This window comes from Zea mays, chromosome 2 (genome assembly GCF_902167145.1).
Source record: "Zea mays cultivar B73 chromosome 2, Zm-B73-REFERENCE-NAM-5.0, whole genome shotgun sequence".
Lineage (NCBI taxonomy): Eukaryota > Viridiplantae > Streptophyta > Magnoliopsida > Poales > Poaceae > Zea > Zea mays.
The window spans coordinates 177,288,050-177,359,404 of NC_050097.1; the positions used below are offsets into that span (position 1 = coordinate 177,288,050).

General features: G+C 49.7%; 1 protein-coding gene, 1 long non-coding RNA gene and 1 pseudogene across 6 annotated transcripts; 2 read left to right on the forward strand and 1 right to left on the reverse strand.

Moving 5' to 3' along the window:
* The first annotated feature begins 1,468 nt into the window (after positions 1-1,468).
* LOC109939162 (peptidyl-prolyl cis-trans isomerase FKBP53-like) lies at positions 1,469-39,026 on the forward strand (annotated as a pseudogene).
* A 198-nt stretch (positions 39,027-39,224) lies between these two features.
* On the reverse strand, positions 39,225-59,498 carry LOC542708 (aspartate kinase homoserine dehydrogenase 2). Of its 4 annotated transcripts, none has more exons than XM_008670428.4 (19): positions 59,180-59,498; positions 57,996-58,061; positions 57,770-57,834; positions 57,240-57,617; positions 56,496-56,584; positions 55,724-56,027; positions 54,976-55,028; positions 54,592-54,797; positions 50,756-50,843; positions 50,565-50,678; positions 49,586-49,684; positions 49,312-49,506; positions 43,835-43,917; positions 43,330-43,555; positions 42,876-43,021; positions 40,665-40,800; positions 40,076-40,159; positions 39,898-39,993; positions 39,225-39,779 (listed from the first exon to the last, which is right to left on the reverse strand). In XM_008670428.4, the coding sequence occupies exons 1-19, from the start codon at positions 59,260-59,262 to the stop codon at positions 39,534-39,536; spliced, it is 2,757 nt and encodes a 918-aa protein (XP_008668650.1). In that variant the 5' UTR covers positions 59,263-59,498; the 3' UTR covers positions 39,225-39,533. The 4 variants fall into 4 exon arrangements, with proteins under 4 accessions (XP_008668650.1, XP_008668653.1, NP_001354090.1 ...); XM_008670431.4 differs by having other exon boundaries at positions 39,898-39,990; positions 57,240-57,614; positions 59,180-59,495; NM_001367161.2 differs by having other exon boundaries at positions 39,226-39,779; positions 39,898-39,990; positions 59,180-59,304.
* On the forward strand, positions 44,946-48,529 carry LOC109944043 (uncharacterized). 2 transcript variants are annotated; one of them, XR_002267302.3, is made up of 6 exons: positions 44,946-45,779; positions 45,969-46,861; positions 47,334-47,733; positions 47,837-47,915; positions 48,032-48,102; positions 48,197-48,529. It is a non-coding gene; the product is annotated as an uncharacterized lncRNA (long non-coding RNA). The 2 variants fall into 2 exon arrangements; XR_004856379.1 differs by having other exon boundaries at positions 45,969-47,733.
* Positions 59,499-71,355: the final 11,857 nt, after the last annotated feature.

Sequence of the window (71,355 nt, forward strand, 5' to 3'; positions counted from 1 at the left end):
TCTCCACACTTGCTAAACAATGACCGTATGTGAGATCACTCTTACTATAATAACACTAGTTTAAGAACAGGTACCGTCGGAGGAAGTTGCCATGAAGATGAGTTTGAAGAGGTCTAGATCGTCGTCTCCCAGTCAACTATGATTGTGGAGGATTATTGTCGTCGTATGGTATATTTTTATTTAGTTATTTTATATAGAAATTGTATTAAGTAATAAAGATGTGATATTGTTTTCTATACACCGAGTCGCCATATGTGTGAAACTTGATCCTGACATACATGTGAGATGCATCTGGATTTGTCTTTAAACCTGGTGTGACACAAACTTATACTCATGAAGGTATAAAAAAACATACGACAAGTTTACATGATAGCTTACATACAATTTTTAAAAGTAAAAACTATATAGGTATAAGGATTTATAGATACATCACACATCACATATAAATAATTAAATAACAATTTAATTACACCACACATTTAGTTTACATAATCAAAGAGTCAAATTTCAGAATCGATAAAATTTGGTATTCGAATTTTTCGGTTTCGATATACAGTAAAAACCGATTACGATATCAAACAGTGAACTTTTTAGATGCAAAAAATCGAAACCAAACTAAACTATAAAAACCTGAAATTTAAATTCGGTACGATATGTATGGTAAAAAATGTGCACCCTTTAGTGAACCTCAAAATGACTATTGCCCTCGAAAACCCAAGAAACAAAAAGCCCCTTGGAGTTGAGAGTTATTTACCCACAGATGTCATCATCAATAAACCCCTCTTCTCCCCTCATTTCCACGTCCCGCCGAACCCTCCTCCTCTCGTCACCTCCCCTGCTGCCCGCGGCCCCGCGTCGAAGCAGGTGGTGGCGGCGCTGTGACTCATCCGGGCTACGACCCATGTCAAGGTATCTATTCTCGCCGGCCTCCATCGCCTACCCAACCCTAGTCCGTCGCCGCCGACTCCCAAAGCTCGAACTCACCCTGTGCGCCGTCTCCCGGATGTTTGCGCTTGATACGATTGTCCTTATCCAGCCTCACATATCCTTTCCGTGGATTGGCTGCAGGTGTTGCGAGTTGCATCCGTGTCAGCATACCATCGGCTTCAGTACACTTTGAACACCAATCGGCAAGCGCAGGAACGAATGAAGCTGTTGTTGGAAGGATGGGCCGCCGCGTGCGCAGGCCTAATACGCGGGTGACGGGAGCCGAATGGATGACTTGACTAATGGGCCGTGGGTCGTGTCAAATATATTGTTGTACAAATACTCGATGGGATGCTGCTAATAGAGTTGTCGAATAACAGAACAATATTCGTCCATTTCTTTCGTTCTTCTTCCTCGGACTTCTCCTGCTCTCTTCCTCATATCCGGTGACATTCACGACGAAGGTGCGTGACAAGTGGTATCAGAGGTCAGTTCAGTTCCTGATCTGGCGGCGCTGTGCTACTACACTCGACGAGCGAAGATGGCGGGTGCGTCGGATCCAAGCATCACTGCCGCGCTGGAGGCGCAGTCCAAGTCCATCAAGGTGTAGTCACGGACGCTCACGGCTCAGTCCAAGCTTCTTCAACAGCTATGCGACCATCTCGAGTCGCAAGACCACAAATGGACCCATCTGGAGAGGACAGTGGCAACGAATGAAGATAACATCGCCAAGTTACAAGAGAAGCTAGGCGATGGTGAGATTGAAGTCTTCCGACAGGAGCTCACACACTCCGTGGGAGCGCTGGTCGACGCACATGCTGCAGAATTCAAGAAGACGACATTGGACCGAGTGGACGATATGGTTGCGGAGACAACTGCATGGGTCGTCGTGTTGGAGAGCGTTACTTCAGACCTCGAGTCTTGGAGGCCACGTATCGAACACTCGGTGGGCGAAGTCACAGTCTCCATCGACACGCTGCGTTCAGAACTCGCTCGATTGACGCATCTTCTGGAGCGCACTGGAGGCGAAGAGCAAAAGGGCCAGGAGAGCGTTTTGGGTCCTCCTCCTGCCATGAACTACGGGCACAACACTGCTCCACAACCACGGGAGTATGGATTTGGGTATCATCCAGTCCCAAACCATCTCCCGGCCAATGATATACATCCCCCTCGCCCACCTCATACTCACTCTAGATTCCACTATCCTGGTTGCTGGAATCATTTTGGCCATACATCTGATTTGTTTGGGGGTGAGGGACCGAGATATAACAGCCTGGGAAATTTGCCTAAGCTTAATTTTCCGTCATTTGACAGGTAGAATCCTAAGCTGTGGCAAAAGAGGTACGGAGACTATTTCCATATGTATGTTGTTGATCCTAGTGTTTGGATACGTGTGGCTACAATGCAATTTACCGGACCAGCTGCTCGTTGGTGGCAATCAGTAGAGTATAGAGCACCTACCATGTCGTGGGGAGAGTTTGGGTCTATGATTCTTGAGAGGTTTGGCAAGGATCAGCATCAATGGCTGCTTAGACAACTCTTCCACATTAGACAAACGAGTTCAGTGACTGCCTATGTCGATGAGTTTTTTCAGTTAGTTGATAAACTGAATGCCTACCAAGTTCAGTCTGATCCTTTGTATTATAGAATGAAATTTTTGGATGGACTTAGAGATGATATTAAAGCAGTGGTTATGTTTCAACGTCCCCATGATCTCGATACTGCTACGGTTCTTGCTCAATTGCAGGAGGAAGCTGGCACTCTAATGAGGAAAGGAGGCTCCAAATGGCCTGATTCTAACGTGGCCTTCAAATCACACCAGGCGTTTGGTCCAGCACACACTTCTCGAGAGCTTAAGTCACCCATTGTTGTGAAGCCTGATGAAAAGCATGCTAGGGTTCCTTCTGCTTCTTCTATAGATGATCGGATTGCCTCTCTGTATGCATATCGCAAAGCTAAAGGACTTTGTTATAAATGTGGGCAGCAATATAAATGAGGTCATCGCTGTTCTGAAACTGTTCAGCTACATGTAGTGGAAGAATTGTGGCAGATGATCCAATGCTCAGATTCTGAAGAATGTCAAGTGGAGTCTGGGGAGGAGGAACCTGAAATCAATGCCCTCCATTTGTCTCAGGCAGCTGTGGATGGTACTGATGCTCCTCGTACCATTAAGTTTGTGGGTCATATTGCTGGTGTTGACATTCTCGCATTGCTAGATTCTGGGAGCACCCATTCATTTCTTAGTGCTGCAGTGGCTTCATCTATTCCTACAGTAACTTCTATGTGTCAACCGTTGCAAGTTCAAGTAGCTAATGGTACATATATGACTTGTGCTCATCAGATTGTCGATGCAACTTGGGCTATTGGTGGAGTCTCATTTTCTTCTACGCTCAGGATATTACCACTGACCACTTATGACCTCATTATTGGCATGGATTGGCTAGAACGTCATAGTCCTATGCTGCTCCATTGGTCCCAGAAGTGGCCCAGCCTTCCAGTCAAGGGTACATTCGTTACGCTACAAGGAGTTAAATCTTCAGTCATGCAGTCAGCAATGATCCAAGTATGCAGTCTACAAGAGTTGACTGACAAGGAACAGTCTGCTGTCGCTAATCTACCTGATATTTAGCAGCTTATTTCTCAGTTCTCTTCAGTCTTCGAAGTACCCAAAGCGATGCCTCCGATCAGAGATTGTGACCATAAAATTCCTTTGATCCAGGGCGCAAGACCAGTACAAATGAGACCATATCGATACGCTCCTGCATTGAAAACGAGATAGAGCACCAAGTAGAGGATATGCTGCAAACTGGCATTATCCAACCCAGCCATAGTGACTTTGCTTCTTTAGTCATACTGGTGAAAAAGAAGGATAACACATACCATTTTTGTGTTGATTACAGACATTTGAATGCGCTAACAATTAAGACCAAGTATCCAGTTCCTGTGATAGATGAATTTTTGGATGAATTACATGGAGCTGCTTGGTTCTCTACCCTTGATTTGTGTGCTGGATTTCATCAGATTCATATGAGTCCTAAAGATCAACACAAGACGGCATTCCAAACTCATCACGGCCATTTCGAGTTCAGAGTTATGCCTTTTGGGCTTTCGGGTGCACCAGCAACATTCCAAAGTGCTATGAACACTACACTTGCTCCTTTACTAAGGAAATGTGTACTTGTGTTTTTTGATGATATTTTGATCTATAGCAAAACATGGCCAGATCATATACATCACCTTCAACAAGTACTTTCTATTCTTCATGAAGATCAGTGGTACATCAAACTTTCTAAGTGTGCTTTTGGACAACAACACATCTCTTATCTGGGACATGTTATTAGCCAACAAGGGGTGGCTACTGACCCAACTAAAGTGGAAGCGGTATCTTCTTGGCCCACCTCGACTAATTGCAAAGACCTTCGAGGATTTCTGGGTCTTGCAGGGTATTATAGAAAGTTTGTCAGGAATTTTGGCGTCATTGCCCGACCCCTTAATGATTTGCTGAAAAAAGGAGCGTTGTTTGTGTGGACGCAAGTACAAGAAGAAGCCTTTCAGGTTCTCAAACAGTCCCTCGTTTCTGCTCCAGTATTGGTACTACCAGATTTTTCCAAAACCTTTACGATTGAAACTGATGCTTCTGGTAAAGGTATAGGTGCAGTTTTATTGCAGGGTAGTCATCCACTAGCATTTGTTAGTAAGGCCTTGGGTGTTAAAAATCAGGGACTGTCCACATATGAAAAAGAGTATCTCGCAATATTGTTGGCAGTAGACAAATGGCGTCAGTATCTCCAACACTCTGAGTTTGTGATCTATTCTGACCATAGAAGCCTTTCTCATCTGACTGAGCAAAAATTGACTACACCGTGGCAGCAACGAGTATTTTCTAAACTTTTGGGGCTCCAATATCGTATTGTCTATAAGAAAGGAGCTGACAATGGAGCAGTTGATGCCCTTTCTCGACGTCCACATCCTCAACCAACATGCTTCAGCATTACTTCAGTGGTACCTCAGTGGATGCATCAGGTCATTGACAGTTATGTTGATGATGCCTATTCACAAAAACTTCTTGCTGCCTTGACTGTGGATGTTTCGGGTTCAGCCCCTTTTACCTTACATTCAGGCATTATCAAATACAAAGGCAGGGGGTGGATTGGAGCTACTGGGAATCTTCAACTTCAAATAGTTACTGCTTTACATGACAGCCCCATTGGAGGTCATTCAGGGTTTCCTGTGACTTATAGAAGAATTAAACAATTGTTTGCATGGAAGGGTATGAAATCCCACATAAAAGAGTTTGTGGCTGCTTGCTCGGTATGCCAGCAGTCTAAACCTGATAGAAGCAAATATCCAGGATTGCTTCAACCATTACCTGTTCCTGAAACTGCATGGCAGATAATCAGTTTGGACTTCATCGAGGGTCTTCCCAAATCCATCAATGCTGATACTATTTTGGTGGTAGTCGACATGTTCTCTAAATATGCTCATTTTGTGCCACTTCTTCATCCATTTTCAGCATTGAAAGTAGCTCAATTATTTTTGGATTCAGTTTACAAGTTGCATGGTTTGCCGCAATCCATTGTCTCAGATCGTGATAAGATTTTTACAAGTCGGCTGTGGCAGGAACTCTTCAGATTATCAGGCACCACATTGAAGTTGAGTTCTTCCTATCATCCTCAAACGGACGGGCAGACCGAGCGTGTTAATCAGTGTTTGGAAACTATTCTTCGCAGCTTTGCACACGCTTGTCCAAAGAAGTGGGTTCATTGGCTATCTTTGGCCGAGTACTGGTATAATACTAATTTTCATTCTTCACTGGGCAGGTCTCCCTTTGAGGTACTATATGGCAGGTCTCCACGACACTTTGGGCTCTCTACGGCTGATACGACGACACAGCTCGATCTGCAGACTTGGTTAGATCAGCGTGAGCTTATGGTGAAGTTGGTACGACAACACCTTCACAGAGCCCAAAAAAGGATGAAGTTTCAAGCTGATAAGAATCGGACTGAACAGGAGTTCAAAGTAGGCGATATGGTGTATCTCAAGCTCCAGCCTTATGTGCAAACATCGGTGGCCACTCAAGCAAACCATAAACTCAGTTTTAAATACTTCGATCCGTATCCCATTATCCAACGCATTGGAGCTGTTGCTTACAAACTTCAACTGCCCCCTTCAGCTACCATTCATCCGGTGGTCCATGTGTCTCAGCTCAAGCGTTCGGTGGGTCCTCAGGCAGTGAGTGCAACCCTTCCCGATGCTACCACTCATCTTCAGGTTCCTCTGCACATTTTCGACCGTAGGGTGGTGCTTCGCGGAGGCAAATCTGTTCGGCAGGTGCTGATTGGGTGGTCAGACTCCGATGCAACACTTCCGACTTGGGAAGATGAGGAGGCTTTACGTATCCAATTTCCATCAGCGCCAGCTTGGGGTCAAGCGGCTTCTTAAGGGGAGGAGAATGTCAGCATATCATTGGCTTCAGTACACTTTGAACACCAATCGGCAAGCGCAGGAACGAATGAAGCTGCTGTTGGAAGGATGGGCCGCCGCGTGCGCAGGCCTAATATGCAGGTGACGGGAGCCGAATGGATGACTTGACTAATGAGTCGTGGGCCGTGTCAAATATATTGTTGTACAAATACTCGATGGGATGCTGCTAATAGAGTTGTCGAATAATAGAACAATATTCGTCCATTTCTTCCGTTCTTCTTCCTTGGACCTCTCCTGCTCTCTTCCTCATATCCGGTGACATTCACGACGAAGGTGCGTGACAATCCGTTGGCGTTGTGGCTCCCGTCGAATTCAAAGATCCATCCCCACTATGGCGTTCTGAGGTGAGTGTGCTGCCTTGTTTGTCATGTTTACTTTGTTTCATCTGTTATCTGCTTGGCACATGATGAATTGTCCGATTGATGGATGCAGGGGTGGAAGTGAAGCCCAGGAAGCCCTACACCCACACCCACCAGGCTGACCATGGCCGCCTCCGCATTTGCCAGGTTGGGTTTTATTTTTCTGTTAGGCCCCCAGCTCACCATCTAACTCCCTGAATCACTCGCGATGCGAACCCGGCCCGTGCCGTGGCTCACAAACTCACGCACGCCGTCGACGAGAAGAAGATGAACAGTGCGTGTAGTGATGAACGCCACGGTTAGCTACCTCGCCTGTATCTTGGCACTCTTTATTAACTAGAACACCTTTCAGAGTGAGTGGTGCTCTCCTTGCACCTCCCGGCCTTCTCGCCGTGTCCATGCCTGCGCGTTGCGTTGTGCCCGAGCGACGCGCTCGCTCGCACAACCCGCATGCACCCAACGACCGGCGATTTTCCCGCCATCACTCCAACTTAACTCCAAACGCACCCCCTTTTCACGTGCAGCTCATCCTATCGTGTCACCCAAACCGATCCGAGCTGGCTTTGGTCCGCCCCGAGCTCACCGGCACGACATGCCACACCCATGGCGTGCACTGAGCATGCACAGGCACACACAACTCACACAAGCACGCACTAACCTGCGCTATGTCAAGCTTAGCTCTAACAATGGTTAGGATTTATGGGCTAGGCCCAAATTGAGAAAATCAAATAAATCCCAGGAAAATCTCAAAAGCCCATATAAGTGTATGGCTAAGGAATAGGTGGAACCAATAGCACCATATTTATAGTTCTAGTGGAGTAGAGCTAGCTTAAATATGGAAGCCACACTCACTCACCAAGTCATAGATGAGAGGAGAGAGTGTGGAGAGCCACACGCGCGCGCTCACTCGCCTGGCCGGGGCGAAGGGCGCGGGCGCACGACATGCGTGTGAATGGTCCGCCGAAATCCGGCCTCTTGCCTTGCAGGGGCGCAGCTTCCTTTTGCCGTTTGAATTTTTTGGTTACTTGGCTGTTAAGTTTAGAATCCTAACCGATCGCTATAAAATCTAAACTAAACGCGAGATTTTCGCGGGCGGATAAGATCAAAGGTAGCTATCTGGTCGCGGACTCGGCCCTATAAAAGGCGCCTGGCAGCCAGCATCCAACTCATCCCAGTTTTGCTTTTCGCCTCTCTTCATAGCTGAGTTGCCTTCCAGTTCCCTTCATCCCGACCACAGACGTGCATCTGCGATCAGGAGAGCAGGTCTCCGGAACCCTTCGTCTTCTAGATCCTGCATCGGGAGAGGGCGAATAAGTTTTTTGGAAAGCGTCTTCACGCGACTGCTCGTGATCTTCTGACCTCGTCGACCCTACTGATTTTGCTGGTTCGACGTCGTCAACCCTGCTAATTCCGGCGCGCGCCATCTATCAGTATGTCTAATCAGTACGCATCATCTGATTTGACTTTTTACTTCAGTTCTTCTGATTTGGTCATGATTTATATTCGGAATTTAATCTGGAATTTGTCTAATTATTCAACAATCCAAAAACCTTATTGTAGACAATTTCCTAGTTTTTCTATGGCTGCTTTTGCCGACGCGCTGAAGGCAGAAAAGTTCAATGGTATGCACTTTAAGAGTTGCAAGTCAAGGCCACACTCTGGCTTACTGCTATGAATGTCTTCCATGCTAGTAAAGGCAAACCTGAGGGTCCACTGACAGGAGAAAGAGTACGACCATGCCAATACTATCTTTACGGGAGCCGTTCTTAGCGCCCTTGTTGACCGTCTGATTGATGCGAATATTCAGCACACAGACGGAAAAGTGTTGTGGGATGCACTTACTACTAAGTATGGTGCATCAGATGCTGGCAGTGACCTGTATATCATGGAGAGCTTTCATGATTATAAGATGGCTGATAATCGCTCTATTGTAGAGCAAGCTCATGAAATACAGTGTATAGCCAAGGAGCTCGACCACCTTAAGATAGTCCTTCCTGACCGATTTGTGGTTGGATGCATTATTGCAAAGTTGCCTTCTACATGGAGGAACTTCGCCACATCTCTGAAACATAAGAGACAGGAGATATCAGTTGAAAATCGGATAGCGTCTCTAGATGTTGAGGAGAAAGCTCGGGCTAAGGACACGAGATCTAAAGGAGGCGAGGGCCACTCTAGTGCCAACATGGTTCAAAGGAACCACAACAAGGGCAAAGGAAAGCCAAAATCTAACAAGCCCAACAAAACTACCAACTTCAAGAAGAAGAAGAACAAGGCTGAATTGACATGTTTCGCATGTGGCGAGGCGGGTCATTTTGCCAAGGATTGTCCTGATCGAGCGGATCGCCGTGGCAAAAAGGGCAATGTCAACACAGTGGTCTCTAGCAATGAGGAAGACAAAGTGATAGTCGCCTAGAGGGGGGTGAATAGGGCGAAACTGAAATTTACAAATATAAACACAACTACAAGCCGGGTTAGCGTTAGAAATAAAGAAACGAGTCCGTGAGAGAGGGTGCAAAACAAATCGCAAGCAAATGAAGAGTGTGACACGCGGATTTGTTTTACCGAGGTTCGGTTTTCGCAAACCTACTCCCCGTTGAGGAGGCCACAAAGGCCGGGTCTCTTTCAACCCTTCCCTCTCTCAAACGGTCTCTCGGACCGAGTGAGCTTCTCTTCTCAAATCACTTGGGAATCAAACTTCCCGCAAGGACCACCACACAATTGGTGTCTCTTGCCTCAATTACAAGTGAGTGTTTGATCACAAGAAAGAATGCGAAAGAAAAGAAGCGATCCAAGCGCAAGAGCTCAAATGAACACTACAAATCACTCTCTCTAGTCACTAAGTCTTTGTATGGAGTTGGGAGAGGATTTGATCTCTTTTGGTGTGCTTTGCAATGAATGCTAGCTCTTGTATAGTGGTTGGAAGCTGGAAAACTTGGATGCAATGAATGGTGGGGTGGTTGGGGTATTTATAGCCCCAACCACCAAACATGACCGTTGCTGGAGGCTTTCTGTCATATGGTGCACCGGACAGTCCGGTGCACACCGGACATGTCCGGTGCGCCAGCCACGTCACCAATGCCGTTGGATTCTGACCGTTGGAGCTTCTGTCTTCTAGGCCCGCCTGGATGTCCGGTGCACACCGGACATGTACTGTTCAATGTCCGGTGCGCCAGAATGGGCGTGCCTGGCTTCTGCGCGCTTCTGGCGCGCATTGAATGCGCCTGCAGGTGACCGTTGGTGCGAAGTAGTCGTTGCTCTGCTGGTTCACCGGACAGTCCGGTGAATTATAGCGGAGCAGCTGCTGCGTTTTCCCGAGGCTGGCAAGTTCTGGAGGCCGCTCTTCCTTGGAGCACCGGACACTGTCCGGTGTACACCGGACAGTCCGGTGAATTATAGCGGAGTGCCTCTGGAAATTCCCGAAGGTGGCAAGTTTGAGTTGGAGTCCTCTGGTGCACCGGACACTGTCCGGTGGTGCATCGAACACTGTCCGGTGTACACCGGACAGTCCGGTGCCCCCAGACCAGAGGTGCCTTCGGTTGCCCCTTTGCTCCTTTGTTGAATCCAATACTTGATCTTTTTATTGGCTAAGTGTGAACCTTTTACACCTGTATAATCTTATACACTAGGGCAAACTAGTTAGTCCAATTATTTGTGTTGGGCAATTCAACCACCAAAATCAATTAGGAAACTAGGTGTAAGCCTAATTCCCTTTCAATCTCCCCCTTTTTGGTGATTGATGCCAACACAAACCAAAGCAAATATAGAAGTGCATAATTGAACTAGTTTGCATAATGTAAGTGCAAAGGTTGCTTGGAATTGAGCCAATATAAATACTTACAAGATATGCATGGATCGTTCTTTTTTTTAACATTTTGGACCACGCTTGCACCACATGTTTTGTTTTTGCAAATTCTTTTGTAAATCCTTTTCAAAGTTCTTTTGCAAATAGTCAAAGGTAAATGAATAAGATTTTGCAAAGCATTTTCAAGGTTTGAAATTTTCTCCCCCTGTTTCAAAATGCTTTTCCTTTGACTGAACAAAACTCCCCCTAAATGAGATTCTCCTCTTAGTGTTCAAGAGGGTTTTGATATATCATTTTTGAAATACTATTTTCTCCCCCTTTTGAACACAATAGGATACCAATTGAAAATAATACTCTTTGAAAGACTAAGTTTTTGAAATTGGTGGTGGTGCGGTCCTTTTGCTTTGGGCTCATACTCTCTCCCCCTTTGGCATGAATCGCCAAAAACGGAATCATTAGAGCCCTCAAAGGAACTTTCTTCCCCTTTGGACATACATAAAGAAATGAAGATTATACCAAAGGTGGAGTCCTTTTGCTTGGTGCTGATGGTTTCTCCCCCAAAAATGGAGAGTTGCTTGAAGTGATGGCGAAGAGTGAGTTACGGAGTGGAAGCCTTTGTCTTCGCCGAAGACTCCAATTCCCTTTCAATACACCTATGACTTGGTTTGAAATAGACTTGGAAACATATTAGTCATAGCATATGAAAGAGATATGATCAAAGGTATATAAATGAGCTATGTGTGCAATTTAGCAAAAGAAATTCCGCGAATCAAGAATATTGAGCTCATGCCTAAGTTTGTTAAAAGTTTGTTCATCAAGTGGCTTGGTAAAGATATCGGCTAATTGATCTTTAGTATTAATGTAAGAAATCTCGATATCTCCCTTTTGTTGGTGATCCCTTAAAAAGTGATACTGAATGGCTATGTGTTTAGTGCGGCTATGCTTGACGGGATTATCCGCCATCTTGATTGCACTCTCATTATCACATAGCAAAGGGACTTTGGTTAATTTGTAACCGTAGTCCCGCAGGGTTTGCCTCATCCAAAGCAATTGCGCGCAACAATGGCCTGCGGCAATGTACTCGGCTTCGGCGGTGGAAAGAGCGACCGAATTTTGCTTCTTTGAAGCCCAAGACACCAAGGATCTTCCCAAGAACTGGCAAGTCCCTGATGTGCTCTTCCTATTGATTTTACACCCCGCCCAATCGGCATCCGAATAACCAATCAAATCAAATGTGGATCCCCTAGGATACCAAAGCCCAAACTTAGGAGTATAAGCCAAATATCTCAAGATTCGTTTTACGGCCGTAAGGTGAGCTTCCTTAGGGTCGGCTTGGAATCTTGCACACATGCATACGGAAAGCATAATATCCGGTCAAGATGCACATAAATATAGCAAAGAACCTATCATCGACCGATATACCTTTTGATCCACGGACTTACCTCCCGTGTCGAGGTCGAGATGCCCATTAGTTCCCATGGGTGTCTTAATGGGCTTGGCATCCTTCATCCCAAACTTGTTTAGAATGTCTTGAGTATACTTCGTTTGGCTAATGAAGGTGCCCTCTTGGAGTTGCTTCACTTGAAATCCCAAGAAGTACTTCAACTCCCCCATCATAGACATCTCGAACTTTTGTGTCATGATCCTACTAAATTCTTCACACGTAGACTTGTTAGTAGACCCAAATATAATATCATCAACATAAATTTGGCATACAAACAAGTCATTATCAAGAGTTTTAGTGAATAGAGTAGGATCGGCCTTTCCGACTTTGAATTCATTAGTGATGAGAAAATCCCTAAGGCATTCATACCATGCTCTTGGGGCTTGCTTGAGCCCATAAAGCGCCTTAGAGAGTTTGTAGACATGGTTAGGGTACTCACTATCTTCAAAGCCGGGAGGTTGCTCAACATAGACCTCTTCCTTGATTGGTCCATTGAGGAAGGCACTTTTCACGTCCATTTGATAGAGCTTAAAGCCATGGTAAGTAGCATAGGCTAATAGTATACGAATTGACTCAAGCCTAGCTACTGGTGCATAGGTTTCACCGAAATCCAAACCTTCGACTTGGGAGTATCCCTTGGCCACAAGTCGAGCTTTGTTCCTTGTCACCACACCATGCTCATCTTGCTTGTTGCGGAAGACCCATTTGGTTCCTACAACATTTTGGTTAGGACGTGGAACTAAATGCCATACCTCATTCCTAGTGAAGTTGTTGAGCTCCTCTTGCATAGCTACCACCCAATCCGAATCTTGTAGTGCTTCCTCTACCCTGTGTGGCTTAATAGAGGAAACAAAAGAGTAATGCTCACAAAAATGTGCAACTCGAGATCTAGTGGTTACCCCCTTATGAATGTCGCCGAGGATGGTGTCGACGGGGTGATCTCGTTGGATTGCTTGGTGGACTCTTGGGTGTGGCGGCCTTGGTTCGTCATCCTCTTTGTCTTGATCATTTGCATCTCCCCCTTGATCATTGTCGTCATCTTGAGGAGGCTCATTTGCTTGATCTTCTATTTCATCAACTTGAGCTTCATCCTCATTTTGAGTCGGTGGAGATGCTTGCGAGGAGGAGGACGGTTGATCTTGTGCATTTGTAGGCTCTTTTGATTCCTTAGGACACACATCCCCAATGGACATGTTCCTTAGCGCGATGCACGGAGCCTCTTCATTACCTATCTCATCAAGATCAACTTGCTCTACTTGAGAGCCGTTAGTCTCATCAAACACAACGTCACAAGAAACTTCAACTTGTCCAGTGGACTTGTTAAAGACTCTATATGCCCTTGTGTTTGAATCATATCCTAGTAAAAAGCCTTCTACAGTCTTAGGAGCAAATTTAGATTTTCTACCTCTTTTAACAAGAATAAAACATTTGCTACCAAAGACTCTAAAATATGAAATGTTGGGCTTTTTACCGGTTAGGAGTTCATAGGATGTCTTCTTAAGGATTCGGTGTAGATACACCCGGTTGATGGCGTAGCAAGCGGTGTTGACCGCCTCCGCCCAAAACCGATCCGAAGTCTTGTATTCATCAAGCATGGTTCTAGCCATGTCCAATAGAGTTCGATTCTTTCTCTCCACTACACCATTTTGTTGAGGGGTGTAGGGAGAAGAGAACTCATGCTTGATGCCCTCCTCCTCAAGGAAGCCTTCAATTTGAGAGTTCTTGAACTCCGTTCCGTTGTCGCTTCTAATTTTCTTGATCCTTAAGTCGAACTCATTTTGAGCCCGTCTCAAGAATCCCTTTAAGGTCTCTTGGGTTTGAGATTTCTCCTGCAAAGAGAATACCCAAGTGAAGCGAGAATAATCATCCACTATTACAAGACAATACTTACTCCCGACGATGCTTATGTAAGCAATCGGGTCGAATAGATCCATGTGGAGTAGCTCAAGCGGCCTGTCGGTCGTCATGATGTTCTTGTGTGGATGATGGGCACCAACTTGCTTTCCTGCTTGGCATGCACTACAAACCCTGTCTTTCTCAAAATGAACATTTGTTAGTCCTAAAATGTGTTCTCCCTTTAGAAGCTTGTGAAGATTCTTCATCCCAACATGTGCTAGTCGGCGATGCCAGAGCCAGCCCATGTTAGTCTTAGCAATTAAGCAAGTGTCGAGTTCAACTCTATCAAAATCTACCAAGTATAGCTGACCCTCTAACACTCCCTTAAATGCTATTGAATCATCACTTCTTCTAAAGACAGTGACACCTACATCAGTAAATAGACAGTTGTAGCCCATTTGACATAATTGCGAAACGGAAAGCAAATTGTAATCTAGAGAATCTACAAGAAAAACATTGGAAATGGAATGGTCAGAGGATATAGCAATTTTACCCAAACCTTTGACCAAACCTTGATTTCCATCCCCGAATGTGATTGCTCGTTGGGGATCTTGGTTTTTCTCGTAGGAGGAGAACATCCTTTTCTCCCCTGTCATATGGTTTGTGCACCCGCTGTCGAGTATCCAACTTGAGCCCCCGGATGCATAAACCTACAAAACAATTTTAGTTCTTGACTTTAGGTACCCAAACGGTTTTGGGTCCTTTGGCATTAGAAACAAGAACTTTGGGTACCCAAACACAAGTCTTGGAGCCCTTGTGTTTGCCCCCAACAAACTTGGCAACTACTTTGCCGGATTTGTTAGTCAAAACATAAGATGCATCAAACGTTTTAAATGAAATGTCATGATCATTTGATGCATTAGGAGTTCTTTTCTTAGGCAACTTAGCACGGGTTGGTTGCCTAGAACTAGATGTCTCACTCTTATACATAAAAGCATGGTTAGAACCAGAGTGAGACTTCCTAGAATGAATTCTCCTAATTTTGTTCTCAGGATAACCGGCAGGGTATAAAATGTAACCCTCGTTATCCTGAGGCATGGGAGCCTTGCCCTTTACAAAATTAGACAATCTTTTAGGAGGGGCATTAAGTTTGACATTGTCTCCCCTTTGGAAGCCAATGCCATCCTTTATGTCAGGGCGTCTCCCACTATAGAGCATACTTCTAGCAAATTTAAATTTTTCATTCTCTAAGTTATGCTCGGCAATTTTAGCATCTAATTTAGCTATATGATCATTTTGTTGTTTAATTAAAGCCATGTGATCATGTATAGCATCAATGTTAACATCTCTACATCTAGTACAAATAGATACATGCTCAACAATAGATGTAGAGGGTTTGCAAGATTTTAATTCTATAACCTTAGCATGTAACATATCATTCTTAGTTCAAAGGTCGGAAATGGTAGTGTTGCAAACATCAAAATCTCTAGCCTTAGCAATTAATTTTTCATTTTCATTCTTAAGGCTAACAAGAGATAAGTTCAATTCTTCAATCTTAGCAAGTAAATCATCATTATCATTTCTAAGATTGGGAATTGAAACATTACAAGCAATAGAATCAACCTTAGCTAATAAATTAGAATTCTCATTTTTAAGGTTGTCTATAGTCTCATGGCAAGTGCTTAGCTCACTAGACAATTTTTCACATTTTTCTACTTCTAAAGCATAAGCATTTTTAACCTTAACATGCTTCTTATTTTCTTTAATAAGGAAGTCCTCTTGAGAATCCAAAAGGTCATCCTTTTCATGAATAGCACTAATCAATTCATTTAATTTTTCTTTTTGTTCCATGTTAAGGTTGGCAAAAAGGGTACGCAAATTATCTTCCTCATCACTAGCATTATCATCACTAGAGGATTCATATCTAGTGGAGGATTTAGATTTAACCTTCTTTTTGTCGTCCTTTGCCATGAGGCACTTGTGGCCGACGTTGGGGAAGAGAAGTCCTTTGGTGATGGCGATGTTGGCGGCGTCCTCGTCGTCGGAGGATCGCTAGAGCTTTCGTCGGAGTCCCACTCCCGACAAACATGGGCATCGCCGCCCTTCTTCTTGTAGTACCTCTTCTTCTCCTTTCTTCTCCCCTTCTTGTCGTCGCCCCTGTCACTATCACTTGATAATGGACATTTAGCTATAAAGTGACCGGGCTTACCACACTTGTAGCAAACCTTCTTGGAGCGGGACTTGTAGTCTTTCCCCCTCCTTTGCTTGAGGTTTTGGCGGAAGCTCTTGATGACGAGTGCCATTTCCTCATTGTCGAGCTTGGAGGCGTCGATCGGTTGTCTACTTGGTGTAGACTCCTCCTTCTTTTCCTCTGTCGCCTTGAATGCGACGGGTTGAGCTTCGGATGTGGAGGGATCATCAAGCTCGTTGATCTTCCTTGAGCCTTCGATCATGCACTCAAAACTTACAAAATTCCCGATTACTTCCTTGGGGGTCATTAGTGTATATCTTGGGTTGCCATGGATTAGTTGAACTTGAGTAGGGTTAAGGAAAATAAGATATCTTAAAATAACCTTAACCATTTCGTGGTCATCCCATTTCTTGCTCCCGAGGTTGCGCACTTGATTTACCAAGGTCTTGAGCCGGTTGTACATATTTTGTGGCTCCTCCCCTTTGCGAAGCCGGAACCGACCGAGCTCCCCCTCGATCGTCTCCCGCTTGGTGATCTTTGTAAGCTCATCTCCTTCGTGTGCGGTTTTGAGCACATCCCAAACCTCCTTGGTGCTTTTCAACCCTTGTACTTTGTTATACTCCTCTCTACTTAGAGAAGCGAGGAGTATTGTTGTTGCTTGAGAGTTGAAGTGCTCGATTTGGGCAACCTCATCCTCATCATAGTCTTCATCCCCTACGGATGGTACCTGTGCACCAAACTCAACAACATCCCATATACTTTTGTGGAGTGAGGTTAGATGAAATCGCATTAAATCACTCCACCTAGCATAATCTTCACCATAAAAAGTTGGTGGTTTGCCTAATGGGACGGAAAGTAAAGGTGTATGTTTAGAAATGCAAGGGTAGCGTAGGGGAATCTTACTATACTTCTTACGCTCTTGGCGTTTAGAAGTGACGGACGCCATGTCGGAGCCGGAGGTGGATGTCGATGAAGAATCGGTCTCGTAGTAGACCACTTTCCTCATCCTCTTTTTCTTGTCCCCACTCCGTTGCGGCTTGTGGGAGGAAGACTTCTCCTTCTTTTCTTTGTGTGAAGAAGATTTCTTCTCCTTCCCCTTGGAGGAGTCCTTCTTCTTCTCCTTCCCTTTGGAGGAGTCTTTCTTCTCCTTCCTCTTGGTGCGGGACTCTTCCGATGAAGTGCTCCCGTGGCTTGTAGTGGGCTTTTCGCCGGTCTCCATCTCCTTCTTGGCGTGATCTCCCGACATCACTTCGAGCGGTTAGGCTCTAATGAAGCAACCTCCTCTGATACCAATTGATAGTCGCCTAGAGGGGGGGTGAATAGGGCAAAACTGAAATTTACAAATATAAACACAACTACAAGCCAGGTTAGCGTTAGAAATAAAGAAACGAGTCCGTGAGAGAGGGTGCAAAACAAATCGCAAGCAAATGAAGAGTGTGACACGCGGATTTGTTTTACCGAGGTTCGGTTTTCGCAAACCTACTCCCCGTTGAGGAGGCCACAAAGGCCGGGTCTCTTTCAACCCTTCCCTCTCTCAAACGGTCCCTCGGACCGAGTGAGCTTCTCTTCTCAAATCACTTGGGAATCAAACTTCCTGCAAGGACCACCACACAATTGGTGTCTCTTGCCTCAATTACAAGTGAGTGTTTGATCACAAGAAAGAATGCGAAAGAAAAGAAGCGATCCAAGCGCAAGAGCTCAAATGAACACTACAAATCACTCTCTCTAGTCACTAAGCCTTTGTATGGAGTTGGGAGAGGATTTGATCTCTTTTGGTGTGCTTTGCAATGAATACTAGCTCTTGTATAGTGGTTGGAAGCTGGAAAACTTGGATGCAATGAATGGTGGGGTGGTTGGGGTATTTATAGCCCCAACCACCAAACATGACCGTTGCTGGAGGCTTTCTGTCGTATGGTGCACCGGACAGTCCGGTGCGCCAGCCACGTCACCAATGCCGTTGGATTCTGACCGTTGGAGCTTCTGTCTTCTGGGCCCGCCTGGATGTCCGGTGCACACCGAACATGTACTGTTCAATGTCCGGTGCGCCAGAATGGGCGTGCCTGGCTTCTGCGCGCTTCTGGCGCGCATTGAATGCGCCTGCAGGTGACCGTTGGCGCGAAGTAGCCGTTGCTCTGCTGGTTCACCAGACAGTCCGGTGTACACCGGACATGTCCGGTGAATTATAGCGGAGCAGCTGCTGCGTTTTCCCGAGGCTGGCGAGTTCCGGAGGCCGCTCTTCCTTGGAGCACCGGACACTGTCCGGTGTACACCGGACAGTCCGGTGAATTATAGCGGAGTGCCTCTGGAAATTCCCGAAGGTGGCAAGTTTGAGTTGGAGTCCTCTGGTGCACCGGACACTGTCCGGTGGTGCACCGAACACTGTCCGGTGTACACCGGACAGTCCGGTGCCCCCAGACCAGAGGTGCCTTCGGTTGCCCCTTTGCTCCTTTGTTGAATCCAATACTTGATCTTTTTATTGGCTATGTGTGAACCTTTTACACCTGTATAATCTTATACACTAGGGCAAACTACTTAGTCCAATTATTTGTGTTGGGCAATTCAACCACCAAAATCAATTAGGAAACTAGGTGTAAGCCTAATTCCCTTTCACAAAGGGTATGGTAATTTACCTTTCATCTTCTCAGTATTTCAATCACCTAGTTGGTGGCTTGATACTGGTGCTAATGTTCATGTGTGTTCTGAAATTAACTTGTTCTCTTCTTATCAGGGTGCCCGGGATTCTTCCGTCCTAATGGGGAATGGGTCACATGCTTCTGTTCATGGCACTGGCACGGTGGATCTGAAGTTTACTTCGGGAAAGATCGTGCAGCTGAAGAACGTGCATCATGTCCCTTCTATACACAAGAATCTCGTTAGCGGAACCCTTCTATGTAGAGATGGGTTCAAGGTAGTTTTGGAGTCCAATAAATTAGTTGTGTCTAAGTCTGGACAATTTATTGGTAAAGTCTATGATTGCGGAGGCTTGTTCCGCTTCTCTCTGTTAGATTTCAATAATAAGTCTGTGAAGCATATTTGCGCTAATGTTGATGATCTTGCGAGTATTTGGCATTCTCGTTTGTGTCATATTAGTTTTGGCTCTATGTCTCAGCTTGCAACCATGAGTTTAATTCCAAATATCACCATAGTCAAAGATTCTAAGTGCCATAGTTGTGTGCAGTCGAAGCAACCTCGAAAGCCTCATAAGGCTGCTGAGGAGAGACACCTGACACCTCTAGAACTCATACATTTTGATCTTTGTGAGATGAATGGTGTGTTGACAAAGGGTGGTAAGAGATACTTCATGACATTGATTGATGATGCGTCTAGATTTTGCTATGTATACTTGCTAAAAACTAAAGATGAGGCTTTAGACTACTTTAAAATCTATAAGGCTGAAGTTGAAAACCAACTAGAGAGAAAGATCAAACGTCTTAGATCAGATCGTGGTGGTGAATTCTTTCCCAAAATCTTTGATGATTTCTGTGCAGAACATGGCATTATTCATGAGAGGACACCTCCCTATTCACCCGAATCAAACGGGATTGCTGAAAGGAAAAACCGTACGTTGACTGATCTAGTGAATGCCATGTTAGACACTTGTGGTTTATCTAAGGCATGGTGGGGGAGGCAGTCCTGACTTCATGTCATGTTCTGAATAGAATTCCAATGGGCAAAGAAGAGAAAACCCCTTATGAGAAGTGGGTTGGGAGAAAACCATCACTTTCATACTTGCGCACTTGGGGGTGCATGGCGAAAGTCAATGTACCAATTAATAAAAAGCGCAAGCTTGGTCCAAGGACAGTGGATTGTGTCTTTCTTGGATATGCTTCGTGTAGCATAGCATATAGATTTTTAGTAGTTAAATCTGAAGTTCCTGATGTGTATGTTGATTCTATTATGGAATCACGTGATGCTACTTTCTTTGAACATATATTTCTAATGAAAGACATTCATAGCAATTCTAGATACTCTTCTGAGATAACTCCTGAACATAGTACACCTATTGAGTGTTTTGAACAGCCACATGAAATTGTCCTAGAGGAGGATGACAATGATGCTCCTAAAAGGAGCAAGAGACAAAGGGTTGAAAAATCCTTTGGTGATGATTTCATTGTGTACCTTGTGGACGATACTCCTACTACCATTGCAGAAGCATTTGCATCTCCAGATGCAGATGATTGGAAAGAAGCAGTTCATAATGAGATGGACTCTATTCTTTCAAATGGTACGTGGGAAGTCACTGATTGACCCTATGGATGCAAACTTGTGGGTTGTAAGTGGGTGTTTAAGAAGAAGCTTAAGCCTGATGGTACAATTGAGAAGTACAAGGCTAGGCTTGTGGCTAAAGGCTATACTCAGAAAGAAGGAGAAGACTTCTTTAATACTTACTCACCTGTTGCTAGAATGACTACTATTCGAGTACTACTTTCCTTGGCTGCCTCGTATGGTCTCCTTGTTCATCAGATGGATGTAAAGACAACTTTTCTTAATGGAGAGCTGGACGAGGAAATCTATATGGAACAGCCTGATGGATTTGTAGTAAAGGGTCAAGAAAGCAAGGTGTGCAAGTTATTGAAATCTTTGTATGGTCTAAAGCAAGCACCAAAGCAGTGGCATGAGAAGTTTGACACGACTCTAACGTCTGTAGGCTTTGCCATTAATGAGGCAGACAGATGTGTATATTATCGCTGTGGTGGGGGCGAAGGAGTTATATTGTGCTTATATGTTGATGATATATTGATATTTGGCACAAACATTGATGTGATCAATGAAGTCAAGTCTTTTCTATCAAAGAGTTTTGATATGAAAGATCTGGGGGAAGCTGATGTGATTCTAAACATCAAGCTGATTAAGGCAGATGGTGGGATTACTCTCTCGCAATCTCACTATGTTGAAAATGTTTTGAAGCGATTTGGCTTCTCTGAGTGCAAACCTTCTCCAACACCTTATGGTCCCAGTGTGACACTGCGAAAGAACAAGAGAATTGGTTTAGACCAATTGAGATACTCTCAGATCGTTGGTTCACTCATGTATCTTGCTGGTGCAACAAGGCCCGATATTTCTTTTGCTGTGAGCAAATTAAGTAGGTTCATGTCAAACCCCGGGACTGATCATTGGCATGCACTTGAGCGGGTTATGCGCTATCTGCAAGGTACAATGAGTTATGGAATTCACTATTCTGGTCAGCATGCAGTACTTGAAGGATAAAGTGATTCGAACTGGATATCTGATGTAGACGAGCTTTATGCCACCAGTGGTTATGTCTTTACTATTGGTGGAGGTGCGGTATCATGGAGGTCATGCAAGCAGACAATCTTGACGAGGTCAACCATGGAAGCTGAGCTAGCTGCACTTGACACAGCAACCGTTGAGGCAGAATGGTTGCGTGAACTCTTGATGGACTTGCCGGTGGTTGAGAAACCAATACCAGCTATCCTTATGAATTGTGACAATCAGACAGTGATTGCTAAAGTGACGAGTTCTAAGGATAATGGGAAGTCATCAAGACATGTCAAAAGACGATTGAAGTCTATCAGAAAGTTGAGAAACTCCGGAGTTATAAGTGTGACTTATATTTCAATAGATAAAAATCTGGCACATCCTTTTACCAAGGGACTACCACGTAATGTGATAGAAATCGCATCGAGAGAGATGGGTATGAGACCCGAATAAAGTTGCCATGGTGGAAACCCAGTCTATGTGATCGGAGATCCCGTGAATTAGGTCCTGGGAAGAACAAGCCATTGGTGAACTGAGGAGAGTAACCTTTGACCCTCTCTAAGTAAAGATGCAATACTCTCAAATGATGTAAGGCAGGTTGGCTTTGTGCCTTAATGTGTTCTGTTGGCTTATATTAGCAAAGATGTTGTCCTGCAGAACATTCATGAAAGAACACACCTATATGAGTTAGACTGTCTATCGTCGCAGTCTGAGATTTGGGTGATCTCTAGTAAACTCATGAAGAGACCTTGGAGTACGACGTATATGCTCCACCCGAGAAGGGGACTACTGGTAGCCAAGTACTGGTCATGACTTCAAGTGAAACCCATTCACTCAAAACTTGCAATTCAAGGCATAGTCCATTGTCCAAGTTGTGGTTTGGTGTAGCTTGGAGTTCTAGGCGGAAGTTCAACTTAACAGTCTCTGCTGAAAAACTAGTATATTAAACAGTAGTGAACAGTGGCGAAAACTGCAGATGGGCATTTGAGATCTGGTGGGGGATTGTTAGGATTTATAGGCTAGGCCCAAATTGAGAAAATCAAATAAATCCTAGAAAAATCTCAAAAGCCCATATAAGTGTATGGCTAAGGAATAGGTGGAACCAATAGCACCATATTGCTAGTTCTAGTGGAGTAGAGCTAGCTTAAATATGGAAGCCACACTCACTCACCAAGTCATGGATGAGAGGAGAGAGTGTGGAGAGCCACACGCGCGCGCGCTCGCCTCGCCTCGCCGGGCCGGGCCGGGCCGGGGCGAAGGGCGCGGGCGCACGACATGCTCGTGAATGGTCTGCCGAAATTTGGCCCCTCGCCTTGCGGGGGCGCGACTTCCTTTTGCCGTTTGAATTTTTGGTTACTTGGCTATTAAGTTTAGAATCCTAACCGATCGCTATAAAATCTAAACTGAACGCGAGATTTTCGCGGGCGGATAAGATCGAAGGTAGCTATCTGGTCGCGGACTCGGCCCTATAAAAGGCGCCTGGCAGCCAGCATCCAACTCATCCCAGTTTCGCTTTTCGCCTCTCTTCATAGCTGAGCCGCCTTCCAGTTCCCTTCATCCCGAACGCAGACGTGCATCTGCGATCAGGAGAGCAGGTCTCCGGAACCCTTCGTCTTCTAGATCCTGCATCGGGAGAGGGTGAATAAGGTTTTTGGGAAGCGTCTTCACGCGACTGCTCGTGATCTTCTGACCTCGTCGACCCTGCTGATTTCGCTGCTTCGACGTCGTCAACCCTGCTGATTCCGGCGCGCGCCATCTATCAGTATGTCTAATCAGTACGCATCATCTGATTTGACTTTTTACTTCGGTTCTTCTGATTTGGTCGTGATTTATATTCGGAATTTAATCTGGAATTTGTCTAATTATTCAACAACAATCACCCCTCTAAGCTTGACACGGTGAACTCTAGACCTACAACAGCGTTGGCTCCTCGATGTAGGCAAGAAGCGCCTTGCCCTTCCTTTTCTTCTCACGACAGAACCGAGCGATGTGACCGTAGCCGCCTCACTCGAAGCATTGGCCCTTGTTTCGGCTTAAGCCCCGTCGGCTTGAACGCGAGGCCATGCTGCTTGTGTCATCGTTGTCGTTGTTGCGCTCATCGTCGCAGTTGTTGCCACGATCGCCATTGCCTCGCCCCTTGTGACCGTCAGTACGCCACGTCGCTTGCGCTGCTTGTTCCGTTCCTGACGCCGCGCCTCCCACTATGCCTCAGTGAGAAACAGTTGGTCGGCGCCCTCCGTGGCGACCTCCTTCGCCTTGGCATCGTCTGCATCGGCGTCCTCCGCGACGCACAGTTGGCCGATGAGCTTCTCCATGGACATGGCGTCGAGGTCCAGGAGCATCTCGATCGACACCGCCACTTGCTTCCATTTCTTCGGCACCACACGCAGAACCTTCCACACCATGCGCCTGTCTTCACCTCCTCGCCTAGCTCCCGCAGTCCATCGACGAGGGTGTTGACACGCACGGCGAAGTCGTCGATTAACTCGTCGTCCTTGAACTGGAGGTTCTCGAACTCCTTGAGCAGACGCTGTCGGTTGGCTTCCTTGACGCGGTCCTCCCCGACGCGCATCATCTTCACTGCCTCCCACGCCTCTTTCATCGTCTACTGCTTCACGGCGAGCATGGCCTTCAACTTCGGTGGCACTATGCGAAAGATCATGGCCAACGTGCGCTGATCCTTGCCGCGGTCCTTGCTTACAACCTCCATCGCGTTCCACTGCTTTAGCGCCTTCAAGCTCACCTGCATCACCAAAGACCACTCGTGGTAGTTGGTCCCTGTCAGCTGCGGGAGCTCCACTGCGCCAAGGTTGGCCATGACGCGCTCGACGGCAGCACCCGAACACCTGAATTGGCAGAGCTGTCTCCAATCTTCATCAGGCTTCGATGCCAATTGTTAGGCCCCTAGCTCACCCTAAGTCCTTGAATCACTGGCGAACCTGACCCATGGCTCACACAGTTGTGCACGCCGTCGGCGAGAAGAAGAAGATGAACGGTGTGTAGCGATGAACGTCACGGCGCGCATGTATCTTGGCACTCTTTACTAACTAGAACACCTTAGGGAGTGACTAAAGTGTAGAAGTGAGGAAACCCTAACCCTAGGATAGGGTGGGGCTGAATATTAATAGCCATGAGTTGGGCCTGGCCCATTACAGAGGGGCAAGAGAGTAAATGTACCCAAACCCTAATACAGTTCCAACACCCCCCCCCCCCCCCCCGCAGTCACAACTCTATCCTGTACAGATATTGAGACTGGAGCGAAAGTCTAAAAATACACTCGACGGTAACCCCTTGGTGAAGATGTCGGCGAACTGCAGCGTAGTGGGGACGCTGAGAACCCGAACGTCACCGGCGGCGACACGCTCGTGGACAAAGTGCAGGTTGATCTCCACGTGCTTCGTGCGCTGATGCTGCACGGGATTGGTGGAGAGGTAGACTGCGCTGACGTTATCGCAGTAGACGAGGGTGGCGCGCTGGAGGGGACTGTGGAGCTCGTGGAGGAGCTGGCGCAGCCAGGAGGCCTTTGCCACGCCGTTGGCCACGGCGCGGTACTCGGCCTCAGCACTGGAGCGAGAGACGACGGGCTGCCGCTTGGCGGCCCAGGAGACAAGGTTGGTGCCCAGGAACACGGTGTAACCGGAGGTGGATCGACGCGTGTCTGGACAGCCAGCCCAGTCGGTGTCGGTGTAGACCACGAGTTCCGACGTTGGGGATGGTCGGAGAAGAAGGCCGTAGTCGAGGGTGCCACGGAGGTAGCGCAGGATCCGCTTGAGAGTGGTGAGATGAGGTTCCCGCGGGGTGTGCATATGTAGGCACACCTGCTAGACGGCATAGGCGATGTCAGGCCTGGAGAAGGTGAGGTACTGGAGCGCGCCGGTCAGGCTCCGATAGGACGTCGCATCGGCGACCGGGGGCCCGTCGTCCTCTGAGAGCTTCGCCTGAGTGTCGACAGGCATGGAGCAGGGCTTGCAGTCGGACATGCCAGCCCGCTCCAGTATGTCGATGGCGTACTGGCGATGATGGAGGAAGAGACCATGGCGCCGACGCTCGGCGGTGATGCCGAGGAAGTGGTGGAGGGGCCTCAAGTCCTTCATCGCGAACTCTCGCTGCAGGGCAATGATCGTGCGCTGTAGGAGGTCGGCGGTGGATGCCGTGAGCACAATGTCGTCGACGTAGAGCAGAAGGAAGACGGTGTCATCGCCGCGGCGGTAGATGAAGAGGGACGTGTCCGACTTGGCCTCGACGAAGCCGATGGAGGCTAAGTAGGAAGCGAAGCGACTGTACCAGGCTCGCGGCGCCTGCTTGAGGCCGTAGAGGGAGCGGTTCAGCCGACAGACCAGATTCGGATGAGCTTCGTCGACAAAACCGGTGGGCTGGCTGCAGTAGACAGTCTCCGTCAAAGTGTCATGGAGGAAGGCATTCTTGACGTCGAGCTGATGGATCGCCCAGTCCCGGGAGAGGGCGAGGGAGAGGACGGTGCGAACAGTGGCGAACTTGACGACGGGGTTGAAGGTCTCGTCGTAATCCACTCCGGGGCGTTGGGTGAAGCCCCGAAGGACCCAACGAGCCTTGTAGCGGTCGAGGGAGCCGTCCGAGGTAAGCTTGTGGCGGAATAGCCACTTGCCAGTGACCACGTTGGTGCCTGGTGGGCACGGCACCAGGTCCCATGTGTGGTTGGCCAGGAGGGCCGCATACTCCTCCTCCATAGCGTGTTGCCAGTGTGGGTCGGCGAGGGCGGTGCGAACGGAGGAGGGGACCGGGGAGGCGTCCGGTGGAGTGGTAGTCGTATCAGCTGCCAAGATCAGCCGGTCAACGGGTCGAAGAACACCGGCGGCGCGCCGGATCACCATCGGGCGGACGTGCCCAGGGTCGCGGTGGATGGCGACCGGGTGGTACACCGAGGGCTCGAGGCGGTCTGCCGGGATGTCGGGGGCCGTGGGCGCGGCCGACTCACGGCGGTGATAGACGACGGCGGGGTTGATGAACCGCACTAGGCTCGTCGATGGGCCTGGGTCAGCAGGAGCCGAGGTAGTGACGTGGCGGCAGCGGTGGTAGAGGAGCGCGGGGTCCGCGAAGCGAGCCGTGGGCGTCGACGGGGCCGCGCGTGGCGCGGGAATAGGAGCGAGCCACGGCGTCGAGGCCGCACAGGGTGCTGGTAATGGCACAAGGCGGGGCGCCTGGGAGGAGGAGACCGGATCGGACTCGAGGAGGGAGACGAGGTCGGTGGGTGGTGAGGGGCCAGCAAGGGGAAACACATCCTCGTCGAAGACGACGTGACGAGAGATGATGATGCGGTGGGAGGCGAGGTCCAGACACCGATACCCCTTGTGGTCAGAGGAGTAGCCAAGGAAGAGGCAGCGGGTGGAGCGAGGAGAAAGCTTATGAGGGGCAGTAGCGGAAGTGTTAGGGTAGTAGGTACAGCCGAACACGCGAAGGTGGGGGTTGTGCCATACAGGGCGAAGTAGGGAGTAGAGTGGCTCACCGCCTTGGAGGGAAGACGGTTGAGGAGGTGGGTGGCGGTGTGTAGGGCCTCTGCCCAGTAGCTGGCAGGGAGAGACGCCTGGAAGAGCAGGCAGCGGATCATGTTGGTGGTGGTGCGAATCATGCGCTCTGCCCGGCCGTTCTGGGCGGAGGTGTAGGGGCACGAGAGACGCAGCTGAACGCCACTGGTGAGGAAGAATGACCGAGAGGTGTGGTTGTCGAACTCGCGACCGTTGTCGCACTGCAAAGCACGAACCGGACGCTGGAACTGGGTGGATACCCAGGCGAAGAAGTGAGTGAGGGTGGTAAACGTGGCGGACTTCAGCCGAAGGGGGAAAGTCCAAAGAAAATGTGAGTAGTCGTCCAGAATGACCAGGTAGTATTTGTAGCCGGAGAGGCTAAGGACAGGAGACGTCCAGAGATCGCAGTGGACAAGATCAAAGGCCTGAACAGCCCTGGACGTGGAAGTGGAAAAAGGAAGACGAGAGTGGCGGCTGAGCTGACAAGCATGACAGAGGCGCTCAGAAGAGGCCCGAGTATAGGATATGTCTGAGTGACTAGAAAGTTGGGACATGACGTCAGGTCCAGGGTGCCCGAGGTGACGGTGCCAAATGGCGGAGGAGGTGGTGGTAGTAGCAAGAGCATGTGATGTGGTGGTAGTAGTAAGTGCAGGAGATGAGGCTACTCGGGTGGGGGGAGTGGAGGGCAAGTGAAGAGAATAGAGGGGGCCGGAGCTGTTACAGCGAGCGAGCACAGCATGTGTGGGAAGGTGGCGTATGGTGAGACCCCAGGGGTCGAACTCCATAGAGCAGTGGTTGTCACTAGTGAAGCGACGAACCGAGAGGAGGGGATGAGTCAGACCGGGAGCAACAAGGACGTCGTTAAGGCAGAATGGTCCAGGAAGAACTGAGGCACCTACTGAGGTGACCGGGAGAGTGGAACCATTGCCTACGACGATGGAGGAAGGATGTAAGGGGTGTGGTGGATGGGAGTGGAATAACGAACTAGTTGTGGGAGTGGTGTGGAAGGAGGCCTCGGAGTCAACCACCCAATCGGTGGGAGAGGGAGACAGTGGGGAGGCCGTAGGGTGCGCAGAGAGAGCCAGAGGAGGAGCTCTGACGTGGTTACTAGGAGGGGAGGGAGGGAACGAGGGCTCAATGGCCAGGGAGGCGATCACTGCACGGGGGAAGACAAGGGGTCCGGACACGTGACGACTGACCTGGGGGTGGAGTTCGATGCAATCACAAAGGACAGGGCTCATGGTGGGATCGAAGTGCACGAAGGTGCCCCGGACAAGCTGGCCATCGTTGAGAAGGACGCGCACAGCCATTCCGACGGAAACGGGCGGAGACAGGGAGGAAGTGGCGCCGACGGCCAGGGCAAAAGCACGGCCGTAGTAGTCAGGAGCCACGGAAGCAGCGGGCGAGGCAAAGTTCATGTGTGGCGAGGGTGACGCCATGGAACCGGGACGGAGCACAACCGGCGCAGCGAAGCCGAGAGCGAGGATGGCCACTGTGTCACAAAAGCAGGGCGCACAAGGGGGTGAGCGGGCTGCACGGCCACGATTGTTGCTCTGGCCAGGCCGACCCACTGCGGCAGGGCAGGAGGGCGCTGGGGGAGCAGGCTGCTCCGGCGAGGCCGACCCACTTGCGGCACGGCTTGGGAAGAGTGGGCACCAGCGCAGCGGGATAGGGCCAGACGGTGGCCGGCGGTGGACGACGAAGATCCGGCGAGCAGGGACCGGTGCAGGAGGGCCGCGACGCTACTAGGGTCGGGGCACGGTCAGCCGGCGCGGGGAGGTGCGGGTTGGACAGTCGCCGAAGCACGCACTGCGGCACTGCGGCAGGAAGGGCGCGGCCAGGTGCGCGGCGTCGGGCGCTGCTCGGCACAGGACGAGGCAGGGGCGCGGGCCTCCTGGCGGGTGCTCCTGGCGACGCCTTGGAGCCGCGCGCGGGAGAGGAGAGCGGCACGCCGGGCCGGATCCGCTCGACGTCGGGTCGGAGGGAAGGAGGCGGCCTGTAGGGGGCGGCGCAGGGCGCGACCGCCAGGGAGAGGGCGCAGCCTGCAGTGGGGCGGCGCGGGACCTATCGGAGCAGGGGCGCCGGGGCCCTGGCGGCGCGTCTGGGCGCGCGCCCTGGGGCGGGCGGGCGTGGCAGAGGGCGGCGGAAGGCCGTCCGGTGGCACGGCGTTGCTGGCGATGGTGGGCGGGCGTGGCAGAGGGCGGCGGCTGGCCGGCTGGCGAGGGTGGGGGAGAGGCAGCCGGCGGCTGGGAGGAGAAAAAAAAACAGCCGGCTGGAAGGCTCTGGTACCATGTAGAAGTGAGGAAACCCTAACCCTAGGATAGGGTGGGGCTGAATATTAATAGCCATGAGTTGGGTCTGGCCCATTACAGAGGGGCAGGAGAGTAAATGTACCCAAACCCTAATACAGTTCCAACATAAAGCAGCGAGTCGTGCTACTTATAGCCCTGGCGGAGCTCCTTCCACCTCCCGGCCTTCTCACCATGTCCGCGTCTGCGCGTTGCGTCGTGCCCAAGCGATGTGCTCGCATGCACGATCCGCATGCGCCCAACGACTGGCGATTTTCCCACCACCACTCCAACTTAACTCCGAACGCACCCCCTTTCACGTGCATGTCATCCTATTGCGTCGCCCAAATCGATCCGAGCTGGCTTTGGTCCGCCCTGAGCTCACCGGTCGCGACATGCGACGCCCATGGCGCACACTGAGCATGCACAGACACACACAACTCACACACGCATGCACTAACCTGCACTATGTCAAGTTTAGCTCTAACATCCCCCCCCCCTTCAAACTTGCCCCATTTTTCCAATCAATGGCGGAGCTTGCATATAAATCCAGCAGGTAAAATAGATAGATTGATAATTGATAATGTGTACATCTAGTGGAGTTTACAAGGACTGGGGGGGAGGGTGTAGTGGGGGACATGTTGACCTCACTGAAGCACTACCCATATGCCTAATTAAACTATGCCTTTTGAACCTTTGTGATTTCGTACTCCTGTGCCCCATCTGTTAATTTTTCACCTGAGATACTTTGGTTTTGTTGACATGGGTATATGTTCTCTTTGGTTTGTACCTATCATGTTCATAAATCATAATAGAGGAGGTCTTGAAATCTGGATGGTATATTCAGTGAACGTTGGTGCTTTCGATTGTCTTCTGACACAAATGTTTTCCAGTGAACCTATCTGGTCACGTGATGTGACATTGATGACTTCACCTCATTATATTATGATCAATAGATTTTTTTAGTTAAACTGCATCAGATGAAGTTTTGTTCGAACTAACCATTAAGATAAATAGGAAATTTTGGTTTACACTGCACTAAATGAAGCTGAATGCCTTGTTAGTTGCTTTTCATTTGGTTGGTACATGATATTGTAATTAGCTATTTTTATCTTGCTGCTGGAATTGAATGTACTTAGGAGTGGTCAAAAGTTTGATTCTAAGCACCATCCCCTTTTTTAACAGTATTGAATGTGTTCTGTAACTAAATCTTTTAATTTTTACAGGCTACACTGGGCAATTGTGATGCTGCTGCAAGGACGGTGCTGCAATGCAATGTTGGCAACAAGATTCCCATCAAACTTTGTAGTCTAAATCCAAAATTGGCTGAGACATGCCATCTAGAAATTGAGTTTGAGGAGGTCGATGATGTTGTCTTCTCAGTAATTGGTCAAAGTTCGATTCATCTATCTGGATACTATGTTCGTGCAAGCAGCAGGTCTAATGTGGGTGATGATGAATCGTATCCTTCTCGACAGTGTCATGTCTTTGTTTCAATTATGAAACTCTCAGACTATGAAGTTATTCCTAACATGTAATCAGAGAATCTTATGGGGAAGATATTGGGCACTCTAACACTGATGAGGAGCATGATGCTAGTGAGGACAGCTATGAATCTGACTTTATTGATGATCGTGAAGTTCCACTACCTGAGAAGTATGGGTCTGACTCTTTAGATGATAGTGATGATGAGTTTACCCTTGGAAGCTGCCACAAACAAAAAGGTTAAAGATTGACCCATGTAGCAGGTTTTACTATTTGATTTTTGTCTGGATCTGTTCCTGCATATCTTCAAGCCACACTTACACATTGATCCAGAATATTGTATTGTTGGTAGACCATCACTTAGATAGTTTCTGTCCTTTATGTGAATTTAACATTGCTTTCGTTGTTAGGTTCTTAATATTGCCATTATACTTAGGCCCTGCTGCAACTTTTGGAGCTTTTCTACAAAGCTGCTGCTAGGCTTTTGATCAGGAGAAGCCAATGATAGCTTTTCTATGAGCTTCCTAAACTCAGGAAGCTACAGAAAGCCCATAAAATCAAGCTCTCAGCTTTCCATATAAACCCAGCTTTTCTGAGCTTCTGGCTTTCCAAAAGCTAAACAAAAAGCTAGCTGTTTGTTTTAGCTTCTGGCTTTTCACACTCAGAAGCTGGCGAGAAGCTCAAACAAACATGGCCTTAGTTTCTTCCTTTATGTGTTATTATCTGTTTAGACAGCTTTCTTAAAGGGGTGATACTAGTGTCCTATGGTGGTCATGCACCAGTGAGAAAAAAATCAATATCGACTAGCTCATTTCAACCAAGTCTGTGCAATGTTTTTAGATGTTTACTAAGTCTGTGTATTGGAATAACTGAAACCCTAACCCTACACTAGGGTGGGCTTGTATATTAATAGACTGAGTTGGGCCTGGCCCATTACAAATACAGGGGTACAATTCTAACACCCCCCGCAGTCGCAACTCTATCCTGTACAGATGTTGAGACTGGAGCGAAAGTCTAAAAATACACTCGACGGTAACCCCTTGGTGAAGATGTCGGCGAACTGCAGCGTGGTGGGGACGCTGAGAACCCGAACGTCACCGGCGGCGACACGCTCCCGGACGAAGTGCAGGTCGATCTCCACGTGCTTCGTGCGTTGATGCTGCACGGGATTGGTGGAGAGGTAGACCGCGCTGACGTTGTCGCAGTAGACGAGGGTGGCGCGCTGGAGGGGACTGTGGAGCTCATGGAGGAGCTGTCGCATCCAGGAGGCCTCTGCCACGCCGTTGGCCACAGCGCGGTATTCGGCCTCAGCACTGGAGCGAGAGACGACGGGCTGCCGCTTGGCGGCCCAGGAGACGAGGTTGGCGCCAGGAACACGGCGTAACCGGAGGTGGATCGACGCGTGTCTGGACAGCCAGCCCAGTCGGCGTCGGTGTAGACCACGAGTTCCGACGTCGGGGATGGTCGGAGTAGGAGGCCATAGTCGAGGGAGCCGCGGAGGTAGCGCAGGATCCGCTTGAGAGCGGTGAGATGAGGCTCCCGCGGGGTGTGCATATGCAGGCACACCTGCTGAACGGCGTAGGCGATGTCAGGTCTGGAGAAGGTGAGGTACTGGAGCGCGCCGGTCAGGCTCCGGTAGGACGTCGCATCGGCGACCAGGGGCCCGTCGTCCTCTGAGAGCTTCGCCTGAGTGTCGACAGGCGTGGAGCAGGGCTTGCAGTCGGACATGCCAGCCCGCTCCAGTATGTCGATGGCGTACTGGCGCTGATGGAGGAAGAGACCCTGGGGCCGGCGCTCGGCGGTGATGCCGAGGAAGTGGTGGAGGGGCCCCAGGTCCTTCATCGCGAACTCCCGCTGCAGGGCAACGATCGTGCGCTGTAGAAGGTCGGCGGTGGATGCCGTGAGCACAATGTCGTCGACGTAGAGCAGAAGGAAGACGGTGTCGTCGCCGCGACGGTAGATGAAGAGGGACGTGTCCGACTTGGCCTCGACGAAGCCGATGGAGGCCAAGTAGGAAGCGAAGCGACTGTACCAGGCCCGCGGCGCTTGCTTGAGGCCGTAGAGGGAGCGGTTCAGCCGGCAGACCAGGTCCGGACGAGCTTCGTCGACGAAGCCGGTAGGCTGGCTGCAGTAGACAGTCTCCGTCAGAGTGCCGTGGAGGAAGGCATTCTTGACGTCGAGCTGATGGATCGCCCAGTCCCGGGAGAGGGCGAGGGAGAGAACGGTGCGAACAGTGGCGAACTTGACGACGGGGCTGAAGGTCTCGTCGTAGTCCACTCCGGGGCGTTGGGTGAAGCCCCGAAGGACCCAACGGGCCTTGTAGCGGTCGAGGGAGCCGTCCGAGGTAAGCTTGTGGCGAAATAGCCACTTGCCGGTGACCACGTTGGTGCCTGGTGGACACGGCACCAGGTCCCAGGTGTGGTTGGCCAGGAGGGCCGCGTACTCCTCCTCCATAGCGCGTCGCCAGTGTGGGTCGGCGAGAGCGGTACGAACGGAGGAGGGGACCGGGGAGGCGTCCGGTGGAGTGGTAGTCGTATCAGCTGCCAAGATCAGCCGGTCGACAGGTCGAAGAATGCCGGCGGCGCGCCGGGTCACCATCGGGTGGACGTGCCTGGGGTCACGGTGGATGGCGACCGGGTGGTACACCGATGGCTCGGGGCGGTCAGCCTGGACGTCGGGGGCCGCGGGCGTGGCCGACTCGCGGCGGTGATAGACGACGGCGGGGTCGGCGAAGCGCACCGGGCTCGTCGACAGGCCCGGGTCGGCAGGTGCCGAGGTAGTGACGTGGCGGCGGCGGTAGACGAGTGCGGGGTCGGCGAAGCGAGCCGTGGGCGTCGACGGGGCCGCGCATGGTGCGGGAGGGGTCGGCGGGGCCGCGCGTGGCGCAGTCGTGGTCGACGGGGCCGCGCGTGGCGCAGGCGTGGTCGACGGGGCCGCACGTGGCGCAGGCGTGGTCGACGGGGCCGCGCGTGGCGCAGGCGTGGTCGACGGGGCCGCGCGTGGCGCGGGCGTGGTCGGCGGGCCGCACGTGGCGCAAGCGTGACCGACGGGGCCGCGCGTGGCGCGGAAATAGGCGCGAGCCGCGGCGCCGAGGCCGCATGGGGTGCGGGTAACGGCGCAAGACGGGGCGCCTGGGAGGAGGGGGAGACCGGATCGGACTCGAGGAGAGTGTCGAGATCAGTGGGTGGGGAGGGGCCAGCAAGGGGAAACACATCCTCGTCGAAGACGACGTGACGAGAGATGATGATGCGGTGGGAGGCGAGGTCCAGACACCGATACCCCTTGTGGTCAGATGAATAGCCAAGGAAGAGGCAGCGGGTGGAGCGAGGAGAGAGCTTATGAGGGGCAGTAGCAGAAGTGTTAGGGTAGCAGGCACAGCCGAACACGCGAAGATGGTCGTAGGTGGGGGTTGTGCCGTACAGTGCGAAGTAGGGAGTAGGGTGGCTCACCGCCTTGGAGGGAAGACGGTTGAGAAGGTGGGTGGCGGTGTGCAGGGCCTCTGCCCAGTAGCTGGCAGGGAGAGACGCCTGGAAGAGAAGACAACGGATCATATTGGTGGCGGTGCGAATCATGCGTTCGGCCCGACCGTTTTGGGCAGATGTGTAAGGGCACGAGAGACGCAACTGGACGCCATGAGTGAGAAAGAAAGAGCGGGAGGCGTGATTGTCGAACTCGCGGCCGTTGTCACACTGCAGGGCACGGACCGGGCGGTGAAACTGGGTGGAGACCCAGGCGAAGAAGTGTGTGAGGGTGGTGAACGTGTCGGACTTCAATCTAAGAGGAAAAGTCCAAAGAAAATGGGAAAAGTCATCCAAAATCACCAAATAGTATTTATAACTAGAAAGACTGAGTACAGGAGAGGTCCAGAGATCACAATGAACCAGGTCAAAAGCCTGCTCAGCCCGAGAAGAGGAAGTGGTGAATGGGAGACGAGTATGCCGGCCTAACTGACAAGCATGACATAAACCCTCAAAATGTCCCCTACTACATGAAGGATCTAGGCTACTGGTAATCTTGGTCATGACGTCAGGTCCTGGATGTCCGAGACGACGATGCCAAGTGGTGGAGGAGTTGGTGGAGACCAGGGCAGGAGGCGGAGACGCGCCGGAGGTGGAGGGCCGGAGCGTGTAGAGGGGACCCGAGCTGTCACAACGGGCGAGGGGAGTCCTGGTGGCCAGATCCTTCACAGAAAAACCAGAGGGGTCAAACTCGATGGAACAGGAGTTGTCAGTGGTGAAACGACAAACAGAGAGGAGATTATGAGTGATGTGGGGGGCTACGAGAACGTCGTTGAGATAGAATGGTCCAGGGAGAACCGAGGCACCTACTGAGGTGACGGGCAGAGTGGAACCGTTCCCAACGACGATCGATGAAGGATGAGAGGGATGGGGGATGGGAGCGGGAGAGCGTGCCTGTAGTGGGAGTGGTGTGGTAGGAGGCACCAGAGTCGATCACCCAGTCGGAGGAGGGAGGGGTCATCGCCATGGTGCTGAAAGCGGCGGCGAGGGAGGCGTTGTCCCAGCCTCCAGACAGCGGGGACCAAGTCGTCATGGGGGTCCCCGGGGGCAATGCAGGCACGCCGTAGGGAGGCGTGGGAGGCACGCCGTAGGGTGGCGCAGTCAGGAGAGCCGGCGCCGGGGGACGGGAGGCACGTGGGGCCTGGCCCGGCCACATGGCGATGGTCCCGGTCCAGGGGTTATAGAGTGACGGCCACGCCTGGCCGGCACCCCGACCGAGGGGACCACCACGAGAGGAGCCGCCACCCCCACGGCCGCCCTTGCGGGAACGACGACCACCATCGGCGGCGGACGTCTGACGAGGGGCCACAGGGACGGCGGGTGTGGGGCGGGTAGGGGCCCCGGTCGACGGAGGACGAGGGGCCGGGCCCCCTGAAGGAGCCTGACCACCGGGAGGAGCGCTGTAGAGCGCCGGAGCCGGAGCAGCGGCCTCAGACGCCATGGTGAGCTCCTCGAGGAGAAGCTCGTTCCTGACGGCATGGAATGTGGGAAAGGGAACGGTCCTCTTGATGAGAGCCTTCAGGTGACCATAGCGGGGGCTGAGGCCACGCAAAAGGTTCAACACCAAGGTCCGGTCGGCGACAGGCTCGCCGAGATCGCGGAGAGAGTCCGCCATGCCCTTCATCTGGCGGCAGTACTCGTCCACGGAGAGGTCCCCCTGAGAGAACAGGTGGAACTGGGCGTCGAGGTGCAGAGCGCGAGCGTCCCGGTTCCCGAGGAACTGTTCTTCGAGGGCGAGCCACGCCTGACGGCCCGTGTCCGCCTGGTCGCGGATGATGTCCTGGAGCTCGACGGTGATGGTTCCGTGGAGCCAGGAGAGGACCACGGAGTCCATCAGGGACCAGGCTGGGGACGGCGGGGTGGCGATGTCGTCGAGGACGTGGTCGTCGAGGGCGTAGCGCCGCAAGGTGAGGAGGACTTGCCCCCTCCAGCGAGGGTAGTGGGAGGACGCCGGGTCCAGAACGACGGACACGAGGGACCGGATGTTCTGAAGTCCGGCCGCCTGGGCGTGGAGAGCGGCGATGTGGTTAGCATCGAGGCCAGAGGCGTGGGGAGCCTCTAGGGTGGGCGGGGGTGTCTCCTGGGCGACCGGAGGAGGTCCGATGACGAGACGCTGCGCAGTGGCCATCTGGGCGGTTAGGGTGGCGGCCAGGGCGCGCTCGCGCTCCTGAGAAGCGGCCAGGGCAGCCTGGAGAGCCGCGATGGGCGATGACATGGTGGAGTCGGTGGAGAGCGTCGGGGAAGCCCAGGTGGCATCGGCGACGAGCGGACGAGTGGTGGAGAACCCAGGGGGTGGCTGCCTGGGGAGGCGGGTCGGCGATAGAAGACCGGTAAGGGCGCCAGTAGACGCCGGGTAGCCCGGTAGGCCGAGCCCGAAGGGGGCAAGGTCAGCAGCGCGTGCGCTGGCCGCAGCAGTGGCGCTAGGCATGTAGGGGCTGGCAGCCAGGCGCGCGTCGACGCCGGTGGTTGCTGCGCCAGCAGTGGGTAGACCTGCGGCAGCGCCAGCAGGGACTAGACCCGCGGCAGCGCCAGCAGGAGCCAGACTGACGGCTGCTCTGGCGTGGGCGGCCGCGTCGGGCGTGCCGGCGCCGACGGTCTGCAGGGCGACGATGTGGAGGTGGTCCATGGCCGTCGAGGGCGCGAGCGGTGGAGCAGTCGAAGCCGCGGCCCTTGTAGCAGAAGCAGCACCGGATGTGGCCGCTGTTGGGGACCGTCGCGTCCGCGCTGGCGGGAGATGGGACGGAGGAGGAGGAGCGGCGGCGCGCGGGCAGAGGAGTGCCGGCGGCGCGCGCAGAGGAGTGCAGGCGGCGCGGCTCAGTGGAGCACGGACGGCGGCGCAGGGGCCGGCGGCGGTGGAGCGGCGGCGCGCGCAGGAGCTCTGGTGGCGGCGCTGGGGCCCTGGCGGCGGCACGACCAGCAGGAGCAGTGGCGGCGTTGGGGCCCTGGCGGCGGCGCGACCAGCAGGAGCAGAGGGTGGCGCGACCAGGGGAGGAGAAGGAGCAGGGGAGGAGAGGGAGCAGGGGGACGGCCGGCGCTGGTGCAGGGGAGGCGGCGCCTGTGCCGGCGGCTGGAAGAAGGGAGAAAAAAAAACTGGCTCTATACCATATTGGAATAACTGAAACCCTAACCCTACACTAGGGTGGGCTTGTATATTAATAGACTGAGTTGGGCCTGGCCCATTACAAATACAGGGGTACAATTCTAACACTGTGCACAAGGATAGCTTATGCCTAGTTTTGTCCCTGCTTGCATGTTTATTCACATAAAACCATTGTACATTTCCATAAATTTAATGTACAGATAGCTGCTCGCAGTCCCATCTTCATGTTTTCTAACAAATTTCCAATTTTGTGCAATTAGCCCGTTGAAAAACCGACCCGAAAGGCTGAAAGAAGGCGGCGCTTGAAGAAGCACCAAGTAGATAGCACCGATGACAATGATGATGATACGCCAGTCATGAAACCTGTTGTCAAGCGCAATGCTCCTAAAAGATTTGATAGCGTTGATGATGACCCTCCAGTCAAGAAGCCTGTTGTCACGTGCAGTGCTCCTTTAATAGTTGATAGCGGCAGTGATGAAAATGATAATGTACCTATATCTGTTACATTGGGTAAGAAAGACGATGCTAAGGTTGCTGAGGAAACTGACCCTCCAAATCAGGCAAATGACGTCACCGAAAAAAAGATTATTGATGTCAAGAAAAGAAAACATTCTGTCATCAGTGAGGATCCTGCATTATCAATGTATATCTTTTGGTTCCTACTTAGGATTTTATTTATTTGTCATATCTACAGCCCACTGATCTATAACTAATAACATATCATGATCAGGGATATAGCAGATGCTAATGTGCCATCTGTTCCAAAACAAGGTGCTGAAATAAAAAAGAAATCAAAGAAAAATATGAAAAAACAATCGGGGGAAAAGGATGAGAAGCAGTCCAATGTAAGAACATTGCAAGATGGGTTGATGGTAGAAGATCTGTCAATAGGAAACATTGATGCAAAAGTGGCTTCTGATAGCTGCAAGGTAGGCGCTTTTATTTTTTATTTTTTATTTTTACAGAGAGTTCTGTTGGTTATGCATTTAGTTGCAAATTTCATATGAATGGGCTTGATAAAGTTGCCTCTATGATGACCTTTCTATCGTCAGTTTCACACAGATTTCTACTGACAATGTATCACTAGCAGTTACTTGATCATGTATGGCTTTATGGTTAATACAATAAGCTTCCAAATCCACAGGACTTGTGAGAAAAAGAACTGATGCCAGCTATTATGCTTTTTTTTTGTGCAGGTCTACATCAAATATGTTGGCATGTTGAAGGATGGGAAAATTATTGAGTCTAATGTCAGTGAAAAGCCTTACAAGTTCAAGCTTGGTAATATGTTTGCAAGCACGCTCACTAAATATTAATGCTGTATCTTGTGCTGATTAAGGTGCTGGAAAAGTTATTCGTGGATGGGATGTTGGTATTCGTGGTAACCACCTCATTGCTTGTTTTTTTCCCCAAGGTCATTTGAGTTAGGGTTATAGATTATAATTTCATAATTTGCCGTAGGTATGCGTGTTGGGGAGAAAAGAAAGCTTACAGTGCCACCTTCAATGCTGTACGCATTCTGAGATATAGTTCTTTTTTTGTTGTATATACACATCCCTCCAGAGAATTTCTGTATGAACACATCATTTGTATTTGCTTATTAATGGTTTGCATTCTGCAGCTCTGGCGGGAAATCAGTGGGAGAAGTACCTGCAAATTCTTCAGTCATATATGAAATCGAGTTAGTGAAGGTGAAATAGAGAAAAAAAAATGTCTGCTTTTGCGTGAGGATGCCAACAGCTGCAACAGTTGCAGGAATTTTGTTGATACGCGGATGACTCGTGCTCATATTTTGCTACCTTCCGGAAGAATTTCTATGCGCCACTCTTGCCGCACCGTAGGACACATTTCTATGCATGCCTTAAGCAGAAAATTTTGTCAGTCTAGCAAATTTTGATACTTGGTTTTTGCACTGTCTAGCATTTGATGGGTGAAGCACTATTGTGCGCTGCTTTGGGTAACTTTTTTTTTTCTGTAGTTGCTTCACCTTCTAAGCTAGTCTGTCGGGTGACCTTGTACCTGCGTAAGCGTAACCAGTAGACCTTGTTTTTTATGAGCATACATGGCAGTAGGCACAAGCAAACATCCCTTCATTGGTACGATAATTCATTTGCATCATGCAGCAAAAACAACACCTAATCGGCTATTCCAAAGCCGAACGACCTCTCTCTCTCGACATACGCTAGAGGCCTTATTTCCTGGCACTTATTCAGAACAACATTACAACATGTGAGCAAGTCCATACCCCCCCCCCCCCCCCCCCCCCCCCCCCCCCCCCCCCCCTTTGCGGCAATAGCCCAAACACGGAGGGGAGGCATCATGCATGGCAGTGTGTCTCCGTCTGCTTCCTGAAACTGGCACCTGTAGCTAGTAGAAGCTCAAGAAGGAGCACCGAGGTAAGACGCCAGCCGCAGAATGTCGCAGAAGACGCCACCGGCTGTCACCTCCGCGCCGGCACCCGGACCCCGCACGATCAGCGGCTGCTCCTTGTACCTCGACGTGGTGAAGGCGATGATGTTGTCGGAGCCGGAGAGCTGCGCGAACGGGTGGTCCCTCCTGTACCTGCGTAGCTCCACCTGTCCGCTCCTGTTCACCGCATCCAACGCTCCAACGTAACGCAGGACCTTCAGACGGAAAACGGGAAGGGGAAAGCCAAGCCGAATCACCTCTGCTCAATGACGTTGGAAGCCTATCTGATCAAGAGTCACGGCATGGGATTATGGGAAAGAGAGGTCTACTCACTTCGCCTGCAGCCTCAGCATCACTGCGTTGCCTGGCCCAGTCCTCGTCGAAGGACGGTAGCTTCTGCATGAATTCATCTGCTGACGAGCATGACTGCTTGATAGAAAGAAAGAAAGAAAACAAAATTTAGGGAGAGTGAAGTACAAGGCGTTAGATGCTAAGAGGAGGATAATCTTACTGCAAGTGTTTCTGGCACAAGGCTCTTCACAGGAATGTCAGAAAGTTCAAGCCTCAGACCAGATTCCCTCGCGAGGACAACGACCTACTCCGGTATGGAAAACGAGTATGAGTAACTAATAATGAAGAAACAAGAAGAAAAAACACTACAATAGATGTAATTTTGATTCTCTGCTTTTGAAATCCTTTACACACATAGGCAAGGCTAGGAATTCTGTTACATGATCAATCAAAAGGTGTGAAGCTGAGGGCGTAACAATCTTTTCTTCCTCGTCTAGCATTCCAGTGTCCAGGATACAAAAACTACAAATTCGTGGTGGTTTATTTATGGCCAAACCAAACATAATACTGTCCTACGGGCAAACCCATACTCTTTGGTGTCCGAAACACGTTTCCCCCATTACCTTTGGTCATATCCTCAGCATTTTAGATTATGTGTAAGGACTCTTGCTGATACATATACAGAAATCAGAAATTGTCCCGTTCAATGGAAAAAACGAAAATAAACCAGAAACTGTCTGCTGTGCTGATAAATTGAAATATAGTGCCGGGTATAAGAAAGAATAAGTATGACAGAAAACAGGGTCCACCTTTCGGGCAACGTCAGTTCCAGATAGATCATCCCTTGGGTCAGGTTCAGTGTATCCCGCCTCTCTTGCTTCGGCAACAACATCACTAAACGCCCTTGTTCCTTCGAAATTGTTAAATATATAACTCAAAGTTCCACTGCAAAATTCCGTGTCAGCCATCAATAAATGATACTGAATTTATTGAATAAAGAATGATCGTAAGATTGCCTCAGAATTGTGTTACAGCTTGTGTGTGTCCCGAAAGAGGAGGGCTTTCCCTTTTATAGCTCAAGGGAATAACCTTACAGAGGTGACCTGCATTCAGAGAGGGAGAGATCTGCGGCCCCGGGTTGACGTGGTATCCCTGAAGTCGTTCGTAGGGTCGTGTGCATAGCCGTACTCCCGGTATGACGTACCGCCTTGCCAGTCCGTCATGCAGGTCCCTGTAGCGACTTCATTGTTGATGTCTTTGTAGTAGTGTGTGGCGGGTCCCGAGGGTCAGGCTTATGGCGCGGTCGTGCGTGGCGCGGCTTCGCCCATCGTCATGAGCGTCAGATGGCAGCATGTGTAGGCATACACTCGGTATAGCGTACTGTCATGTCTTTCCCGGTATACGGGTCACTATTGAGACTCCGGGACTGAGGTCCTCCCGCAACTGAGGTTGACTGGCCCTACATGGCAATGGGGATACGTCTGAGACCTTTCGCGAGGGCGTACAATCGTGTTGATGGTGACCTTCAGGCGCCTATTTGGTATGTTGCACGTATGTCCGGACGTGGCTTGGTGATGATGAGTCTTGTCGTTGCCGTCGTGGGCTAATAGCGCTAGATGGGGACTTCCACCTCGCAGGGTTGCTCGGTAGGGAGTTGATCGGCAGCTTCGCCTTGCAGGGTTGCTCGGTCCGGAATTGATCGGCAGCTCCGCCTTGCAGCGTTGCTCGGTCGGGACTCGGTCGGCAACTCTGCCTCGCAGGGTTGCTCGGCGGGGACTTGGTCGGCCTCTCCGCCTCGCAGGCTTGCTCGACGGGGACTTGGTTGGCCGCTCCACCTCGCATGGTTGCTCGGCGGAGGGCTTGGTCGGTAAATGGTTGCTCGGGGACTTGGTTGGCCGCTCCACCTTGCATGGTTTGCTCGGCAAATGGGCCAGGTCGGTCGCTCCGCCTCGCAAGCTTGCTCGGTAAATGGGCTGAAAGGAGGTCATGGGCCTACTTTGGGTACCCTGTTCCTAGGTACCCGACACTTTTGATTCCGTTTGTTGGGCCTTTTTGTTCGAGGTTCTTCTTCATTTGGGATTCGTCCATGGGTGGTGCAATCTGATCTCAAATCTTATAGCTACCTCCTCCACTCACGTGCTCCTTAATGGTTCCTTGGGCGATTTCATTAAGCATCGTAGGGGGCTCCGTCAAGGGGACCCCCTCTCGTCAATGCTTTTCATCTTGGTTATTGACGTTCTAAGCAGTCTCTTTGATAAGGCTGGAAGAATGGGTCTCTTACATGCTTTGGATAATAGCAATGTGAAGAATAGAGTTTCTATTTATGTCGATGATGTGGTGATGTTTATTAAACTTGCGGAAGAAGATTTGAGTTGTACCAAGGTCATTCTTGATGGTTTTGGTGAAGCTTCGGGGCTGTTAGCCAATATGCAAAAGAATTATGTGATTCCTATAAGATGTAATGTAGTCGCGCTTCAAGCCATCTTTAATTCCCTCCAATGTTCCTCTGTAAGTATCTTGGGCTCCCCATCTCAAACCTGAAGCTAAGGAAATCGGACATCTTGGAATGGGTGGAGAAAATTGCTGATAGACTCCCCAGCTGGAAGGCTTCTCTTCTTAATCTTGCTGGAAGAACGACCCTGGTCAAATCTGTTTTATCAGCCATTCCGGTGTACCTATTAATTGCCTTGAACGTTCCCAGATGGGTGGTCAAAACCATTGATAAAATCTGAAGAGCGTCCCCAGAAATGCAAATTTTTCCTTTGGTTAGCTATGAGAAACAAGTGCTGGACTGTTGATAATCTAGAGAAGAGGGACCTGCAGCTAGGGCTAGCAAACTTCATGAGAAGGGTCGGGTCGGGTCCTTTTGCTTTATTGTAACCCTTTCCCTTTTTTTGTTGTTGGGGGTTTAAACCCTGGTGAAGACTTTGTTTTCTCATTCTCTAATATAAAAATACGCAACTCTCCTGCGCGTTCGAGAAAAAAAATCTTGTAGCCTGGTCGGAAGCATACACACAAACCTGAAAATGCCCTCAATACGCAGTATCTTGTCACCCGTCTCCAGAAGACCTCGCAAGGTGCTGATGATTGGGAGGCCAGCACCAACAGTTGCTTCATAAAAGTAATGAGTGTATGAGGCACGCTGCATAGTCCGTAATTTCAGGTACTGTATCCAAAGAAAAAGAAACATTTCTTAATAGATAAACACTGCAGCACCAGATGTGCATTATGTATGGAACGAGCTTAAAAATGGCATCTTTATGGTACAAGCAAATAGATCTCAGTTAAAGTGATTATGTCTTCCAAGATTCGAGGTTTATGCCTTTAAGATTTTGGATTAGCCATGACCAGTTGATAACAGTCACTGATACAGTTAATGTGCACAAAGTAACTGACAGTCAATTAAATACAGCCAGTGATCATTATAAACAAGTATTTCAGACAAAAAATAAGTTTCACCACACAAATAATTACCTGATCAAGTGGCCCAGAATTTGCTTTCTTATTTGGCGTGATGACATGAATACCCTTCTTTAACCAATCGTAATAGTGGGATGCCACACTTGTATCCGCTGTGCAGTCCACCAAAACTTTGTTCGGAAATACATGATTATCAGATAAATGATGAACAAAACTACCAATATCAGCTGGTTCTGCTTCCTTTTGTAGAAGCTGTTTCCACTGGGTTAAGTCTATTCCCCTACAGAAAAAAAGAAGGAAACTTTGTGAAATATTAAGGAAAACATAGTTATAGTAGCAAAACCCCAAAAGACCAACGTACAGCTTCAAGTCAGGGAAAAAATTTAGGTAAAACAAATAACTAAATGTCCATGGTTGTTTGAATGACATGCATAATGTTTTAACTTTAACAAAATTATAAGCTGGATCATTCCTTCCTGTAATGCGCCTGATGATACAGAATTATTTGCAGCGAGTCGGCATAATGCGCAAAAGTGGAAACAAGGATTCAATTACATACGTGTCGCTCAGAAGCATTGTACTTGAGCCAGTTATTCCAATGACACGCAGATCAATGTTCATATTTTCCTTGAGAACAGCAGTCTGCAGAAAGATTTAAATCAGTATACAGTGCAAATTTCTGGTTTAAATCAACTCTGACAGGTGGGGATTCCTTTGGACAGGACACGAACAGGCAAATGGGGGCAACTGCCTGGTAGTTTGGGAAAAGGTGCAACGTCGCTTAGAATATGGGGGCCTTGGGATCCATAACCTCGAACTTCTTGGCTGGACTTTAAGGATCAGATGGCTGTGGGCCAATAAACAGACCCCTCTATGCCTTGGGCAGGACTCCCAATTCAAGTCCCTCAAAATGCCCAAGCTCTGTTTAATGTTGCAGTAGATGCCATTGTGAGAAATGGCAAGAAAATTTTGTTTTGGAAAGATCGTTGTTGGGATAGTCACACCATAGCTGAGGTAGCCCCTATTTTACTGAAATCAGTCCATAAGCAAAGTGCTAAGAGGAGGACGGTGGCTCAAGCACTCTTGAATCAAAAATGGGTGGAGGATATCAAAGAGGCTCTACTGTGCATGTTCTTGTTGAATATCTGCAGATCTGGGAATTAGTGGATGGTTTGACGTTGCAGCAGGATGTGCCAGATCATTCTAGATGGAAATTTACTGTCTGGCTTATATAGCAGTAAATCAGCCTATGCTGCATTCTTTTCTGGAACCATTAAGTTTAGTTCTTGGCGAAGGATTTGGAAAAGCTGGGCACCACCACGCTGCAAGTTTTTCGTATTCTGGTGTTTCACAACCGGTGTTGGACGACTGATCGCGTAGCAAAGCACACCTGCCCCATCCAGAGGTTTGTCCTTTCTGTGATCATGTCGAGGAGTTGAATCACCATTTGCTGGTTGGATGTGTTTTCACTCGCCAAGTCTGGGTCATGATTCTTCAGCACCTAGGCCTATTTAACTTGGCACCAGGAAGCAGAGTCCCGTTTCTCTGGTGGAAGAAAGCAAGCTCAGCTGTACCAAAAGACTTGTGGAAGGGTTTCAATTCCTTGATAATCCTGGTGGTTTGGGAGATCTGGCGTAATCTAAGTTATTAAAACTCCACCCCTTTTGGGCGCCCGTCCGCATTCCACGGCCTCGGCACCATCCGTCTCGTGACGCGTGGCGGCGGACCTGAAATTTCCTAGATCTCAGTTCTGAGCAGCTGGCGTCTCCGTCTCCCACAGAACACTCTCTCCCACGCCGTCCCTGCATCCTCTCGACCTCGCCGTCATCACTCGCATCCCTGCCGTCGCGCGTGCTCGACCCACCTCACAGTCGGGCATGACCTTCGACCACCGGCCCTCCTTCACCGTCGACCACGCGCTCAGCTGCGCCTAGGTCGCCGGCACCGACGACCACGAGGATGACCTGCTCCTCTGCGAGACCTGCTGCTCCGGCGACCGTAACCTGCTCCTTTGCGACCGCGAGCTTCACATCTTCTGCCTCCTCCCATCGCCGCCAAGGTCCCCATCCGCGGATCTACCCGGTTCTGCCCCGTCTGCGCCTCACCCGCCAAGGCACTCAAGAGTGCGTCTTTCTCTCACCCTCCTCGCCGCCTCCATCTCACCATTTCTCCACTCTAATGCGACCTCACATAAATGGTCATTCGTAGGTACACTTCTGTGTGGTTTCAGACTTATTTTTTCAGAGTATAATCTTCACTATTGTTGCATTGTGTCTTACTTTCTTGGCAGAGTTGTTGGACAATGTGGTGGGTGAGGTGATTAAACAGATCCATTGTTGAGCCATATAGTTTCATCATTCGTAATCAAATGTGTGACTAGATTTGTTTTTTGTCAAACAGATAGAAACTGGTGGTGCTACAACAATATTGTTGGACAAAGTATAAGACAAATGGGGACAAAGTCATTGACAAATGGAATGGAACACCAGCTTTACTAATTCAAGGTTCTGATTGTTGTATTATATTGAACATGACAACATTTTTAAGTGATATTTGGGGCCAACGATGAAATATATGGATGCTAATTTTGTATGATATCTTTGATTACAAAACATTTATTCTTTCCTTCTGAGGCCCCTCTTCATTTGGATCTTGTTACTTTGTATGTTTCATGTTCATTTTGTGATATGTAGGTGGTCTATGGCTTCTCCTAAGGTCGGGTGATGAGTACAAGTAACAAGTGCATAGTTCAGATGATCAGCCCTGCTGGATTATTCTCCTTCGGGCTTACATCAAATGTGCAGGGGAAAATCTCTGGGGGAAAGTCCTAGCTGCCAAAGAGCCATGCACCTTATTTACAGCCTCAAGTTGTGTCTCTCGGAGGAGTGTGATACTTCTCCAGTCTTGCTTTGTGCTGAACTGCTGATGGATGATCCATGATAGACCGAAGAATGGTAGGCTGCCCACCTCAATCTTGCTACTTCTGTTTTCTTATTATGTTTGACATTGTATCTCTTGTGCCTCTTATGCCTCACTACAAAGTAATCGTCCAATTGTCTGGGAAGGAGCTACACGTGGTGCAGATTTACTCCGTGCTCCCCGCTGCCTCACGCGCACCAAGGTTGTCGCGCTCATGGTCATGGACAGCTCGGCGCTCGTCAATGTTGTCACGGTCGCCCACCATCCTCGCCCTTCCGTCGTCGCTGGCGTTGTTCGTGTTCCCGGCCCCGAGGAGGTGTACGCGGCAATAGACTTGGTGTTGCCCGTTGCGGCGAAGTCTGCGGTGGTGGCGAATCTGTAACAGAGAGCGGCGTACGTTAGGCTGAGGAGCTCACCGATGAGGTCAATGGCCTAAAAAGGTATATCTTTTTCTACTCTTGTTGTGTGTCTGTATTCTGTAGTATGTAGCTTTTTTGCAATTCAGGCCACCGGTGGTACAACCCTGCTAAGTTCTTACATATACAGGGGGTTTCTTATGAGTTCCATGTGAAATTGTTCTTGTGGTCGTGTGTGAAGGAAAATGGAGCAGTTATTGTGCAGGGATGATGGGGGCTTCGGTGCAGAAAGAGACTACAATCCATTGAAAGTATGCAAAAGATCAGCTTCTTTACCCTCTTATAATTCGTTGTTCCCTTAACTTTTGAATGATGATGTGAATATTTCTATATTCTTGGATATGTATTTGCACCTCTTTTTTTTTGCAAAATCATAGGCATTAGAGCATTTCCATGTTTCTGTATGCTGGGTTGTCCAAGTCATGTACATCATTTCGTATATTGACGGAAGTTTTTTTTTGAAGTGATACAATATAATGCCAGTCCTGGACTTCCGGTTCAGTTTGTCTGATGTTTCATATTGCTTGCTATCTGTACGACTACAACTAACTCCTTGTCCAGTATCTGAAATTCTGAATCCAGGATGTATCGATGTGCATGATCTGGGTAGCATGAACTACAGCTTCTCTGTTTTACTTATCACACTGACTATACTAGCTGATAGAACTATTTGGCATGCCCATTTTTTATGCACTGATGAAAGCTTATCAATTTGTTTGTCAGGAGAAGCAGTAAAGTACCAGAGGACTAATGAAAAGCTTGAGAAGCGTGTCCTCTGTTTGAAGGTAAGGGCATGCATGCAGCAACATTGTATGCTAAGAAAAATGTGGGATTTAATTTCAAACAATATGAGAACCGAGAAACCATGCCTGCTACTAATTTGGCTTCAGTAATTTCAAACAAAATGAGAAACCATGTCTATTATCGATTTGTCTTCGTTTATTAGATTTACAGAGAAGCTATGACTTTGATATCTAATGCCTAACTTTGAAGGAAACTCATTGGATGGAGCTAACTTGTTTCCTGTTTGGTCCATTTCCATTTTGCCGTACCATTTTATTTTTAGTTATTGTTTCATTAATATAAGTTGTGTACCAAATACACCTTACTGTCAACTGACCAGGTACATATACAAACCTGACCTCCCCTGCGTTTATTTAGTGATTCAAACTTCAAAACTTTTATCCTAAGTTACTAACCATATGCACTGTTTGTGTCATTTACAGGGAAAAGCGCAAGGTTTTATTGCAACCGTGCAGTCTGTAGCTATATTGTTGGCACCACTATTTATGAGTCCACTGACCTGTAAGCACTTGACTTTCTGGTATCGAATTCAAAACTTATCATATATTTCTGTGCAACATGCACAATGTTTTCTATCGGAAGTTTGTTATCTCTCGTCATTTCATCCTCTGTTTCAGCTTACTTCATTTCAGAGGAAGCGCCCTTCGACTGCAAAGGTTTCAGCTTTATTGTGGCGAGTTTCTTCTTGGTCAGTCCTCTTCCTCTCACGGTCATGATACAATTAATTGCGACTAGAATCAGTACTTAATGTTTTTTTCTCAAATTCTAAATATTTTTTACAGGCAATCTCGTCCTGCCTCGCTTGGATGCTTAACCCAGGAATGAAGGACAAGGGCACAAAAGCTGCCGTTTCAGACAGCGCTGATGAGGAAGCAGCGCAAGCACCACTACTGGCAAAATGGACCAGACCATGACTCCAGCTCCAGGAAACTGAGCTATAAAGCTCAGCTGGAGTGTGCGTAAAATTGTAGGATATGTGAATTAGAGTGCCAACAACATAGGGCTTGCTTGTACCTGTAGTATAGTGTCTGTACATACCTCAGAACGAGAAAGCCGATAAAGCTCGGTGTTTTGTGCCATCCAGCCTTCACTGTTTCAGGCAAATGGATCTTTATGTTATTACTTCTTATTAAAAGACGATAGGAAATAGAGGTCTGTCCGCACTTCACGGGACTTTATCCATCTCGGCGGCCTGTTGTGTTTGCCCCCTTCTTCGCCACCCACGGCGGCCTGTTGTTCAAGTACCTGTAAGGGCCACAACATCTCGAATAACTCCTGCCAAATCGCCAGTTCATGTGTATTGTGCGCTAGCCGCCTAGCTGCACTGCTGTTTTTTTTTGGGTTCCATTGTTCGTATTTTCTCCTGCTGTTTTTTTGGGTCCCATTGTTCGTATTTTCTCCTTGCCCGATACTTATGTATATATGCCTCATACAGTGCCCGATAGGGCGCTGTCTTTTTCTAGTGCATGTGTATTTGAGAAGGTGAGGCCAAAGTGCAGGAGGTAATTAGGGCTGTTAAAACGGAATGTGATTTGTGGTGCATGGCGGATGCCTCTAAACTCCATGATCTAGTAACCAGGTCGCTGACTTTTGGAGTTTAAGCTCCAAATGTACTGGAGGCTTCCACATGAGTGAGGCATGGGAAAGTGATAGACCGAGACAAACCTTCCCCTGCAAATGGGGAGAGTGCTTCTAACCGCGACCTGGTGACTAGTAAGACAGCTCTCACCACTGCACAAGGTCTACCTTTCTCTTGTCAGTGTTTGTGTACTACTTTTTTATCTACCTTAATAAAATGACGCAGCTCTCCTGTGTAGTTCAAGAAAAAGAATCATCTCTGATAGTCCTTCAAAGAAATGACTGGATGCAGTTTCTGAAATTAGAAGGTTGAAGATACCTGATTCTTCAACTGGTTAAGGAGTGCTCCACCAATTAAACCAGGTCCAATGATCCCAACAGCAAGTGTGGTTTTGGAGAGGAAGAACCTTGAGTGAGCAGCTCTCAGAGCCCTTACACAATCTTGTTGCTTCAATACAACAGTAATATTGTATTCACTGCAACCTTGAGCTATTGCTCGAACATTAATGTTTGCCTGAATTCAGTTATAATAGGTTAATATGTCCCAGCATCAATGGAACTCCCAGTACACCAAACCAAGAAATGCAAAATACCTTTGCTAATGCATCAAAAAGTATTGCACTGACTCCTGGAGTGCTGGCCATCCTCAGACCAACAGCAGCAAGAATGCTGCAACCATTAATAACTTCAACCTGAAATGAATTGTTTGCATAAAAAATAGAAGTGACCCAATGCATACTACAAAGACTTCGCTATACATTCACATTGCAACTCAGTAAGATATTTTCCTTGCTAATAATATCACATGGGAGGAGGCAATCAAAAGGGACTTGAAGGAATGGAATATCCCAATGGAGTTGTGTTTGGATAGAAGTGCTTGGAAAGAAGCTATCCACGTGCCCGAACCGTGATGATGCATTTTTCCTTTTAGTGCTCTCAAAAGCTTTTCCCCTCCCCTTTCTCTCTCTTTCTCTTTTTGGTGACATCTTGTTGGGTTTCAACTCTAGCCTCCCCAATTTGCTTGAGACTAAAAGGCTATGTTGATGTTGATGAATAATATCACAAATCTGTAAACTGCAACAGGACAAGGACTACATCTGAGAGGCGTTTCTATGATCGTTCTTTTTGCTGATGAGTTTTTGGAGGTGGTCTTCAATCCAAAGTCATGGTACCAACAAAGAATGCAATGAAATTTATCTTCAATTTATTCTTTCTTGTAACCATGATATCGAGTTAGCATCTTTTTGAATGGTGCTACTGCTTGGAAAGTTGTGTCGATCCTAGTCATGTTTCCCCAGATGACTGGAAATAACATTATTATGCTCTGAAAACTAGCATGATTAACTCGAATAATGTCAAAGGCCCTATTTGGCACAGCTTATTCCTCAGTTTCCACAAATTAAGCAGAAGCTGTATTGGACACCAGGATTCTGCAGCAGCTTACTGATAAACAGAAACTGTGTTTCACCATCTTTCCCAGTTGCAGATTATGCACAATAACTGTCAGGGCCATTTAAGTCATGTTTGCTGATGTGAGTATTTAAAACAATTGCTGTAGAAGATGATAATTACCTTAGACAGCCTCCCTGCAGCTAATGCCTCACGAAACCTATCATGTAACTCAGCAGAAACTACAGCAACTTCCTTTTCTGGAACAGCAAAGCATACTGAATGTTCGCTGCTAGCCTGCATGATATTTGCAGTGAGGAAGAACCAATATTTGAAACATATGTACATAGTAATGATAAAAGGGCATTATCTACCTGAGATATCATGATAACATTAGCTCCAACATCCTTAACAGCACTAAATATAGCACTTGCTGTACCTGGAACGCCAGCCATTCCAGTTCTGCAGTGAAGAATTGTAGAATATTAGGTAATACAAAAAATACCTTTTAAGAGTTACTGTTGTGAACTGTGATGCACTCGCAAGATAGTCCCGGTACTCAGCCCTCCCGTAGGAGGCCCTAGGAGTAAACCAGATCTATTCTTCTTGCTTATCTCAACTAACACCCTGCGCCCTCCTTATATAGAGAGTTAACCCTAACTTAAAAGCTAAGCAACATAACAAACCCTATCTGGCCGGCACTATTCACGCGCTACAGTAACCGCACGTGAACAATGGTCGCGTCTAACCTAACCATAATGCCCTAGCTAATGGGCTTAAGGCCCATAACATTCCATCCCTCCTTAAAAACAGCTCGTCCGCGAGCTGTAGTCAAGAAGAATTGACCCATACTAAACTAGCACTTAATGACTCAATACTAAGTCTTTTACATCTCGACTTAGTCTTTTATTCTCCTAGAAAAAAAAATTGGTCGGATCTACCGAAGGAGGACGCGTCGGCGGCCAGATCGACCGATGACGGACGCGGCTGCGGTGGCACAGAGGGCTCCCTGCGCATGGCGAAGGTCGGTGGCACCCTCCGATGTTGTAGCTCAGGTGACCACGCAGCGGCGGTGGCCAAGGTGGCCGACGTCGACCACAGCTGCGACGACGCAGCAGATGGTTGTCTGTGGTGCAGAAGATTGATGTCCACGACGCGGAGGATTGGTAGTTGTGGCGTGGAGGGTTATCCCGCAGCAGCACCTCTACAGGTTGGGCCACCATGGTGGCCGATTGTTGCAGATTGGGCGAGCAGATCCGCGCACAGTCGGGCCACGCCTGGATCTCCACGAGCACAAAGGCGGGCTGCAGCAGTGGCATGGCCACCACAACGTAGAACGCCGCCTCCACCTCCTCCCTGGGTGTGTCGGGTTGCAGCCCATCGTCCTCGACCCGGCCGCCTCCGCCCCCGCCCAGGACGCCCTCGCTCGCGCCCAAGCAGCCCGCGGTAGAAGCAGAGGGGCTGACCCACGCCTGCTCGAGCTTCGCTAGACGAGCGTCGTGGAAATCCAAACGGGCATTGATGGTGGTGAGTTGCGCGAGGATGAGGTCCATCTTGGCGGAGTAGGTCACAAGATCGTCGTGCGCGCTGGCCATGGTGGCGATGCGCGCGTAGTGGCTCCGGTACCAATTTGTTGTGAACTATGATGCACTCGCAAGATAGTCCCGGTACTCAGCCCTCCCGTAGGAGGCCCTAGGAGTGAACCAGATCTATTCTTCTTGCTTATCCCAACTAACACCTTGCGCCCTCCTTATATAGAGAGTTAACCCTAACTTAAAAGCTAAGCAACATAACAAACCCTATCTGGCCGGCACTGTTCACGCACTACAGTAACCGCGCGTGAACAGTGGTCGCGTCTAACCTAACCATAATGCCCTAGCTAATGGGCTTAAGGCCCATAACAGTTACATAGTCAATAGTCAAGCCATCTTGTGTGAAGTTAGTTAACATTGCCACATCAGCCAAAAGCAGCACCTAGCAATGTTTCTAACAGGTGGCAACCGATTTCTATTGAAAGTTACCGAGAATATCAAGGAAGTTTAGTAACACAAAGGTTAATTGCTAAAAGCAAAAAAAAAACTCCCTCGTTCCAAATAAAAATTCGTTTTACCTTTTTAGTAGATTTATATGTTAGACTATGTGTGTGTGAGTGTGTGTGGGTCGGCACCACTGTTGGGCTGTCGGCCCATTAGGGTTAGGGTTGAGTCTATATATTGTACCCATTCTCTATGCAATATCATCCACTCTACAATCCTACATGGTATCAAAGGGCTAGGTTAGGGTTTTCTCTAGATCCCAGCCGCCACCTCCCACACCTACAGCTGCCACCCACGCCTCAGCTGTCGCCCCCCGGGAGGCTCATCCTTCCCCCCCGGGGGCGGCCTCTCTCCTCCCAGCCGGCTGCCACTCCTTCCCCACTCCTTCCCCCGCCGCCACCCTCTAGCCAGCGAGCTCGGGCTCCCTCCGGCCGCCTCCATCCCCTTCTCCGTCCGGCATCTTCCTCCTTCCCCCAGCCGGCGAGCTCGCCGCCACCTCCCTCACCCTTCCCTCCCGGGGCAGCACCTGCTCCTGGCGCGGCTTGGTGCGGGCGTGGCTGCCCGGCCTCGGCGCGGCCCCCTGGCAGCGCGGACGCGGCGGTCCGCCCATGGCAGCGCGGGTGCGGGTGGCCCCTTGCGCAGGCGCAGCCCGGTGCACCTGCCGCGCCGTCGTCAGCCCGCCGCCATCCCCCTCGGTGGCCTTTCCAGCCTTCCGCGACGCCGCGGCGGCCTCCCGTGCCCGCTCCACCGCCTCGGCCGCGGTGCGCGCGTGTCCTTCTCCAGCGAGCTGCGGTCCATGGTGGCGCCGAGCCCCGCCTTCGCCTGCGCCGCGCCGCCGCGCCGCAACTCCTCGTGTTGCAGCTCGGCGAGATCTGCCTGCTGCCGCGCCTGGGTCTGCTCGGTCCGCGCCCTATCTAGGCCCCGGGCCAGCTCGTCGGCGACGTTCACGGCGGTTCCCAGCTCCCCCAGAGCTTGCGCTCTGCCGGCCCTCTGCCACGGCCGTCGAGCCTCCTCCCCTCCCTCTCTCTCTCCCGGCCACCCCCACGCGCAGCGTCCCGCGGCCTTCCTGTGCGCCCTGCGCGTCGCCGCTCCCACGCGCAGCGCCCCCCGGCCCTCCTCATCGCGCTGGCCACCTATCTGCCCGCGCCGTCACCAAGTAGCGTCAACCTTTTAGAGCTTCTCCCGTCGCCGATGCTGTCATCATCCCTTGCCAGGTCCAGCACAGGCCCCTGTCTGGCTGGACCCGCCCCGCCGCCCACCCCCTTCATCGCCTTCGTTGGATCCGTCGCTGTTGCGGCCTTCCCGGCTGGATTCACGTTGCTGCGACCTTTCCGGCGCGATCCGCCGTCCCTTTGGCTGAATCGCATCTTCCCGGCTGGATCCGTCGCTGTCGTGGCCTTCCCGGCCGGATCAGCCGTTTCCCCCTTCTATTCTGCCGCGGGCGCGGACACCAAGACCGGCGCAGACGCGTGCGCTGCTGTCGGCCTCCCTGGCGGGGCTCATTGACGCCCGGATGATCGAAGAAGCAGGAAGGTCGTCCTGCCGGTGCCCTTTTATTGTGTCGCCCTGCCGATCGTTGACACTCGAACGTCGACCCCTCCCGAAGATCAGACTTCTGCTGCGCGTCTCCCGACCGCGACCACCTCGACTTCGGCTACCTCGGCATCCACGGGCTATCGTCTTCTTGGAGCACACACCGGTCTCTACTCCAGCCGCAACATTCGCACCATCACGACGCTGCGACTGCGGGGGGATTTCAACCCGTCGGCTCGTACCTTCGGACTCTACTTCAGTCTCATCGTGTGTGGTGCCCCCGTTGCGTCTGCGGGGGGATGTTAGACTATGTGTGTGTGAGTGTGTGTGGGCCGGCACCACTGTTGGGCTACCGTCCCATTAGGGTTAGGGTTGAGTCTATATATTGTACCCTTTCTCTATGCACCATTAGGGTTAGGGTTGAGTCTATATATTGTACCCATTCTCTATGCAATATCATCCACTCTACAATCCTACATTATACAATAGTTAATGTATGTATTCTATATATGTGTCTAGATTCATTATCATCCATATGAATATAGACATAAAAATCTAGAGCTAAAACGACTACTATTTTGAAACGGAGAGAGTAGTTGTATAGAACTTGGAGGTTTAAATAAGAAATTATGGTAGCTTACCCTTCAACATTAACAAGTGCTAAATTATCGACAGTAGCAAATGATTTGACACATGCGTCTAAATCACCATTTTCATTGGCAGGCTGCTTGCAAATCATGGTTCCAGGGGCAGAGAGGTTGAACATGTTCCTAATAACAATGGGAATGTTGTCTTTCATCACAGGTATAATGGTGCGCGGATGCAAAACATTTGCCCCAAAATATGACTGCATAAAATAAGTAAATCAATGAGGCTTAATGTGGTAGGGATCTAATAGCTTGGAATGCAAAGAAAGAATGATCATAGACATAACTGCGTAAAAATTGATGTGCCCCGTTGCTCAAATGTAGTTAAATGATGAACGGCTTGCACATAAACAACAGTCCCAAGAATAGAGAAATTACCATTTCCCAGGCCTCCTGGTAAGACAGAGTGCTTAAGATCACAGCCTCACTAACTGCATTAATCAGACAATTTTTAATCAGATATATAATTAAATTAACTCATTGATACAAGAGAAGGACATTGCCCTGTTTTAATTAACAGCTAGAAAAGGCCAACATGTTTGCTTTTCAATATCCATAATGTGGACATAACAGTTTTCTGAATAATTGAAGTTTAAATGTTTCATTGGCAGAGAGATTTGCACCTAGACCAAAATGGAGATATCAAAGTACTTGGAAGTTTTTATCAGCACATCCAGTTCTTTGATAAGTACTTAGAAGAATACACCCAATACCATGTGTGGCAGTGTCAACAAATGATTACTCTTGCAAGTTTCTAGTTACATAAATCGCATTACCACTGGCTTTTAATTAAGCAATGTCAACCATATTGTGGCACCTTGTAAAAAACCCATGTTATTGTGCTTCTAATCCGTCACATGAACTGTTTGATATATGGACAGACAAGAATCGAAGGGATGTAAGTAGGCACCCTCCTAATCCATTGGTCTCGTGCAACTCTTTGATCTGAATCTGATCTACAAAATCTCATCCAACAGGTGATGCAATGGTTAGCACCCAAACACGAACTTGCACTACATGCATCCCCTAAATCAATTATGTGTATACTACTGCTAACATCAGAATTTAAATGGATCAAACAAATAGAAACAGTCAAAAATCAAATTATGACTCTCTTAGGACAAACCTTTTCTAGGATCTGCGCTAAATACCCCGTCAACATCAGTCCAAATAGTGACCTGGCGTGCCCTGACAAGAGAACCAACTATGGCTGCTGAGAAATCACTTCCATCCCTTTTTAGAGTTGTTGGAATGTTTCCAGCTGTACTTGCAATAAATCCTGTAGCAACTATTATCTCAGCTGGTTGTCGAGAAAACCATTTCTGAAGTCGCTTCTCACATTCCAAGTAATCAGGGTCTACTTGATTACAACCACTGGGTGTTACAACTAGAACTTCTCTTGTATCCATCCAACTGCAGGGTGCCCCAGACTGCACAATTTAAATACTGAAGTGTAGGTCAGTTTGTAAAGAAAGGTAAACACTGGATTGAATTACTAGTATACTGTAATTGTAACAAAGGAATGGAAGTAAGCTCCTAGCTGTGTATGTTTCTAAAAGATATACCGTTCCTTAATGAGCAGCATTTGCTATAAATACTCCAATTCCTCATTCAAAGTGTAAGGTGTTTTATTTTATTTTTTTTGTCCTAAGTCAAACTTCTCGTACTTTGACGAAGTTTATAACAAAATGCATCAACATCCACAATTATATGGAACTTGGATTAAATTCCTAACCAACTATATTTAAAATTCTAAGTTATTGGCTACCCTTGCTATCGTTTGCTAACATGCTGATTTTACGATATTGGAGTTGATAAGTTCGCTGCAGCCTTAGTAAGTTACTAAGGTGTTTAAATTGTAGAGAACTATAAAGTTGTCTAGATTTTCTCATGTGTACCTTCTTTATTGCATACGACAGCATCTGCGCAGACCACAACTCTCCATGCCCAACAACAAAGTCAGAGAAAGATTCTGTCGCATGCCCAGCTGCAAACATATACAAATAAATATGAAATATAGGTGTCTAAATCACTGTTTTTCTCGCTGGAGTGCTGCTGCTGCTGCTGCTGCCGCTGAACAAAACCTGTAGCTGATCCATGCATTTGTATTTGTATATATACAGTAGTAGTAGTAATATTAGATCAGCCATAGTGTCCATACATATCAGCTTTTCTTATCAACGGACAGTGTAGTACAGAAGATGTGAACAGGTAGGAAGCAAGAGCTGACCAGATTATACTAACATAAATCACAGACATCACATATTTCAAGTTACCACCAATTTTGAGCATATTTGGCGCCCCTGCCTAACCTTACGTAGCAAGGGTAGCTAATAGTCAAGACAAACAGCACAGCTGGATGTATACATGTGACTGCTCAAGCACATACAGAACCCCAAAACACATGTAAACCCTCCATAAGAGAAATTCTAACAAGAAGATGGTGCTAAGTTTTGGCGTACAAGTCAACTCAGCATCTAGCAGACTGCAGAAATCATGAAGTCAAAGTTTCCAAAAAAAACATGATACTAAAAACAACAAACAAGAATTAAACAAGCTGAGAATATACTTCCAGGCCTGAGAAACCAGACTTGTTACTGAAGAAAGAAGAACATGAAATGTGGAGAATTAGCAGCTCGAACCTATATAAATAGCACGGAGCATGGCTCGCAAGTTGCTGACGTCTGAATGCAACTGAGACAAGAATCTTGCAAGATCTTCTCCGTCAAGAAGATCCTTTGCTGCAGTCATATGCTTCTCAAAAACTTCTGCCAGTGCTATTGCATATGAATCATCCCGTGACTGAGCCTTTTGTACAAGGTTGTACATCATGTCAGTTACTTTGGACATTGCGGAAACAATGATCAGCTTCCTCTCAGAAGAATCACCAAGAACTATATTTGCAACACACTGGATTCTTTTGGGAGTTCCCATACAGGTTCCACCGAACTTGTGCACAGACCACATATCACCTTTTGGAAGATAAGTATTGACTTCATCTTGTTCAACTGAAATAGCTGCTGCAAGCAAAAGGTGAATATGTAAATGAAAGCGACGATAGAGATAAGTTCAGGGTGAGGAAAGAATAGCATTTTCAGGGAGAGTTATGGTTAGCATGGGGTTCTGCTAAGAATAATATATTCAAACATTGGACGATGGAAGGTAGAACTACCAGCAGCTGGTCTGAGAAAATTTGTAGAGCGATGTCTGTGCAAACTTCCTTGAGACTGACCTATCCTGAAACATAGAGCAAGAGAACAAAGAGGAATATTAAGGATTTTTTTTTTTTTGCAAGGCAATGCAGAGCAGAAGTGGTAAAGGAGGACATGATCCAGTAGAACACAATGAATATTTTATTAGTGGACAAGCATACCAGAACCCTGAGCACAAAATACTACCTTAGGGGGCCTCCCAAATAGTGGTCTTGACTTAATTCATACTTCCAACATTGTAAAACTGCTTCCCTGTAAATCAGCTTAACATTGAAATAATGCATAAAATGATTGAAAGTATGGCAAATGATACTCGGAATATAGTCACATAAAACAGGTCCAATGCCTTCGACCCTCGATTCGGATTCATTGGCCCCGACCCAGATTTGTGGGTTCATTTTCGACCCAAAGTGTAAAAACCTCTTCCAAGTAGTGTGCCACGTTCCATACCCCGTTGATCTTGTCGACCCGGAAACACTGTGACTATGTCTAGGATATGATGCATCTCGTTTTTAAGGAATGCGGTATTAGATGAGGCAAACTCTTGTAAAACTTGCAAGGAAAAAGGAGTAACAAAACAGCGTAGACTGTCAAATCCAATCCAACAACGTATGATCTGAAACCAGTATATGATGCAAGCTTGTGCATCCATGCTCGGTGCTCCACGAAGACCCAAACAATAGAAGCAGATAATTCTAACATCGCTCATGGTTCATAACTTCCCATTTATACGTCGCACAGATCAAATCCATCGATAGATTTTCCGTTAGTAGCTCCATACAAATTTCAAGGGCGGAGGGGGGGACAGCCAAAGCCAACTCGTGTAGCACGAGTGTAGCACTGAATACCATCAAATTTCTGATACATTTATGAAGTGCAAAAGGGAACCAGTATAGCACATAGCACAGGTGGTTGTTCTCGGAGCCGAGGAGAAGGTACACGTAAAATTGCAACTCAACGCCGCTCCTTTAGCAATCTCAACAAACCAGAAAGAGCAGTCAGTAATCTCGTGATCGAGTCAAGCAGCGCCAACGAAAGGGGGCAATATCCATCTGAATCCCAACATTGGAAGACCCAAATTAGGCATCAAAAACCCATCCCCACCCCACCCCTAAGGAAGCCGAAATCAACAGCAGCCACGAGCCCACGACTCCGCTAGTATTGACGCCAGATGCCCAGATGCCTTCGCCTCCTCCGGCGCTCGAAGGCCCCCGCGCGATCAGAAGCAAGCCCGCTGGCCGGAACCCACTACGCCAACCTGCAATGCGATCGCGAGCTCTCTAGCGGGAGCCACTCGTACCACGCACGGCCATACTCACCGAAACAACCTCAGAGGAGGCGGCAAATGTGGGCGAGATGGCGGGTCCTACCTATTAGAGGAAGAAGCGCGCGGCCGCCACCGAGCTGCGGCCGCAGCAGGAGGAAGCTGGCATGATACGGCTAGGCCCTGCATCTCGCTCGCGGCGAGTGGCGACGGCGAGAGCCGAGACCCGAGAGACGGGAGAGTGGAGAGAGGGACGCAGTGCAGGTCGCGCAAGTTCGCAGCAGAAAGGGACTGGCGGACTGCTAGACGCCAAAAACCCTTCTTGAGACCGTCTTCAACGGATCCCGCCACCGCTCCCACACGCCAAATGTAGCTGCTACAGTACACACGCCATGCGTTCAACGGTGCACGCTACCAGGCGCCCTACGCAAATGATCCCCCTAGCCATCTTCTCTCTTCCTCTTGTTCTGTGGTGCGTCTCTCACCCCCTAACACTGTTCATGTGGGTCCACTTCCAAATATTAGTAGATGAAAAACTGATAGAAGGTGAAAAGTAGGTATAGAAAATAATGTTTTATGGTTGTAGTGGGGTATAGGGAAAGGATTTAAGGCTATCCGCAACCGTTACCCCTAAATTTTTCCCCCTATATCACTTTTTCCCCCTATTTTCCCCCCTATTTTTTCATATCCCGCAGCGGTTCCCCCTAAATACTCCCCCTATACCCCACTACCACTATAAAATATCATTTTCTATACCAACTATAAATTTTTTATCTACTAACAATTACTCGTGGATCCACAACACAGTGTTTAGGGTGATGAACAGTGACACGCTATATCTGGGGGGAGAAAGAAGGGGACCGACACGTAGGGGGCGCTGTAGGGGGCACCGCTGCGGCCATAGGGTGCCCCCTACGCGCCGCATGCAAGGGGAGGGGGATCGCTAGGGTGTACCGCTGCGCACAGCCTAAGGGGAACCGCTGTACAGGGTGGAGATATAGGGGGAAAGAGAACGCTGACGTGGCACGTGAGTGAGATATAGGAAGAGAAATTTAGGGGTAACCGCTGAAGACCGTCTTAACCCCACACAGGCCAGACGGGCTGCTGCCCTCTGCGGCCTTTGACGCTGTCGATTGGCAAGTTTGGCTTTTTTAGTCTCGAAAATCTGGACGTCAAGGTGACAGTCATTAAAAACTCATTAGCTGTCTCCCACATGTGCAAGTAAACAAATGTTTGCGTTGGCTCATAATCGATTATGACTTATGATTATGAAATTTATGATTCTTGTGCATCTTGTAAAAGGTACTGGAAGATGTAACTAAAGTTTGTCCAAAAATATATATAAGTTCAAACTTTGCAAAACTTATCTAGCCAAATCAGTCCGACACTCATAATTTCCACTAAATTTACTAAACAAATTATACTCAGACTTAACACAACATTAAAATCAACGGTTCAGATCACTGGATAATTTCATCTCTCTTACTTAAATCAATAGACAATATTATTTGGATCATCACTATTCCGTGATCCCGCCACCCAAGCCCCCTCTCCCCACGTCCCTGTCGTCGTCAACCGCTCTCCTGTCGCCGCCGTCAACTCTCCTCGCGCTGCCACCACTACCGTCGACCCCTCTTCTCCCCTCACTAGGATCATAGCATTAGCACGGATTATATGCTACTTATGGGAAAGTAAATGTTATAGTACATGGCGTTACCTTCTTTCATGATATTAAATTATGAGATGGATAATTGTTGTTTGCAATGTATATAACAGTAAAGGACGTTAGATGTAAGATAGATAGTCATAATTTAATATGTGCATCAAAATATTATGTACATTAGATACTTTTTTAAAATCCACCAAGTACTCCTTAAATACACAAAAATAATTATTAGCCATCTAACTTTTAGAGGGTGTTTAGTTCTCCACTGATGTAAACCATGACATATGTTGCGGCGGCTTCTTGGCTCCCATCAAAATTAGAGTTGTCACCACTACTAAGTACAAAATAAATGATGCCATACATGTGGCGCCCAAATTTGGTGGCACCATTTGTTACGATGTGACGACCCATGGCTCCCATGGCCACGAACCAAGCATCCTCTTCATCTAAATGTTAGTTCTAACGCGTTCAAACACAGCTAATAAATATACTATTTTATTAGGTAAGTTTACAATTAGTTGTTAGCCAACTAGTTTACCAACTCTTCAAAGTAATTTGATTTAATTTTGAGCAACTAGTTCTAGCTAATCTAAGAGCACCTCCAATAGTTTCAAAAAACACTTATTAATGAGTTTTCAAGTGACTATAAAAGTTGAGAATATATTTATTGGTTTTCTTCAATGGTTTTAAAAATCTCGGTACTAGAAGAGAATGTAATTTTACAATACGAATTTTGAACTATTTCTAAATCCCACCAACCACTTTTAGATATTTTTATTGTCTTATATATTAGCATCAGAAACACTATTCTATTTTTTTATTATTCTCCACATTCTTCCACCTTCAGATTGGCATGACGATATGTGTGAGGTTAGTTTTCTCATATGCGGGAAGATTGAGAGTTAAATTAGGGAACTATTGAAGAGTTTTTTTAATCTTACCATCTAGATTGAAAATAGGTTTTGAAAAATCTTGCAGATCATGTAAACCTATCCTTTTTTATACTCGGCAATTATTACGAGTATTCATGTTTGTATCCTTGAAAAACAACGTAGTTATATTATATTTGTGTAGATGATCCGCGTTAGTACTTTTTAGTTCCCATGTTTATGAAGTGTTCTAGTTGTTTTTAGCCATGATTGATTTGTAGTATTAGTTTATATAGTTAGCATGCTTTATCGTAAATGGTGTGCGTGATGACCTCTTTTAAAAATTGTGGGTGGAGTTGTTAATTTGCTTATTTAGGGCTTGTTCGGTTATTTTCAATTCATATGGATTGAAGAAGATTCATACGGACTGAGAGAGATTTTGACTTACTAGAGATTAAAACCTCCTAAATCCCCTCAATCCATATGGATTGGGATAGAACCGAACAAGCTCTTAGTGGATATAGTTAGGATGCTCTCTCGTGAGTGGTGTGCGTGATGGTCTCTTTTAAAAATCGTTGATGGAATTGTTAATTAGTGGATAGCTCACGTTGAAAGGAGTTGTTTTTTACTGTTGATTGATTTGTAGTATTAGGACATGTACCATCTAAAGACAACTACTGTCAATACATGTATTGAAAAATAGACACGGACAACATAGACTGATAAGTCATATAAATTGGATTATCTATATATGCTATGTGTGTGGTTTTAAATTCATATAACATTTTTAACTGACACATCCATCTACTCTACGGTACAACGGTCAACTAGCTTGCCGTAGCTAGCACGGGCCAGAGCTGGCGTCTCACGAGACGACGACCACATCATTTCCCTTCTTTAATTAGCCTCCACGTCGGGGGGTTTTTTTAAGCGCCCTGTCGGGCGCTCTATCGGCATGATGATACGTGAAACCTCATAGAAGAATAGATCTCAACATTCAGCCGATGAAAATTAGATCAGTATACAAAGTAGTAGCAACTAACTTGTTGATATACTTATAGAAACAAGTGGTTCGAATCTTTGTTGGTGGCAGCAAAGAAAGGAACTGCATCCATGTCATTCCCGTGAAACTTCTGTTGCTTCTGGTGCTTTATGGGATCCTACCAACATCAACTTCCTTAAATCAGGTACCAACAGTAGTGTTCAGCTGTGAGACGAACTAAGAAGCCTTGCTGGAACTGAAGATTGTCCTAGCCTCCTAGGCCAACAATCGAGCAGGATATGAACATATACTATTCCAATAACAACTTGAATTTTCTTCGGTTAACTTCGTTGCCCACAACAGCTTGATGCATTTGAACATATACTATTCCAATAACATACTGATCATTGGTGAGTTGTCAATTTCCCAATAAAAATATAGCCACTCAAACTGTCTCATTAATATACGAATCTGCTAATATACAGGTTGCTAAGTCATACAAGGGCGCTATAACAATTGATATCTCATAATAGCTTTATGATATGAAACAATGGCATTGAGCGACGCACTCTTATCATCCTGTGTGTTTGGCGATTCGTCCTCAGCCTGCATCTTCACTAACAGCCTCTGAAGAACAATGTGATCATGGTATTTCTATGCCATAGAAAAGTCATACTGTCGGGTACTGTAATTAGGGGTACCCCCAATGCTCCTTAATCCGGCTGGGAAACATCTTCAGAACAAACCATACACAGCTGATAAATCGTGGTTCAATTCAAGGCCTCGTCTACCAAGGGACGCAACCTCATCCGAGCCCAGCCTCGGCCTCAGGCGGGAACAGTAGCCCCGGGCGGATTCACGCCTCGCCCGAGGGCCTCCTCAGGCAGTGAGCGCACCCTCGGCTCGCCTGAAGCCCAGCTTGGGCAGACTTTGTCGTGCAGCGACCTTGGCCAAATCGCCTTACTAGCCGACCGTATCACATGCGCATTTAATGCGGGGATCGCCTGACACCTTATCCTGACACACGCGCCTCAGACGGCAAGGTCGAAGTGACCGCAGTCACTTCGCCCCTTCACTGACCAATCTGACAGGAAAACAGCGCTATTCACCCCGCTCTGGCTACTGTGCTAACCACCAGGGCAAGACTAGCAACAATAAGTTGTGGCCTCTCCCGAGTTCAGCCTCGGGCGCAGCAAGGAGCTCCGCCTCGCCCGACCTCAGGCCTCGGCCTCAGCCGCGGCCTCGGGAGGAAGTCTCCGCCTCGCCCGACCCCAGGCCTCGGCCTCAGCCTCGGCCTCGGGAAGAGTCACAGCCTCGCCCGACCTCAGCCTCGGCCTCAGGAGAAGTCTCTGCCTCGCCCGACCTGGGCCTCGGACCGACTACGCTACAGGGGATGCATCATTACCCTACTCCTAGCTAGCTACCTCAGGCTATGGAGGAACAAGACCGGTGTCCCATCTAAGGTTACTCCGGTAACAGACAATGATGGTTCCCCGCGTGCGCCCATGACGTCGGATTGCTCTCAATCTCCTACGGAAGCAAGACAACGTCAGCAGGATCCATGTTGCACCGACAGCTGTGCTTCTACAGGGCTCAAGGCACTTCTCCGACGGCCATGATAGCTCGTGTACAGGGCTCAAGGCGCTTCTCCGCCAGCCACGTTAGCATATAGCTACACCCCATTGTACAACTGGGCATCTCCTTGTGTCTATAAAAGGGGATGTCCAGGGACTTCCTAAGGCAGAGGGGGACAAGGTGGAGGAGGTCGACGTTGGACATCGAGGACAGGCGGGGCAGACGAGACAGGCAGCACGCAGAGACTCTCTCTCTCTCTCGCTCTCGCCCTCGCTCCCTCGCGCGACGCTTGTAACCCCTACTACGAGCACCCCGGTGCGAGATAACATAAGCCTCATTTCCCTCTTGTGTTCCATCTTGCATCAACCCATCTGGGCAGGGACACGCAGCAACAAATTTACTGGTCGGTTGACGGTCCTCGTGGGTCCGAAACACCGACAGTTGGCGCGCCAGGTAGGGGCTCGTTGCGTGTTAACGAACACTTTCCCGTTGAGTTCCAGATGGGTAGCCTCCAGCAGCCTCTTCAGCCGGGGACAGTGCTCCGCTTTGGGAGTCTGGAGTTCATGTCCCTTGACGACAACTGCGACATGGTACTCCTCCCCCCGCAGCGCGACAGCAACAACGGTCGTCGGCTCGCCCGACGGCGGCGAACTCGACGACGACTTCCCACCGTGGCAGAGAGGAACACCCAGGTTTACTCCGCCACCCTCCTCGCCGGAGGAGGAGGAGACGGGGCAACCGTGGCCATGCAGGAGGCGGCACCTCGATGGCTGTCGGGCCAGAGCGAGTCGACAACGCCGGCACCCCTGCGGGGGCCATGTCGGGTGTTGGCCTCGCACCTGAGACAACGACGCGTGTCGCTTCCCCGCAACGTGCCAACCCCAAGCGGACTGATGGCGCCAGCACCCTCGCGAAGGACTTGCTGAGCGTTAGCCTCGTACCTGCGATAACGGTGCATTCCGTCCCCGACGCGACTTCACCACCGTTCATCGACCAAGAGGTACCGTCCGTTTTCCACCCTATCCCTTTTAGATTCAGCTTCGATCCACCAAGTGACCCCGCTTCGGTGAGCGCTTTCGCAAGGGCATACCCTGACCTTCCAGGGTATCATATGTGGTCATCTTGGGACCGACTGGCGGCCGTCTCAACCTCCGGACCCGCGGGTTCCGAGGAAGACGACGACTCCGACTTCGGTTGGGATTTCTCCGGACTCAGTGATCCCAGTGCCATGCGAGACTTCATGTCCGCATGTGACTACTGCCTCTCCGGCTGCGCTGACGATGGCCATAGCCTCGGCGACGAGGGTTGCGACCCAAGTCGCGAGTGTTTCCACATCGATCAGGGGGATCACGGCGAATACAACCACCTCGGCATGCCGCAAGAAGACAACGCCCCTGTGACTGCTTCTCACGTTGACATCCCACGAGAGCTAGTTGTGGTCCCAGTCCCTGCGGGGGTCAGGACACACAGCTCGAGCAATTCCGCGAGATGCAGGCCAATCTCGACGAAGAAGCGGGGCGGCTTGTGCAGCTCCGACAAAACATCGAGCAGGAGTGGGCAGGCCGAGCACTTGCCGGAGGAGCTCCTCATCGGGCCTGAGACGTCCAGCGCCGTATCGTTGACGATGCCAGGGCAGGGCTGCCCCCGGCCTTCAGCGGGGTCGGCCAGAATCTAGCTGCAGCGGAGATACTACTCCGAGCGATGCCGGAGCCATCCACCACCGAGGGGCGACGTATCCAAGGTGAACTCAAGGGTCTCCTAGAAAACGCAGCGGTCCGACGAGCCGAGAGCTCTGCCTCCCGGAGGCAAGGGTGCCCCTCGGAGCATCGCGCAACGTCCTCCCGACTCATGCGGGAGGCCTCGGTCTGCACCGGGCGCACGTGGGACAGGACGCCTGCAACCCCGGATCGCCTCGGCGACGAGCACCACCGCCGCGACCGTCGAGCTCGCCTCGAAGAGAAGGTGCGCCGAGGCTACCACCCCAGGCGCGGAGGACGCTACGGCAATGAGGAGGACCGGAGCCCCTCGCCCGAACCGCCAGGGCCGAGGGTCTTCAGCCGGGCCATACGATGGGCGCCGTTCCCGGCCCGGTTCCAAGCCCCGACTACCATCACCAAGTACTTAGGGGAGACAAGGCCAGAGTTGTGGCTTGCGGATTACCGACTGGCATGCCAGTTGGGAGGGACGAATGGCGACAACCTCATCATCCGCAACCTCCCCCTTTTCCTCTCTGACGCTGCCCGGGCATGGCTGGAGCATCTGCCTCCTACGCAGATCTCCGACTGGGACGACCTGGTCAAGGCCTTCGCGGGAAACTTCCAAGGTACGTATGTGCGCCCTGGGAACTCATGGGACCTCCGAAGCTGCCGCCAGCAGCCCGGGGAATCCCTGTGAGAGTACATCGGATGGTTTTTGAAACAGCGCACCGAGCTGCCCAACATCACCGACTCGGACGTCATCGGGGCATTCCTCGCCGGCACTACGTGCCGGGACCTGGTGAGCAAACTGGGGCGCAAGACTCCCACCAAGGCGAGCGAATTGATGGACATCGCCACCAAGTTCGCCTCTGGTCAGGAGGCGGTCGAAGCCATCTTCCGGAAGGACAAGCAACCTCAAGGAAGACAGAAGGAAGACGCCCTCGAGGCATCCGTCCAGCGTGGCTCGAAAAAGAAGGCCAAGAAGAAGGCGCAAGCAAAGCGCGACGTCGTTGACGCGAATCTCGTCGCTGCTGTTGAGCACAGGAATCCTCGGAAGCCTCCTGGAGGAGTCAACACGTTTGACAAGATTCTCAAGGAGTCGTGCCCCTATCACAAGGGTCCCGTCAAGCACACCCTTGAGGAGTGCAACATGCTCCGACGTTACTTCATCAAGGCGGGACCCTAGGCAGAAGGCGGCAAGGACCAAGGAAACAACAAGAAGGGGGGCGACAAGGAAGAGGAGTTCCCGGAGGTCCGCGACTGCTTCATGATCTACGGCGGACAGGTGGCGGACGCCTCGGCTCGGCACCGCAAGCAGGAGCACCGGGAGGTTTGCTCGGTGAAGGTAGCGGCGCCGGTCTACCTAGACTGGTCCGACAAGCCCATCACCTTCGACCAAGGCGACCACCCCGACTATGTACCGAGCCCAGGAAGGTACCTGCTCGTCTTCGACCCCATCATCGGCAACGCTAGGCTCACCAAGGTCCTCATGGACGGAGGCAGCAGCCTCAACATCATCTACGCCGAGACCCTAGGGCTCTTGGGGATAGATCTGTCCACGATCTGGGCCGGTGCAGCACCCTTTCACGCGATCGTCCCCGGTAAGCGCGTCTTGCCCCTTGGGCAACTTGATTTGCCCGTCTGCTTTGGAACTCCCTCCAACTTCCGCAGGGAAACCCTCACGTTCGAGGTGGTCGGGTTCCGAGGAACCTACCACGCGGTGTTGGGAAGACCGTGCTACGCCAAGTTCATGGTCGTCCCCAACTACACGTACCTCAAGATCAAGATGACGGGCCCCAAGGGAATCATCACCGTCGGATCCACGTACCGCCACGCTTACGAGTGCGATGTGGAATGCGTGGAGTACGCTGAGGCCATCGCCGAGTCCGAGGCCCTCATCGCCGACCTGGATTTCCTCTCCAAGGAGGCGCCTGATGCGAAGCACCATACCGGCAACTTCGAGCCAGCCGAGGCGGTTAAGACCGTCGCCCTCGACCCCAGCAACGACGCCTGCAAGCAAGTCAGGATCGGCTCCGAGCTCGACCCCAAATAGGAAGCAGTGCTCGTCGACTTTCTCCGCGCAAATGCCGAATTTTTTGCGTGGAGTCCCTCGGACATGCCAGGCATACCGAGGGATGTCGCCGAGCACTCGCTGGATATCCGAGCTAGTGCCCGACCCATGAAGCAGCACCTGCGCCGTTTTGATGAAGAGAAGCGCAGGGCCATAGGCGAGGAGGTCCACAAGCTGATGGCTGCAGGGTTCATCAAAGAGGTATTCCATCCCGAATGGTTAGCTAACCCTGTGCTTGTGAAGAAAAAAGGTGGGAAATGGAGGATGTGCGTAGACTACACTGGTTTAAACAAAGCATGTCCGAAGGTTCCCTACCCTCTGCCTCGCATCGATCCAATTGTGGACTCCACTGCTGGGTGCGAAACCCTGTCATTCCTCGACGCCTATTCAGGTTATCACCAAATCAAGATGAAAGAATCCGACCAGCTCGCGACTTCTTTCATCACACCCTTTGGCATGTATTGTTATATTACTATGCCATTTGGCTTGAGGAATGCAGGTGCAACCTACCAAAGGTGCATGAACCATGTGTTCGCGGAGCACATCGGCAGAACGGTCGAGGCTTACGTCGATGACATCGTTGTCAAGACAAGAAAAGCCTCCGACCTCCTCTCCGACCTCGAAGTGACTTTCGGATGCCTGCGCGCAAAGGGCGTAAAACTCAATCCCGAGAAGTGTGTCTTCGGAGTCCCCCGAGGCATGCTCCTGGGGTTCATCGTCTCCGAAAGAGGCATCGAGGCCAACCCGGAGAAAATCACAGCCATCACCAACATGGGACCCATCAAGGATCTAAAAGGAGTACAAAGGGTCATGGGATGCCTTGCGGCTCTGAGCCGCTTCATCTCGCACCTCGGCGACAAAGGATTGCCCTTGTATCGCCTCTTAAGGAAGGTCGAGCGCTTCACTTGGACCCCCGAGGCCGAGGAAGCCCTCGGGAACTTAAAGGCACTCCTTACTAACGCGCCCATCTTGGTGCCCCCCGCTGCGGGAGAAGCCCTCTTGATCTATGTAGCTGCAACCACTCAGGTGGTCAGCGTCGCGATCGTAGTCGAGAGACGAGAAGAGGGGCATGCACTACTCGTCCAGAGGCCGGTCTACTTCATCAGTGAAGTGCTATCCGAGACCAAGATCCGCTACCCACAAATCCAGAAGCTACTGTACGCAGTAATTCTGACACGACGAAAGTTGCGACACTACTTCGAGTCTCATCCGGTGACTATGGTGCCATCCTTCCCCTTGGGAGAGATCATCCAGTGCCGAGAGGCCTCGGGTAGGATAGCAAAATGGGCAGTGGAACTCATGGGTGAAATAATTTCATTTGCCCCTCGGAAGGCCATAAAATCCCAAGTCTTGGCGGACTTCCTAGCTGAATGGGTCGACACCCAATTGCCGACGGCTCCAATCCAGGCCGAACTTTGGACCATGTACTTCGATGGGTCGCTGATGAAAACAGGAGCAGGTGCTGGCTTGCTCTTCATCTCACCCCTCGGGAAACATGTGCGCTACGTGTTGTGCCTCCATTTTCCAGCGTCAAACAACGTGGCCGAGTACGAAGCTTTGGTTAACGGGTTGCGCATCACCGTCGAGCTAGGGGTTCGGTGCCTCGACGCTCGGGGCGACTCACAGCTTGTCATTGACCAAGTCATGAAGAACTCCCACTGCCGCGATCAAAAAATGGAGGCCTACTGCGACGAAGTTCGACGCTTGGAAGATAAGTTCCACGGGTTGGAACTCAACCATGTTGCTCGGCGGTACAACGAGACTGCGGATGAGCTGGCTAAAATAGCCTCGGGGCGAACGACGGTTCCCCCGGACGTCTTCTCCAGGGACATATATCAGCCATCCGTGAAACTCGACGACGCACCCGAACCCGACGAGACCTCGACCCAGCCTGAGGTACCCTCGCCCGCCGAGGGTGAGGCCTTGCGCATAGAGGGAGAGCGGAATGGGGTTGCGCCAAACCAAAACTGGCAGACCCCGTACCTGCAATATCTCCTCCGAGGAGAGCTGCCCCTCGACAAGGCTGAAGCTCGTCGACTGGCTCGGCGCGCTAAGTCGTTCGTTTTAATGGGTGATGAAAAAGAGTTGTACCACCGCAGTCCCTCGGGTATTCTCCAACGATACATATCCATTGCCCAAGGACAAGAGCTGTTACAAGAAATACACTCGGGGGCTTCCGGTCACCATGCAGCACCTCGGACCCTCGTCGGAAACGCTTTTCAACAAGGTTTCTACTAGCCGATCGCGGTGGCCGACGCCACTAGGATTGTACGCTCCTGCCGAGGGTGTCAATTCTACGCGAGACAGACGCACCTGCCCGCTCTGACTCTGCAAACAATACCCATCACTTGGTCGTTTGCCGTATGGGGTCTGGACCTCGTCGGTCCCTTGCAGAAGGCACCCGGGGGCTTTAGGCACCTGCTGGTCGCCATCGACAAAATGTCCAAGTGGATCGAGGTCCAACCCTTAACCAGCATCAGGTCCGAGCAGGCGGTGGCGTTCTTCACAAATATCATCCATCACTTTGGGGTCCCGAACTCCATCATCACCGACAATGGCACGCAGTTCACTGGGAAGAAGTTCCTGGACTTCTGCGAAGACCACCACATCCGTGTGGACTGGGCCACCGTAGCTCACCCAATGACAAATGGGCAGGTGGAGCACGCCAACAGTATGATTTTGCAGGGACTGAAGCCGAGGATCTACAATGACCTCAACAAGTTCGGCAAGCGGTGGATAAAGGAACTACCCTCGGTGGTTTGGAGTCTGAGGACGACGCCGAGCCGAGCCACGGGTTTCTCGCGGTTCTTTCTAGTCTATGGGGCCAAGGCGATCCTACCCACGGACTTAGAATACGGTTCCCCGAGGACAAAGGCTTACGACGACCAAAGCAACTAGACCAACCGAGAAGATTCGTTGGACCAGATGGAAGAAGCTCGGGACGTGGCCTTACTACACTCGGCGCGATATCAGCAGTCTCTGCGACGCTACCACGCCCGAAGGGTTCGGCCCCGAGGCTTCCAAGTGGGAGACTTGGTACTTCGGCTGCGACAAGACGCCCGAGGGCGCCACAAGCTTACTCCTCCCTGGGAAGGGCCCTTCATCATCGCCAAGATTTTGAAGCCCGGGACATACAAGCTGGCCAACGATCAAGGCGAGGTCTACAACAACGCTTGGAACATCCAACAACTATGTCGCTTTTTCCCTTAAAATGTTTCAAGTCGTTTATGTACCTCGCTTTCTTTACATACATAAAGTCTAACCGTCAAGGAAGGATCAGCCTTGCCTCGGCAAAGCCCGACCCTCCCTTGGGGGCTAGAAGGGGGGAACCCCCTCTGCGTCAAAATTTTCCTCGGAAAAGTCTTTTGCCAGAACGTCTTTCGCGCTTTCCGACTGCGTCGATAACAGAATCCTAAAGACGG

Excerpts from the sequence above, each read along its gene's own strand:
- LOC542708 (XM_008670428.4), bottom strand. The coding sequence starts at position 59,262 with ATGCAGGGCCTAGCCGTATCATGCCAGCTTCCTCCTGCTGCGGCCGCA. Across the intron at positions 55,029-55,723 it reads TAGCGCAGATCCTAGAAAAG|TTAGTGAGGCTGTGATCTTA; the intron begins GTTTGTCCTAAG and ends TGATTAATGCAG. Across the intron at positions 50,844-54,591 it reads GCACTTGTTAATGTTGAAGG|AACTGGAATGGCTGGCGTTC; the intron begins GTAAGCTACCAT and ends TCTTCACTGCAG.